Here is a 72089-nt window from a genome sequence, read left to right as displayed (position 1 = left end):
CCTTATTTTTATTTCACTGGTGTCATCTGATCTTCCTAATACTACAAGTATCCATGATTCTAAATCTAAAACCAACATTCTTTATTATCTTTTTGAATTATGCAAATGATTTTTTGTTTGTTTTGTTTTGTTTTGTTTTGTGGTACCAGGAATTGAACTCAGGGGAACTCAACTACTGAAACACATCCCCAGCCTTATTTTGTATTTTATTTAGAGACAGGGCCTCAATGAGTTGCTTAGCACCTTGTTGTTGATGAACCTGGCTTTGAACTGGTGATCCTCCTGTCTCAGCCTCCTGAGCTGCTGGGATTACTGGCATGTGCCACTGCGCCAGGCCTCTATGCAAATGTTTTAAAACACCCCAAATAACAGCTACTCATGTACCTACAATCTACATTTAACAGAGAGAATCAGACTCTTTTTCTCTTAATACATAAAGCACTACAGATACAACAGAAGCACCCATCCCACCCCTCATGCTTCCAATATTTCCCTGTAATTTCTTCTACTCTTCACCATTGAAGTCACCCTTGAGGTCTTTTAGAAAACCGGGATACTGTCACATCTCTTTCAATACAATATTAATTAGCTTCATGAATTAGTCTACATTCCTAGGAAACAAAACTATAGGACAGGAAAAATATCCAAAATACTTTGAGGCTGGACAATAAGTATTTAATTGGTTATTCTAAAAATATATGAAAGTCCACCTCCTAGGGAAAGAAGTGAATACACAGAATCACTCCATTAGATACAGGTTAGGGCAACCAGGCTTTGAGCCAGTGACTAGCAGCCAGTCACGGGGATGACTCAACCTCACCAACCCTGATCAGGTGCTCCAAAATCACTGTGAGATTATTGCATACAACACTTGTAAGTATCATAAGGTCCAGGAGAAAACATTTGTTTGGTAGTATGAAGAACAGTGACTTGGATCATGGTCTTTGCCTCAGAGCTGTGGCTGTGCTTTGCCCTGGAAACTTTCTGTGCAAAGGTGCAAAATGAGATTGCCCCAGAGCTATGGTAATGCCCTGCCTGAGAAAGTTCTGTGCAAACATACAGAACAATAACAGTCTTGACTTTGAGCCCAGACACCAGCTCTAGGCGATATAGAATTCTGAGCACAACAAGATAAACACAACATCTTACAAGTGTCACAAATTTCAAGCTTGCCTGCTTTGCAGAAACTCTGAAAAATGGGTTTCCTGGGTACAGCAGGATAATAATAGGATGTTCCTAGCATTTCAACAATAGAATAGCTACAAAAATGTTTCTAGTTCTGTAACTTTTTTGTGCACAAGCAACAATGTTCACTAACTTCCTGATTCTGAGACCCTATATAATAAACATGCTGAGCTAGCTCAGGGCCATTGTTTCTCCATTAGAGGTAGGTGTCCCACTTGGCCCCAGCTTTCTCTCTATAAGTTTTGTGTCTTTATCAATCTCCCATCACCCTTTGATGGTTTCTAGGGTTAGGCCATGCAGGTCATGGCAGGTCAGAAGAAAATGAAAAGCAGAGAAAAAACAATAATAAGGATGTGTAAATATGGCATGGTATGCAAAATGTCCCCACAGATTACTACTCCCTAATGTGTGGAAAATGTGAATATAAGACAACTGAAAAAAAAGGGGGGGTACTTTTTACACATGACCGAGGTTAGGTAAGTGACCCTGGATGACCATGTTGATTCAGCCTAAGCCCATGAGCCCTTAAAAGCAGAAAGGTTTTTCTAGCTGTTAGCAGAAGACAAGAAGATGCAGTAGGAGAAGACACCAAGATCTGTATCATGGAATGTCGGAGACCAACCTTACACGTGACTGAGTCACACTCCCAGACTGGGTGCTGAGGCTCTCAGTTGCAGAAATGTGGCAGAGATTTCCCCACCCTTCTTGGGTCTGAGGATCAGTGTCTTGTGCATGGGTGTGTCTTGCTACAGCCCTATGGGTGAAGCTATGCTCACTTGTTCCTTTGTAATATAACCCCTTCCCCTGTTTAGGATAGAATCTTCCATGGAAGTGCCTTGTGTGTGTCCCCTTCTCTTACTGTGCCCTTGGGTGTGGCCTACCCAGGTATCAGTCAACCTGCTGGCAGTGGACATCATGAAGATAGACTCAGCCCCCTGAAACCTGTCCCCTTGCCTCATTTGAATAGCTTCTCCTCAATAAAAGGGATCAATGCGTACTCTCACTCTCTCTTTTCCTGCGAACCCTTAAGGTCAGAGGAGCCGTCACAGCGACCCCAAACAAAAAGGTATTTGTGTGTCTTGTGTGGTTATTTTGCGCAGCCCAGTTTTACTGGAGTGACCCCTGAGCCTTTTAGTCAAGAGAACCAAAACCCAGCAATGGAAGAGGATGCTTAATACCTGCTTTCCTTCCGAGAATCCATTTTGGAAAGTGTGAGGCAGAGGCGGCCAAAGAGACTCATCACCCTCAATAAAAATACTGATGAGGGGCTGGGATTGTGGCTCAGTGGTAGAGCACTCTCCTACCACGTGCAAAACCCTGAGTTCAATCCTCAGAACCACATATAAAATAAAATAAAGGTATTATGTCCTAAAAAATAAATATTTAAAAAAATGAGCTTCTCTGGAGGGTCACATTTCATCACCAATTGTGGAGGAATGAAGTACCTCCAGAGTGACTGATTACAAGAGAAGTATCAGACTTGTGCTGTTCTTAGGCCCCTGCCCCTTTACTAACTTTGCTTTTCACCCTGAGCTGCAATAAAACACACCCATGAGGGAGACTATATGTTGAGCCCTGTAATCCCTTCCAGTGAACCAGTGAACCTGGGGAAGGTTCTAGGGCATTCATGAAACAGCTTGGAAAATAACTCTTCTCCAGTGCTTTCAGCAAAACAAATAAATAAGCCAGGCACAATGGCACATGCCTGTAATCTCAGCAGTTCAGGAGGCTGAGGCAGAAGGATCAAGAGTTCAAAGTCAGCCTCAGTAACTTAATAAGGTCCTGAGCAACTTCATGAGACTCTGTCTCATATGAAAAAAAATAAAAAGGGGCTGGGTTGTGGCACAGTAGTTAAGCACTCCAGGGTTCAATCCCTGTACTAAAAACAAACAAATAAAAACACAAAACAACCAGCCCTGCTGACACCTACACAGAATTCATCCATATCGACCCAGGCATTAGACTTGTGTAAGCTATAAACTAATAATTTTATCTTGTATTAAGCCACTAATTTTAAGTCATTTTAATAACAGCAACCAATACAATGACAAAGTCAATACATGCTTATTGCTGTGACTAATAAAAGTGTGACTATGTTTATTTTTTAGCCCAAGATCAGAGCACCAGCAGATTCAGTGCCTGGTGAAACCCTATTCCTCAGTACAATGTGGTCTCCTGCAGAGTTGGAAGGGAAAGTGCCCAGGGAGATCTCTCCAGCTCATTTATAAGGTATTGATCCTACCTGAGGATGAAGCCATCATGACTTAATCACCTAACGTCCCCACCTAATTGGGTTTGGGGATCAAGAATGATAGATTTCACTCATCTGTTAATTATGCTAACATTACATTACCAAGCATCATGCAGTGCTAGGGATGCACCAAGCACAGCCAGCTTCTGACACCACTGTGCAGCACAGCCTAAATACACAGTCCTGGCCAAGGTTACACTGTCCTCACCACATCATCAAGGGTTAGTAAGCCCCCATATTTATTTTTTTAAAATAATTTAATAGTAAGTATTTGAAAATTAAAATATTTTCATGTGCTTGCTATATCAATATCAACTTTTCATAATTTTAAGAACATACATTAGAAAAGGAAAACAAATGCAGGGTACTTGGTCAATATATCATCACCTAAAATTATTTAAATTTTCTGATTTATTCTTTTCATTATATCTGGTAATTGAATTTCACATATTTTTTTTTAAAAATCAACTTTCAAAATCAATCCCAATTATCAATGGATTCTGAAATATGAATCCTCCACAGCCAATTTAACCACCAATTGCTGATACAAGTTAATCCATTGATTTAAGAAGCATTTACATAGCAACCACCATGAACGCCACTATTCTTGACACTATTTCTACCAGGGCACTCCCCTATGATCAAAATGGCAGACTGACACCTAGATGTGGCTTCCTTCCAGCTTAAGTGAAAATAAACAATTTTCACCATTTCCCATTCCTTTAATTAAAGGAGGGGTTAAAAATGCAATCCCAATTTAATGTAACTAAGAATAAGTATGCAATAGCTATTACTTACCTGATTTTAAAAAGCTCTATTTAGTTTTTCTTTTAAATATCTTTATTTATTTATTTTTAATGTGGTGCTGAGGATGGAACCCAGTGCCTCCCACATGTGAGGTAAGTGCTCTACCACTGAGCTAGAACCCCATCCCTCTATTTAGCTTTGAACCAAAGTTCTTTATATTCACAGATGCCTCATTAAGTTTTAACCCTTACTCACTTCTTTTTTTTTTTTTTTTTCAATGCTGGCAACAATTGAACCCAGGGCCCTGAACATAGTAAGCAAATGTTCTACCACTAAATTATGCTCCCAACCATATTATTAATTCTTAATTTGCATTTTTCTTAATCCTGGCATGGACATGGTTTTCTTTGCATTAGCTCAAATATTAATATCTACTTCTGATCATATTCCTGGCATCTGTTTCCTTAAGGCAAACACTAAAAATTCTTTCAAAGTCCATCCTGTTTTGCTTTTATCTATTGTTATCTTTTACCTACTATTACCTAGTTCTTCATTCAGTTAATACCAATATTTATTGCCAAGCTAATGAGTTTCAAAGATAAAAACAGACCACAATCTCTTTACTTATAAATAACAGAGTTTAAAATTAATAAAATTCTACTGAGGGCAATTGATTACCCAAGGATTATGATCATTCTGTGGCCTTATAGTCTTATTGATAAGCCATGTGCTAAGAAGTAGTGCTTTTAAGCTAACATCCTTCCTCTTGCCATGGAAATTGAGAAAAAAGAAAAAGTTATCCAACATTCTTAGCCTTAATTAAATGAAGCTAAACTATGTATCTTGTTATTGTGGTAAATTATACATTAGCACAAACTTTACCACTTTAGCTGTTTTCAGGCCTCCAATTCTGCAGCATTGAGTCCATTCATTCTGGTCTCCTCCACCCATCTCTAGAACTTTTTCATCTTCCCAAACTGAAGATTTGTATCCGCTTAACAATAGCTGCCCCTTCTCCTCTCAGCCAGCCCCTGGCAACCACCTAAACTATATTTTCAATCAGAAAAAGCAATTTCTTCTCCCTCTGACAAAACTTCCTAAGTCCACACCCCCACCAGGTGCTCACCAGACTGGTGCCCGTACTGTGCAGAGGGCTCCAACACTCTCTCTTTACAACCTGTCTTTCAGAGCACAGGATGATTGACATATTAAGTACTAAGTCTATAATAAACTTGAGCTATTAGAATATTAAAAAGTTAAGCAAACAAAATTTAAATTTTTGAAAAGAAGCATCAATATGCACTCAGAAGTGGAAACTATGTCACTTATCATATCATTTGAAATAAATAGTTATAATTTTTAGGAATCTCAAAGGCCATGAATGGCAAGGGCCACCTAGGTTCATGAACACATACGTGCTCCATAGGAAGATTCTTCATCACATGTGTTTTTAAATTTTAAGTATCTCTTGAAAATCTCTGTTAATCAGAGGTCACAGAGGAATAAATTTATTGGATTAAACAATGCCAAGGCAATGCAAACCACTGAGTAACTAAACAAAAATAAAATGGATTGACTTCTGGATCCCTAGGCCTCATAAAGAAATAATGAAAGAACATTCTCAGTATTTCACTGGATTACAAAACTGTTCTGCTTTTCCTTATTTCATTAATTAAACATTGGCAATGTGTCTTTTTAAGCTACTTGTGTCTTTCATGCATTTGAAAGCTTGTTCAAGTGCTTTTGGAGGCTCTATTTTTATAGCTGGTCTAGAAGATTGCAGTGACCCATAGGAACTGGCAAAATTTATACTCTTATAGACCATGTTTCCCAACAGAGGAACATACCCAGAAGCTTTCTTCTCATCAATATTATTTCCTGTTCCTCCTGCTATCACTGAAAATCAGGAGGTAGCTGGTCACCCAGTCTGAGCTCCCATTTCTTCATGGGTGGCCACAGCCATGACTTTCATTCTCTCTCCAAGGTCAATATACAGCCACTGGTATTTATTTGATAAAAGTGGAATCCAGCTACCACTTCCATTTTGTGGAAATGGATATAAGAAAAATTGTATATTTAAAATCCTGCATTTTCCCTCATTGCACCTCTGAAAGCAAGATGGGTCCCTAGCAGCTCTACTAGAAGCACCAGGAAAATTCAACCAGGGTTCTCACTCTGATCGGGAAATAATAGCTTCAATGTGTGGTACCACTGTTTCCATCAGTACACATTAGGTTGAACAAAGTGAACTTCCTTGAATGGATTGTTCCAGGATATCTACCCAGTGAAAGAAAACATACTAGCTCTTTGTACATCAAATAAAAAAAAATAAAAAGCTTCAAAAAAGCTTATTAAGAATGTGCTCAGCAGTAGAGCACTCACCTAGCACGTGTGAGGCTCTGAGTTATATCCTCAGCACCACATGAAAATAAATAAAATACAGATATTGTATCCAACTACAACTAAAAAATAAATACTAAAAAAGAATGTGAACATTGGGCTGGGGCTGGGGCTCAGTGGTAGCACATTTGCCTGGCATGTGTGAGGCACTGGTTTCGATTCTCAGCACCATGTATGAATAAACAAAATAAAGATTTATCAATAACTAAAAAAAATTTAAAAAAGAATGTGAATATCAATGAAACATAAATTAGAGTATATACTTTCCCATAATTACACACACACACACACACACACAATAAAGAACACAGGAAGGGTAAATTGATGAAGGTTACATTAACTGTTCTGATCTTAAACCCCTGGCTCTCTGGTGTTTGCTAGTTCGTTGCTAATCTGGGTAGAAGCCGAAAGAGTCAACTCAAAACAGGGTTGAACAGCACATCAAGGTTCCCTGGAACTCTTGCCTTTATTGGCCTTTATGCATGATTTCCCCTTTATTGGACATGAAGAAAAATATCCAGACCATAGTACATCTAGAAAACCTTAATCCTGGATCCCAGTCTTAGGAAGCACAATGCTGATGGCCAGGATAGTAAGGTGATTATGGTGTAGAGCACTCAGGTGCTTGCAGACTCATAGGACAAATAGACATCTCAAAAACAATTTGAAATAAAGTACATTGAAGGCTGCAGGAGTAAAGGAGATTTCTGTGCAGAAGAGGAAGAGTTCTGAGTGTCGAGAGGGTTAGAGAGAGCCCCACATGGCAATGGTACTTTCACTGTCTGGAAGGACAAAGAGTTTCCCAGGCATTCAAGACAACAGAGCAGAACAGAAATGACTGTGCTTTGTTGCGTCCAGTGCCTGTCAAAACAGAAGAATTAGGGGTGCCTGAAGGTATATTGTTGATGTATTTTATTCTTCCAGTTTAACACAAATATAAGTTGTGCACAAACATCCATCAATATCCCCAGGAACTTGATCCAGGTCCCCCTTGGATACCAAATTCCAAGGATGCTCAATTCCATTATATAAAATGATATAATATTTTCATATAAACTAATCTCTATATCCTTTAAATTATCTCTACATCACTTGCAATACCTAATACAATAGGTATTGTAGGTATAATACAATACAATGCTATTTACACAGCTATTATACAGTATTGTTGGGGGAAATAACAAGGAAAAAAATGTCTGTACATAGTCAGGACTATTTTTTTTAAAATATTTTTTAGTTGTAGATGGACACAATACCTTTATTTATTTATTTAAATATGTGGTACTGAGGATCGAACCCAGGGTCTTACATGTGCTAGGCAAGTGCTCTACCACTGAGCCACAACCCCAGCCCAGGATTTTTTTTTTTCATTTTTTAATTGGAAGCTGCTTGAATCTACAGTTGAGGAACCTATGAATTTAGATTTATATTTTTCTTATTGAATTTTCTGATCTTCAAATTAGTATGTAATTATAAAAATTTGGAAATAAGCTTGAAAATCATTATTTTTTTTCTAATAATGTGTAGAAAATGGCAATAGTTTGTCAATGATAGCTAATAGAGAAAAACTGCTTTTTTTCTTATTTTTCTTCTAATACTCCTACCTAAGTCAAGGCTCTGACAGTTTTAGATTGTATTCAGTGCTAATTTGTTTCTTTAGATATGTCAGATCATTAACCACTAGCACTGACACCCATGCCAGGCTTGTAAGCAGATGATGTGGTTAGGAGGCATCGAGCTGGGATGATCTGGCACCTGCATCAGGACTCCTAGAGGTACAGGTGGGAACATGCAGACCACTGCCTCTGGCTCTATCCTTCCTGCACAGTGCTACATGCATATGTTGTTTCCTCCAGGAAAATATAAAGCTCACCAATCATTAAACCCAAGTTCCTTCTAAAACTTCCTCATTTGCAACAATAAATCTTTGTTCAAATATTCAAAGTTTTGGGCTTGGTGTTATGGCTCAGTGGCAGAGTGCTTCCCTCACACACATGAGGAACACTGGGTTTGATCCTCAGCACCACATAAAAATAAATTTAAAAATAAAGATATTATGTCCATATATAACTAAAAAATTTTTTAACATTCAAAGTTTTCCTAAGCACAATGTCTTTTTCTTTGATCCTGAATCTCAAAATCATCTGTGATTAGAGTTGTTCTTTAGTGCATTTTCAATATTTTTATTTTGAAATAATTTCAGATTTACAGAAGAATTACATATATAGGCAATTTCTATATCCTTTTAAACTAGCTTCCCCAGGACACTGTGATCAAAACTAAGATACTAACATTGGGGCAATATTATTATTTTTTAATGACAAATAAAAAGTGCATATATTTATGGTGTACCACACATTTTGACATATTCATACATGGTGGAGTGGCTACATCATACAATTAGCATACATATTACCACAATACTAATTTTTTTTTCATGGTAAGAAGTTTGTAAAATCCACTCTCAGCAACATGATGGGATAATTACATTCAGGAGATCATCAGGACAATATTATTAACAAGAGCTCAAGTTATTATGATTGCTTGAGTTTTCCACTCACTCCCTTTTTCTATTCCATGGTCTACCCCAGGATCCTATATTAAATGCCATCATCCAGTCTCCTTAGAGTCCTCCAGTATGTGATTAGTTCTCAGCATCTGCTTTTCATGACAAGGCTGTTGATCACTCAGTGCCTTCCTGTCTAGTCCACTGTCTGTCCCAGCTTTCATTCTAATATCTGGTAAACTTGAGTCTGTCAGGTTCTAGCTGAGAGTTAACTGACAATCCTGAGTAACATTCCTGTTGCAACAGCTCCTGATTTTATAACTATTTTTTAAATGTCAGAAATTAGGTATTGTTGATTTTTTTATGTTAAAAATTTCTATATTTGCAATTTTAGATGACTCAGCCTAAACCACTAAAAAACTATTAATTATCCTGTGTTCTTGTTCACATCAGTTATTACTGAAGTTCTCAAAAACATATTAGTAAAACAATTATTATTTATTTTCATTTCACCATCTCTTTGTTCTTTTCATTCCCTCTGGAAGCCAGGAAATATAATTTAAAAAAGAACTCAAGTAGAGAAGCACAGTTAAATGAAAAATATCAGCTTGTTCCCAGCTTGTAACTCTGGATCCAGCCTCTCCCTTAAGGGCAACCCATCTCTGCAGGCCAGCTTTCAACATCTGCACTGAATCAACCTTGAACATTTCACATCTTTTACCTGTGGGGAGAAGGTGCTATGGATATGCAAATTAAGTTACTTAATCACCTGGTTCCCTGATAAAGTAATGAAACTTTAGAACACCCCCTGCCATAAGGCAATCATGTCAGCAGGAAAACAGTCACAGGTAAACCCCAGATTCTTGTGGGTGCTGATGCTTGAGTTGCCAGACCTCTGTGCGTGGCTGATGTCCACGGTACTTGGATGGTGCTTTTCTATAATTTAATAAAGTGTTGAAGAGAGAGAGTGGAGAAATATACAAATTCTGACCTGAGGAATATCAGGGAGCTTGAGGCAGTATGGGAGATCACTTATGAACCCAGCCTAATTCCATTTTAAGATTGGGAACTGGGCTGGGGATATGGATCAAGCGGTAGCACACTCACCTGGCATGCCTGCAGCCCAGGTTCGATCCTCAGCACCACATACAAACAAAAATGTTGTGTCTGCCGAAAACTAAAAAATAAATATTAAAATTCTCTCTCTCTCTCTCTCTCCCTCTCTTAAAAAAAAAAGAATTTTGAAAAAAAAAAAAGATTGGGAACTGCCTCATCACAGTCATGAAAAGTTCATTTCTGTTTTACTGTAAAATACTAAGATTTCTATTTGGCCTGACCATAGCTTGATGTTTTTTTTAAAAAAAATAAATAAATAAATTTGTTTGGGATTCTTGACTGTGCTTTGAACTTACCTGTGCCCAGCTCCCCTTGACCAGATAACAACCCTCCCTGAAATCCCAGCTGCTCCTCATTAACTTTGTTGTTGGAATCTAAGTTTGCTCCCTACCTTGAGATGTTAAACAATGTAGACCATAAACTTGCTATTTGCCCTTGTATTATACTTTCCCGAACCCTGTCAGCTGTACGTTCCCAAGACACCCCCACTCTTTGTACTTTTTTACACTATAAAAGCTTCCCTGGTGGCTGGGTTTTGTGGCTCAGCAGTAGAGTGCTCACCTAGCTCATGCAAGACCCTGGATTTGATCCTCAGAACCACATAAAAAAATAAATAAATAAAATAAAGGTATTGTGTTTAACTACGACCAAAAAAATAAATATTTTTTTTTTAATAAAAAGCTTCCCTGTAATCATACCAGTTGTTGTTCTCTGGCCCTGTTTTTCCAGGTGAGACAACTGCTAGCCAGCTCTCTTTGTGTACACAATATAAGCTTACTTTAATTTGCTTTAAATTGGAGTCAGTTGTCTTCGTGTCATGGTTCTACACACTCTTGCCCAACAACAATAAAAAACTGAAACATATTAAGGGCTGGGCTGGAGGGCAGCCCCCTACTAACTAGCATCAATAGATTGTTTGGGGGTAGGGGAGGCTAAGGAATGAGGATCACAGGTTCAAGCTAGCCTCAGCAATTTTGCATGACCCCATCTCAAAATAAAAAATAAAGAGGGCTAGGGATGTAGCATCAAGAGTTCTTAACTGATCAGCCTACATTAAACACTTCAAATTTTCATTGAAGACCACAAAGGAGCCCATAGCCCCTGAAATGGAGTCCAGCAGTTTTTAGTTATCCTTTCATAGTGACTAATCCTTAACCCACAAGAAAGGTGCCCCTCGCCACATCTCTCCCGCTGCCCACAGCATAGGCTACTTGTCCATTGCCTCCTCTTCACCAGCTTCAGCCTCATCACAGAAAGCTTGGTTAAATAAACAAAACAAAAGCAGAAACAACAAAAACCTATTTATAGAAATAAAAACATGTCCATATGGCCCCAACTGCACAGAACAAGGTCCTAAAGTCTGGGAACCCATCTGCCACAGAAACATTCTTCCCCCTATAAGAAAAGTAGGATAAGTTTATTTTAGGATTGTGTAAAGATCCAATAAGAAGATGTGTGAAGTGCCTAGTAATTCCCCTCCAGGTACCATCACCTGATGGAAGACAGTCAGGCTGCCTGCAGCAGGTATTGCTGCCCTCATGGCAGTTACAGCAACATATCACACCAAGTGCTGCCATCTGCATCTGCAGCAATTCCAAGACTTAGTCATCAGTCATCTGCCAGTTTTACCTCAGGTTCCTCAGGAGGTAACTCAAAAATACTGAATAATTTAGAGAGAAGATGAGAAAATGAAGAAAACAAAACTAGCCACAAGCATGTGAAAATCTCAGGACTTGCCCTGCCTTCATTACTGGGGCCAAAGATGATTACACTGACCGCTGCTTTGGTGGCCCCTGGGAATACACTGGCCCTAAAGAATGTCAGAGTGTCAGCTTTTTCAAGAGAGGAAAACTACTCAGAGATGAAAGGTGAAAATAAGTGCATGCCTTCCTCATTTTTTTTTTTTTTGGTGTGTGTGGTGCAGGGGATTGAACCCAGGACCTTGTGCCTGCAAAGCAAGCACTAACTAACAAGCATGAGAGCACAGATAAATTAAAAGATCTGCCCAACTTCAGGGCATCCACAGGTCACTCAAATAAATGCTAAATTGGAATTGTAGCCAAGGTAAGTTTCTCCCCAGGTCACTGTTAACATTGTTCCTAATGGAATAGGAACCAGCTCTGTTTCTTTCCTCACTTAACTGCATCTGAATTCAAAGGTGTCTCATTAGGGTTTCTAGATGACCAGGGTAAATTGGAGGGCAGAGAATAGGCAGTGTTCCCAGGAAAATCAGGCAGCTGAATGCATGCTACTTGCTCACTTTCTCAGAGATCTCTGGGCTTTAAACCTGAGGTTTTGCACGTGACCCTGGAATTTACAAAAGTATTTGCTTAAGCTTTGATTCTTTAGTGAACAATTCCAATTATTTTCATGCAGGCTTTCTGGCTACCAGGGTATAGAAAATGCAGAATCTTGTCTAGAGCCATCTAGGTGTGCTCTGGCTTCCTTCCCCATGCATCTTGCAATTTTCTAGAAGCCTGAGCTGATGTGCAATTTCCCAAAATGTGCATCCATAATTTTAAAAATCATACTGCTGATGAAGTGCATACATACTCTACAGTGGCTCTACAAATAAGCAACTCAAAAATAAGTTGAAAATAAGTTTATATTGGTCAATCTGAAATGTTCATTAAATATCAGTAATACTGAGGCAAAGAAAGTACGTTTAAAACCAAGCCCTTGCTAGATGGGCCACAATCATCCCTTGGGCATGTAGTAAAAGAAGGACCTACAATGGTAAATATGTGTCTTCTGAAGCACAAAGGCTCCATCAAGATCAACCTCCTGTTCCCCATTCAGGTCATTCTCAAAGAGTTTAACCATGGGAAGAATTTGTCTCCCAAGACTCCAAAGGAAGAAAGAACCCTAATTTTGACAATTACTAGCCAACAACAACTTATACTAATCAAGCTTTTGTTCTTCTCTGATTCTGAGACCCTATGCTCCCCGCTTAGTTACTTCTTTAAGTTCCCTTTAAAAATCACTAAATCTGAAGGTTACTCAGTTTAGCAAGATACTATTAGTCTCCTGCTAGACTTGCTGTAGCCAGCACCTCTGACACAGGTGTGTCATAATGATAATGGTTACCTAGGTTACTTTTCAGGCATGAGAAGGCTGTATTTTCCTTTTGTTTTGTTTTGTTTGTTTTTAAAAAAGAACTCTTCCCATGGGCCTGTGCAGGTATGCAATGGGTATCCTATTGATGTCAAGAGGTCTAACCTCCACCTTCATATCATGCTAATGTTGACATTTTCTGAACACACAACCCAGGAAGATCCATAAAGATTGATTACACCTATAAAAACCACTGATTACCTCACCTCCAATCATGCCCACACCTTAAATACCCTGTTTCCATATCCCATAAATGTCCCCAAACCCTATTCTCAGGAAGTCAATATGAGACTTAAGCCTCCCATCTTCATGCTTGGCTACCTTGTGGATAAACTCTTGCTCCTTTACAAAACCCATTTCAGTGACTGGCATGCTGTTTGGTGGGCAAAAGGAGCCTGGTTTGGGAACACATCATGAGAGGTCACCACTAGCTTCCTGAAGTTTTGTGCGTACCATCCCCAGGGACAACTTTCAGTGCATTTTGGCATTTGATACACACTTCTGTAGCTCTTCCTACATAAACAAAAATCTACCACTATTGTGTGTTACTCTGTTTTTTCATGTGCAGTCTCCTGAACAAGTTGAAAAGGAAGAGGCCAGACAGGCACCATGACATCTTAAAGATCTGTGTTTACCTGGTGCTTTCAGGTCTTAGTTGTTGGAAGTTCTTTACTGACAAATTCTAAAACAGTTCTGCTAACTTCTCACATTAAAAATAAAACTAGAATTGCCTAGCAAGCCTATAGATAATCTGAATATATACAGAATCTCATTTATGCATGAATAAGGTATGCCACCAAGCTGATTTTATCATGTAAAGATCTCACATTTACGAGGTGTTGTACAGAGATCTGATGAGTCTCAATGAAAGCATCTGTGTGCATCTTCCAGAGGTCCCCTGAGTTACTTCAATACATAAGATTTCAGATTGCCACACAAGAGGTCAGAACAGTAGCATGTCCCTTTGATGTCCTCATAACAATTGGGAGTCTGCCCAGCAAAGCAGGAGGCCAGGTACCCCAAATGCTGAGAGCTTTCTGTTACTGTTCCTAAGGAAGTTAGTCACTATTTTTTCAAAAATTAAATGTAGTATACAACCATGGCAGGAAATTCAAGGGTGAGGCCCTCAAAAATCCTCTATTTATTGGTACAGTCTGCCAAATGATTCTGGGAAAGAAATCCCATCAATGGAAAAACACTTTCCCTAAGGATACTATGATAGGTTAATTCACTGCAATTTGTAAATGTGCTGTGAGGGCCTTGGGAGAGAAGAGGCACAAGTAGATTCCCTGTCATAGGATATATATTGCTCTAGTACACATGCAAAATGGAGGAGGTCCAAGCTTTACAAATGGTGAATTCCACTGATAAAGAACATTCCAAGTGGGGGCATGTGTCCCTGTAGTGTGACATTTGACATTATTTCCATGGAGCAATATCATAGGAGTCAAACTTCAAGGATTATGGGGAAGAGAGATGAGGGAGTCCCAGAAATGGTCTTATAGTCAACTGCTACTCAGGAAGGTCTCCACTAACATTCAGCAAAATGAGACATTCCATAGTCTGGAGCAATTGCTGGGCTACAAATTAGACCTGCTATCTATGAATCCCATGTGCTTTGATTTAAAAAGGATCCATGCACCTTAGATCCCAACTGCCTCATGAAAGGTCACTAATTCAACAACACCCTTTGGCCAGGAATGAAGGCCACCTTTATTGGTAGGCCTTTTACCAGAATCCCTGAATGGGGAAAAGGGAATCTCTCATTTCCCAGAAGAGGCAATGTAGTTGTTTGTGCATGGGTAAGAAGCCATGGAAAGCATGGCAAGCCATAGGCAAAATACACCTCCCTGGGGACAAGCATTTCAATCATAAACAGGTTAAGTAAACAAAGACATCTTGGTTATATAAAGAGCACACACTAATATTCTCAATGTACTGCAGTGTATCATGAATAATATAAGAAGCTAAAAAATAAGAATAGTTGAGGGGAAAAGAAATAGAATTTGCTACCCAATTAGGTTAGAATTTGGTTGGTCCCAAGAAGGCCTCCCAACACCATTTGGTAAGGTACCAATTGAGCCTTAGGTACTACTTACTCTCAGATAATTGGAAAACTTTCATGGCAAAATTGTGGTCACCATGATATATTGACCACACAGATCATATACACAGAAATAATTTTGAAATAAGTTGCTCTAGTTGTCATCCTTCACCTTTAGTTATTGCTATTTTCCAGGGATCATTATACTTTTAAGTCCCAGAGAAACCAGGGAGAATAAGAACAATTCAGAAAAGAGGAAAGTAGGATGTGATAACTTCCTGCTACATAGGAGAAGGAACTACCTAATATGTGGTAGGTTAGTAATCCACAATCCTTGCTCAGGAACAAAGACCCAGAGGATCAGAAAAGTCAGAGGAATATGTGAAAAGAACAGGCAGGCTTTTGCTCTGTTTCCCTGTGGAATTTAGGGATATGACCTTGTAGGGACAAAGTATCACCAGCCATTACCACCCTTTGCCAAATACTAATATTCTTTGACTTAACATGGCATACAAACTAATAAACCCACCATTTTAAAATATTGTAAATGGAAAAATGCATTAAATACACCTAAACTATCAAATATCACAATATGCTATAGAGTACAGGTTTTTGAACCTTAATATTAGATCATGTGGCCAAAGGAATGTTAAAATACAAAATTCAAAGTACAGTTTCTACAGAATGCATATCACTATCACACCATGGTAAAGTTGAAAAATCACATGTTGGATCATGCCAAGTCAGAGACAGTCTGCAGTTCCTGGTTTTATACTCCTTGGCCACATAAAGCTTCATCTTCCATGTTCTCTGTGGTTTCATAGGGCAAAGTGACTAGTTGTTGCAGCTGAGCTGTTAGGTCAGTTCTGAGCCTAACCTGACAGGACAAAACCCATCAATACTTTTTTCCACTTCCTCATAGTGCCTGAGAATCCCATCAAAAGATCATCAAAAGGAGGCAAAGAAGTAAGCTGAGTCTAACAGAATCTAAAGAGAAGGTCAACTTGACAGAGACAAAGTAAACATAATCAAGGCCCTGACTTGCTGCTCAGGCCAAAAATGAGACTTACAGACCTCAGAGAGGCCACACCATCAGCAACAAGCCAAGTGACATGGAACACATTCAGCACAAGATGATGACTGCTCCCTGGGAACACTTAGAAAGTCCACCACAGGCTTCAGGAGTAGATGTAACAGTCTTCAGGGTTAAGGTCAGGCAAACTCCCTCAGCACACAGCAAGAGCCAAGGACCAGCATGAGGAGCTGATGTATACCAGGATGTCTTCTCCTATCATACAGTTCCACAAGGGCAGGAGACTGTCCTGTGCATCTAAATACCATCTTGCAAGGAAGGAACAGCACTAATAAATCTAAGCATTCCTGGAAAGTGCTCAACCACCCAAAACAGGCAACTGAGTCCAGCAGATCCCAGATTCTGAGGGTAATTCTATAATTTGACATAGTTGGAGACAAAGTCACACCTAACACTGCCTCTCTGGCCAGTTTATTCTGTTTGTCTCATCTGGTAACTTCAGCTTTATGGAAAATATGAAGGCTCTGAAACTAGAGAGGATCAGGAAAAAAACAGAGCAGGTGTTTACCTTCCATATGATGACTCCAGGGCAGATTCTCTCCAAACCTTGTTGTTTCAAGGTGCTTCCCCCTGCTACCATTTTGCAGTTCATAAAAGCTGACTAAATAAAGCTATGTAGCTGCCAAGACAGCACTGTGCACTAGCACATGGACACATTTTTACCTTTGGCCTGTCCACAGCCACTTCACACCCATAGTGCATCTTGCAGAGTTTAAAAAAAATATATCATAAAAAAAATAATGGTAGCTTAAAAACAGAACATCTCTTGGCCCTCATAGGTCTAAAATTTTTAGAAAGAATAAACAGAATTAAGTATCTGATGTGCAAAGGCAAAATCATCCCTGTATTTCATTCACCTTTATAGAAATCTAGTTCGCAAGTCCCTTTGCTGTGATTTGAATTGACCTACTTGATGGAACACAGGCCAATTCCATTAGGCACCTGCCTGTGCATAATGATGAAAATACAAAAACAAAACAAAGCAAAACAAAAAACAAACCTAGGTTCAATGGGAAAAAATGTGAGGGTGAGATTCGCATTGAATATTTAGTAATATTCTGATTTGTATCAGGGGTTGATATACTTTAAGGTATTTTAAATTATTATTTACTCTTTCAAGTTTTTAAAAAAAATTTCACGGATTAAAAGCCAATAAATTTTACATCATATGCTATTTGGGAAATTTTAGAATTCAAATAGTCAACCCTCATGTTGTAAGAAACTATTTAGTATCTTAAGGACAAATTTAAATATTTTCCCTGATCTAATCATTTTTATTTTCTTATTTATCTTCCTGATGCCCATAACATGAATGTACATACTACTAACTATATGGAAATGAGAAATAAGTATCTTCATGTTAACAAGAGTTTCTAAAATTCTCAGCAATGACTAGTATTGGAAGTATTAGGCAAGTATTTTCCTGGCTCCACCAACAGATGAGGTAAAAAATGTTAAAATACAAAATTCAAAGTACAGTTTCTACAGAATGCATATCACAGATTAGCTCATCCTAACTCACAATGGGGTAGGGGGAGAATAGAAGTACTTTGGATTAGATAAAGGGGAATGAAGGCAGATGAGTGCAGTCCATGTTCTATGGAAACATATTCAATAGCATTGGTAAGGCTGAGAATTACAAGGAAAAAAAGGAAAAATCAAATCAGTTCCATTTGTCTCCATCTACTTTTGTTACCCAAAAAAAAAAAATTCATACTGCATTCTTACTGCCACTTTTGATACAGTTGCAATCAAAGCAGTTTACAATTTCCACTGTCTCCAATGGGATCACCCATGTAGGTGGCGACTTTCAGCTTTAGAGCTCACAATTTCAGCATCTGAGTTATGAAAAGAACAATCCTTTCCAAGAAAGGAGCACTTATGCAAGCACTTGGGGAAGCAGAAAAGAAAAAAAAAACTGATATGATTTCCTAGTCAATTTCAACCACCTCTGCCAAGATCATTATTCTGGTCTCCAATCCTGCACCTACAGCCCCCATGACAAACAGAATGAGAAGGTTGTCAATGAGGCTGCAAGGCAGCAGCATCTGATGCTATGAGTCAGCTTTAACTATAGTCCCTAGACCCCATGAACAAGCAAAATGTGGAGTGAAAGCTCACATGGAGATAGTTTTTTGGGTGTTGTTGTTTATTTTTTTATTTTTTAACATTTATCTGAATAAATATGGAATATAAAGTTTTTTAAGGAAGTTTTTGAGAAGAAAAAGTGAAAATTAATATTTATAGCATGTTCTTTTTTAGAATGCATATTCAGCAATCTGCTTTTATATGAGTCATACTAACTCTTAATTTTAGAAAATAAAATTTAATTTTGATGGCCACAAAGTAAACAGTCAAATCCAATTTTGTAAGAAATTTTAGCTGTATCTAATGACATGAATTTTCTTAATTGGGAATAAGTTTTACTTCTTAAAATCTATCTATCAATTTAAAAAAATTTAGTGGAGGCATTTTGAGATGTTAACTTTTAAACAGTTTGTGTTTCTTGAAATAAAAAGGTAAGGCATATCATGTCAGGGCCACTTTGTTAAATGTATACCTGGAACCTACCCTCAAGCTTTAAATGGGAATTCCAAAAGAACCATCACAAGTAGAGCTTTTAAAAATAAACTCTTAAAACACAGTGTATATATATACAAGGGAATATTACTCAGCCATAAAGAGAAATGAAATTATGGCATTTGCCAGTATGTGGATGGAACTGGAGAATATCATGCTAAGTAAAACAAGCCAATCCCAAAAAACTAAAGGCCAAACATTCTCTCTAATATGTGGATGCTAACTCACAATGGGGTAGGGGGAGAAAAGAAGTACTTTGGATTAGATAAAAAAGAATGAAGGGAAGGGAGGGGGAATTGGAATAGAAAAGAATGGGGATAGGGAAGAATGAATCTGACATCACTTTCCTATGTTCAAAGATGAAAACACAACCAATATAATTCCACATCATGTATAACCAAAAGAATGGGAAGTTGTACTCCATGTTTATATAATATTCCAAAATAAATTCTACTTTCATGTATAAATTTAAAAAAATGAACTCTAAGAGCATTTAATTCTATGTTGAATGATAATACAAATCCATTACTATCACTACAATAACTTTTCTCTTCCAGAGGAAACTCAAAAAATTACTGACCTCAAATGTGGCAACAAGATCACTTGCCATGATGCTCAGTTCCTTGGGAACTGCCTCTCTTGTCTTTGGTCACTGGAAACACCTGAACCTGCCCAGACTTCTCTATTCAGTCTTCCCAGAACAGTTCATAAGACTCCTTTCCTTTATTTGTCACAAAAGTGTTGCTAAGAAGTATTTTATTACTTTTCATAAATCAAAAGAAAACAACACAAATACAAAAATAAGTAAAATGCATGAGTATATAAAGAAAATCATACACATAAAACAGAAAACACATAAATAATCCTTCAGAAGAAGTATTGATACATTGAGCTTTATAAATCACACTTCACAAATGAGCATGAAGTTTGGTAGCAATATCAAGGAATATTTATTGAAACACACATTACATGCAATCAGAGTTGCAACCATAAACACTAACACTGAATGCTACTGTCTTAGAAAAAATTAACTTAAATATGCAGTGAGAGTAATCCAAATATACATGGTGAAATTAGTACTATCATTTCATAATGACTGCTTATCATATTCTGAGCTGTTAACTTTTTAAATTAAATATAATAGAAATAAGTAGATTTGAAACTAGGAGACTTTTTCCTCTATATGTTTATAACCTCCAAAGTACCTGCTGCAGGGAAGCCTGAATCATAACAGGTTTGTGTCTCTGCAGATCAGAAACACAACATGAAAGCCCACTGGGCTTCTTTAAAAGAATTCAATTGCCCCTTCAGTAAATTAATGGACAAAAATGTGGCATATATACACAATGGAATATTACTCAGCAATAAGAGAATAAAATTATAGCATTTACAGGTAAATAGATGGTGTTGGAGAAGATAATGCTAAGTGAAGTCATCCAATCCCCCAAAAAACAAATGCCAAGTATTTTCTCTGATATAAGGAGGCTGATTCATAGTGTAGTAGGGAGGGGGAGCATGGGAGGAATAGACAAACTGTAGATAGGTCTGGGGGGTAGGAAGAGAAGGGAGGGGGCAGGGGGTTAGCAAGGATTGTGGAATGTGATGGACATCATTATCCAAAGTACATGTATGAAGACACAAATTGGTATGAACATACTTTATAATTTTATGAACATACTTTTAATTTTTCAACCTGAGATATGAAAAATTGTGCTGTATATGTGCAATAAGAATTGTAATGCATTCTGCTATCACATTTTAAAAAAATAAATTTAAAAAAATTTTAAAAATAAAATAATTGAGTGTTTACTTATTATTATAATCTTTGCAACCACTGAAAAGTTTAGATGCTAACATGATATTAGATTAATCACCAGATAAAAAATGTTAATTTGATAATGTAAATAATAGATGAACCCTGGTTTCAAAGACAATATATTTTTACTGCCATGCTGGAAATATTTGAATGAGATTTGAAGTTTAACTCTCAGGCCACAGAATGCTCCTTCACATTTAAAAAAAAAATTGAGAGTGAACAATCATGGGCAATTTAAATATTTTATATTTAAATATCACTTTCTGAGTTTTCCTCTTGTATCAACTTTTTCCTATCAATGTATCTGATAACTAAGCACCATGCTTGATTTTAAATGGATAAAGAAATTCAAGCTATACTTAAACCCAGATCTTTGGAATATTACATAAAGGGAGTAAATACTCAACTCCAAGATTACATCACCAATATTTACAAGGATGTACTTAGAAGGGGCAGAGCTCATTTTAAATTGTACTTCCTGAATAAATTAGCTAACCTTTCACAGAAAAATCAGTCTACCTCTTTAGAATTTTGTAGAGAGTTTTATTTTTAATTGTATTAACTGATTTAATCCTCTGAACTACTATTTGTGCAACAGAAAAGTGATTTATTCAATGACACTGGAGTCCTGTGATGGAATGATACATTTCCAAAAAGCAAGTCCACAGCTTCCTTCATACTACCTGGGAAGGGACCATCCCTACTATCAGCACAGCCTTCCCCTGGCTTCCTCTCATATGATGTCTTAGGATGGTGCTCATTGCCCATCAGGCAGCCTTGTTCTCTTTCCATCACAGAGATCCTGTGTGGCAGCCTACTGACTAACCCAGTGGCTCTGATGTTGGCTCATTTACTTATTTATATATTTCAGTTTTTCATGATCAGCTAATTGGAATAATAACCTTTTTATAGTCTATTGTCAAACTAAAAAGATTTGGTATAACTGGAAATAACGAATAGCTCCCAATAATTCCATTCTGACTTAATTTCCTTTATGAGTATTTACTGGCAACCAATAAGGAAGAGATTTATCCAAAGAAAATAAAAATAAATCTATTATAAAAAGAAAGATAACATGAAAAGTCCAATTTCTTTAATTTCATAAAATGCAAATAATTAATTTTTGAGCTAGAGGAACAGAAATAAAGATGCAAGCTCTCTCTGAGGAAGGAGCAGAAACAACAGCTGACTCACCATCTCTCTGATTTAGACTTGCAAAGCCAAAGCCATGGCTACTGGACAGCTCTGAAGAGCTGCTGAAGGACACCCAGAGCAAGGCAGAGGCCAGCAGAGCATCACAGATGTTTGCAGAGAAAAGCAACATATGAAGGTTAGCACACTGGGAGAAGCTCTCCTTTCTTTTTTAGTTAAGAGGTTAGAATTTGCACCATCTTGGTCATAAGCATATTAGTCTATGCCTAACAACAGGCTAATAAGGAAAATAAAAGCCCTAGCTTCCAGTCTTTGTCATTATCCTATTGTAACTATTCCCCTCATGGCCAAGTCAAAGCCCTCAGTGTGATGTGACTGGAAGGCACGCAATCACACACCACGGAACACTTCCATCTTGCACACAACATAGAAGACACATAAACAGCCTGAAGAGCAGGGGTCATAGCAAGACACTACAAAAGAAGCAAAAGAGGTGAGTTTTGATAATTGATACCTGTATTTTCAATATGATTGGCTTAGTTTCACTTACATAATTTAATTTTACTTTTTAATTTTTCCACAGATTCTATCCAGAATACTTTTATTATACAAGTATCATGCACATTGGGGAACATTTACAGTCAAGGAGTTCAATTCTAAACCTCCATTTCACCCACACCAACTCTAATGCACATTTACCTTACAGTGAATGAGCCTCACAGGAATGAGATACCAAGTTATTGTTTTCTGAACACAGAGCTCTGATTAAACAGAATCTTACAAACCAAGAACAAAGCCCTGTATCCTCTTAATTCTTCATACCCTTTGTACAGATGAATAAAATCTAAAGATGTGTTATAAATTACCCCACCACCATTAAAACTTAACATTAAAATCAAATCATATTTCTCAAAAACTTTTAAAAAGTGCACCAGTATTTACAGATCCCATTAAATTATGCATAAATATATTCTGTACACTCAACACACTGTTTCTCAAAATACAGAGCCTCTACAGAAGCTTGGGGGTGACAGGCAGCAGGAGAGCTTAGTGCCACCCTTTTCAAGTTTACTGGAAAAATCAAGATCTGAAATAAATATGCAAATAAAACTTCAGTTCCTTACAGGAACCTGTCGTTCCAAAGAGTCACCCACTTAAAGAGTTAACTTTCAAAGTTAAAAAGAGAGAGAAAAGAAAAATGAAACGTCAGCAGGCATTGTTTCTACAAGTTTCCTACAACCAGAAGGCCCCTCTGAGCATGGGGTTTGCACCCACCAGCACCTACTCCCTGGCTGCAGAGCACGTGGTACCTTTGCCTCCTCCTGGAAGGAACCATCGCTAAAGTACATAGATAAAGACTAATTTTTGGAAAAAAAAATATTTAGTGAACATAAAAACCAGCCATATCTTAACACTAAAGGAAATAAATTATCATTAATCTGAATATAATCAATCTGAAGTTTCAACAGCATGGCTTCTTGTTAGCCCTGTAAGTCAGAGGAAGGAGAGATGGAGTTCCAAAAAATAACGCTGAGCAAGTAAAAACAAAACAAAAACCAGTACTTGTCACCTTGGATCCTGTGTTCAAGGACAGACACTGCAGTGCTGGAGAAGCCACAGGGATCCATGAGGGCAGGTCAAGATCCTGCAAGCCTCAAGTGACAGAGGCCTTTGGATAGGTGGGTAGGGGAGGTTGGAAGCTCCTCCCCTAGCAAGAGTGTGTCCCAGTCTGTCCCAGTGGAGAAGGATTCCTCAGTCTTTTCCCTTCCTGCCCTCTGCTCACCCCCATTTTACTTCTTGTACTTCTCCATTTTCTCCAGGGTCTTATTAGAATCTGCTGGACTCTGGTCTCTGGGGTTAATATAGGATTTGTCTATGACAATCAGGGCTTCTTTGACCTTCTTCTACATTGCAGACACAGCAGTGCAGATGGCCTGGCTGCCAAACCTATGGGTGGGTAATCAGGCTGAAATGAGACAGGTGGTTCTGTAGGTACCTTTCCAAGATCAGGGAGGGCCTGTTGCTGCAGTTGGGTGTTCAGTCTTGATGGAGGAGGTCCATGAATTCTTTCCACACTTGCTGAGCCACCCCCAGTGTATTTATTCTTCTTCCTTGCAATCTCGGTTTACCCTCCTGGGTGAGGCCTGGTTAAATTTTCGGCCATTGGCTTACTAGGAAACTCAACTTCACAGACATACACAAAGTCCCAAGCCAAGTGAACAGCTTTTCCTTCCACCAAGGATGTCAGGAGGGTCTCAAGATCAGGTTTCCAAGTTTCCCAGCCAGAATATTCAGCCCAGTCTTGTCCAACTTTTCTCCACAACGATTGGCCTCCATTTTTGGACTTGGCTTTTCTGAAAACACCTCCCAGCAGCCAGGCATTTAAGCATTCAGAAGGTGACAATCGCCTCTGCACTTCAGCCACAGTCACTTTATATTTGGACATTGAGCTGAGGAGAGACTGTCTTCCCAGAACCAAGCAGAAGATTTCATGGGATTCTGCACGACTCCCACCAGCTCCTTCTGACAGGGGAGACCTAGGGGGTTCTTAATCATGGAAAATGGGATCTTTGCGGATTACAGTCTGATCAGGCCCAAGCTGATGTGAGTTGACGTTCTACACCTTTTCCATCTGATGAGCCATGTCGTGGAGCCCCAGGTTCTCTGCCAGGCAGGTGGCGTCCAGGGCGTGCGCACTGGGGAATAGCAGGTCTAAGCGGCTATAGCCCATGGCACCTTCCTCCTGCCCGGAGAGATGGGGGAGCAGGCCCGCCAGGCACCCTAGGTGCAAAGGCAGGCTGGCCCTCTCCTGGCTCTGGCGGCCAGGCCAGGACTGCTGCTGGTTGCTGGTGGTCACAGGCTGGTGCAGGGGATTGATGGCCGCAGCATAGGCTTTGCTCAGATGCAAATAGGGATCCGCCAACTGAGTTTAAACCAGCTGCTGGTAGGGCGGTGGAAAGTAGGGTAGCGGCTAGTATTCAGGGACTCTAGTGTGGGACAGCAGCAGTGCGGAACTGTAAAGATGCTGCCCAGCGGAGGTTAGGTGGGGGATGCGTGGATTCCCGTGGCTACAAGCCCTGCAGTGAAGGTCTGTGCGCTTGGTTCCCCCTGGGCGCTCTGAAGCACCAACTCAGGACCTCGGGTCCCCAGCCAGATAAGTCAGAGCTTGCACTCCAGGGGTAAGTCCGCTTGCGGCAAACACCGTGCGCACCAAGCTCGTTCATCAGCCTGCAATTGTTGGAGTCATAATTTAATTTTAAATAATCGCTATATTTTGACACTGACTTGTAAAATTCATAAAAACTTCATGGTTGTCTCTTGATAGCTGCTGAAAATTGGTATTAGCACATGACTCCATGGGGCCATATTAGAAGGATTTTCTTTAAAATCAGGAAGATGACTGCTTCTATTATCATTGTACCAAAAGTCCTAACAGTAAACAGAAAAAAATTTTAAATGAAGAGCATATAAACTGGAAAGAAGAAAAAGCAACTGTTAGAACTTGCAGATGATGTGACTGTATAGATAGAAATTTTTAAAAAAAATGATTGCTTAGCTATTAGCTCAATATTCAAAAACTAATGCTATATTGGAACACTAGCTATACTTACAAAGTAGGAGAGAATATCAAATGGTAACAAAATATACTGGCTCCTAAGAATGCATCCTACAAAATGATGCAAGTGTTTATGGGGATCATTATAAAAACTCTGTTGGGAAATGGGAAGAGGGGGACTACCTAAATGCAGTCTGCAAGAAGAACAAGCAGGAAGACTCCATATTTTTAAGGTATCATTTTCCCTAACTTGAGCTAAAGGTTCACTAAAAGCCCAATTGAAATTCCAGGAGGTGGGGCTGGGGATGTGGCTCAAGCGGTAGCATGCTTGCCTGGCATGAGCAGGGTGCTGGGTTTGATCCTCAGCACCACATAAAACTAAAATAAAAGATGTTGTGTCCACCGAAAACTAAAAAAATTAAAAATTAAAAAAAAATAAAAATAAATATTAAAAAAATCTCTCTCAAAAAAATAAATAAAAGAAAGAAAGAAAGAAAGAAAGCCCAGGAGGCTGTTCATAAGACTTGAAGGAGTGACTCACATGGCTCAGGGTTCTTAATCCAGGAAAATGAAGGGAAGGGGCTATGTAAACATGAGTAGAGGACAATTACATCTTTATTTTCACTAACCTCTAACTCAACTCAACATGACAGGCCACACAGGTTCAGCATGCCCTGTGCATTTGGTTAACCAATATAAATTAGATATTTTTATAGCAATCATTGCATGGTTAGAAATACAGTTTGTGTCTCATTTCTTCAAAATAACAGTAGTTATTAAGTTCATCGCCAGATTTTGTTCTTTTACATGCTAATTAATAGCCAAGGATGGCTATTATATTAACATTTCTAGTACCCTCATTACTGCACTTTAATAATTGCTTTTCTCTGTAATTCCAGATGCAAATGTTCTGCATCTACTAGCATTACTCTGAGAAGGGGCTCATTGGCTTCAGCAAACTGCAGAATGGATTTGTTCATGGCACACACACACACACACACACACACACACACACACACAAATGGTTAAGAAGCCCCAAAGTGGTTGGTATGTTACTGGAGTATTATGTTACTGGGGCATTATGGGCATTTCAATGAATTCTGTTCAGGCTTTGCTACCTGGAGTGTTACCATGGCAATTTCTCCAATGCAACAAATCTCCAGTCAGAGTTATTCATATTGTAGGCTAAGGGGTTCCCCCATTGGTGGGGGGGGGCAAGTGAGGGTTAACCCATGAACTGTTTAACATGAGGGCCTGCTCCCCTTCCCAGCCTGGGCCCCAGCAGGCCTTCCTTTATGAATGTCCATTGACAGCCATGGCCCATGGCTCCCCCTGTAGTCACTTCTGCTCACATTTTTTTTCTCACCACTATGGTGTCTCCCCCGCCCCCAAACACACACACCCACATCCCTTAGCTTGCTGAGAACTAAGCACAGATTTGAGAAGCAAAGTATGCAGGGTATAAGTCAGAGAGAATGAACCAGTTGACTAATCTTGGGATGTTCCTCAGCCTCAGCTTTCTCATCTATACAATGGAGATCACACAACCAATAGGGTTGCTGCTAGGATGAAAAGCATTTGCATTATTTTCTTTATCATGAAATAAGTTATCACATATTAAGACCCTACAAATAATCCTGTGAGGACAGTTATCACATATTAAGACCCTACAAATAATCCTGTGAGGACAGTTATCACATATTAAGACCCTACAAATAATCCTGTGGAGGACAGTTGTAACCTCCACATCCAATTTAAAATACAAGTGTAGGGGGGAGGCATTCACAGTGCCAAACAACACATTCATTCATTCCCAAAAGCTTAGTATTAAAAAGAAAAAGAAAAAAAAGACTGGTCACAGTAGTGCATGCCAGCAGCTCAGCAGGCTGAGGCAGGAGGATCACGAGTTCAAAGCCAGCTTCAGCAACTTACCAAGCCCTTAAGCAACTAAGCAAGACCCTGTCTCTAAATTAAAAAAATTAAAAAAGGCTGGGGATGTGGTTCAGTGTTAAGTGCCCCTGGGTTCAATCCATGGTACCAATAATAATAATAACAGTAATATTTTTAAAAAGAAACAACTTTTATAGTATAATCTTTCCTTGGGAAAACCAATTTGATACTTTTTTTAAAAAAATGATAATTTTCTTTATAACCCTAACTGGAAGGACTTAGAATCAGCTATTCCAATTGATTCCTGAGGCCACCTGTGAAATCATATGATCAAAACAAGGTGCCCTGCTGCCCCGACCCATGCGGGCAGCTGAACTTCAGGTCGCTCATGTGAATTTCCAGGGACACCAAATAAAACACAGACATACACTTTACCTTTAAACAAGCTTCAGGAAGGCTCCATGGCTTTCAGCCTCAAGCTCCCCAAATGGGAGAGCAAGGGAAAGTCAGGAGAGGCTGGCCAAAGAGAGGGAGCACATTCGGAAGTGGGCTTTTATTGGGGGGACCTTCATTCTTAGAAAGTTCCATCCAAAAAAAGGTCAGAGGGGCAAGTTACAAAGGAAAGGTGAGTGTAATTCTTCCCAAGGGGCTGCAGGGCGACACACCTATGTATGAAGACAACTTCCAGGACTGGGCAATGTCCAGGTCACTATGAGATGTAGTGATGGTCAAAGCCTCTCCTCTCAGGGACTGAGAACATGAATCATTCAGAGTGATCTCCCACAGTGCCCTCCTCCTGTGAGGCCCTGGCAAAGGAGGATCTCTCTACCTGTGTACTGGGACAGTACAGTTCCTGCACTTCTGCATCTTCCAGCTAATTGACATACACACAAGGTAAACTCTCAGGTACCCTCAGAAATCTTCACTCCTTGATGTTTTCAATATGAACTGTTCTTTCTTTTATACTATGATGCCTGGAGTGAAAGTAGGTAGGATCAGATGTCATTTTTATTCTATGACATCATTATAAAATATGCAGTTTCTTTAACTGAATATTATTCTTATAAATAATCTGAGAAATAATATGTCCATAAAAAATGGATAAAACTTGAAAGGCTTCAAAGCTATGAAAATTATTCAAAGAAATTTTTTTTAACAGGTGAGATGATAAAGCAATTGTAAAGAACTATAACTTAGGAGAAAAGAAAGCTGAGTACAAATAATAAGCTTATAAGAATGAACATAAGAGAAAAGGAAATACTGTAGTTAGGCCAAAGCAAATTTATTTCTCTGTATAATAGCCACTCATATACATGAGAATGATTCTGCAAAATTATCTCAACTTTTGAGTGCACTTATTCGTTCATAAGTATGAACATAATCAAGGTTGTGTTTTTAAAAGAAGCTTTAGAATTGGGCTGGGGGCATAGGTCAGTGGTAGAGTGCTTATCCAGCCTGAGCAAGGTGATGGATGGATTCCATCTCTAGCACAACAAAAGAAAAATTTTTAGTTGTGATATGTTTTATAGAAAAACTAAACACATCACAAATGTACACAATTGACACTGATTCAGGTCAGATTGCTAGGGCTATCCTCCTAGGCTGTCTGATGCAACAAATTCATATTTATAAAACATTTAAACCATATTGAAAAGCCACTTTAATCAATAGCCTGTTGTTTGTCATGCCATAATAACAACCTTAGACTGAAATAATAAAATAATATTTCAGCTTCTGATTTTAAAACTTAAGACACACTCATTCTTATGGATTTAATCTCTGGTAACAAAAAGAAAAAAAATCATAATAAGAACCAGAGGGTCTAAATTTTCCAGGTTGGTGTGGGGTTATATTGTTGTGGAATAATTGAAAATTGCTGCACAATTTTTTAAACCCTAGAAATAATATGAAAAATTTCATATGGTCATTTCTACTTAGAGAAATGTTTCTTCTGAAAATACCACAGACTTTAAAAACTTACAAAAATTTAACAAGTGTACTGTCACATTGGATCCATAAATATAATAATATGTTGGGTTTTCAGGATAAGACTTAGGCTGCAGGAGAATTTTTTTCACTGTCTTAGAAAACACACGCGCACACACACACACACACACACACACAATCTGATAATTTGAACATTCGCAGTTGAGAAGAATTTAAAGAAACTTTATTTAGTGACCCTGTAGGAGAGTAAAATATCCTACCCCAGACATATTTCTTTGGCATATTTCAAATTGGATAATTCAGAGAAACTTCAGGCTCTGTGAACACAGGAATGGTTCTGAAAGGTGGTTCTTTTCCAAAAGAAAAGTATCTATCTACATTAGTAAATAGCAGCTGTGCATTGGGGTGGGAGGTCTATTTTATATCCCCCACCTCTTTTCTGCCTAGGAGGGCTATAAACACAGCAAATAGAGATTGAGATTCTAACACCTGACCCAGATAGTTGGCCACAGGTGGTTGTTGCCTGGAAGACCCCTTCTGCATCACAAGATACCCTTGCTGGCTGTGCATATCCAATCCTCTTATGATCTCTCCCCACCCCCACCCCTGCTGGGTTTTTCCTTTTTCCACCTTAATAAATTTGTATAGCTCTTCTCCAATTTAATCTCCATCAGGGTGAACCAGTGAACCTTGAGAAGGCCCAATAGAAATGTCCCTTTGTCTGAGTAACACCATGTGTGGATAGTGACTTTTCTTTTATAAATCGAAATCTAAATCTACACCCTATAAGCATTACTAAGGCAAGAAAACTTAAAATATAAGAATTAACTAAATATTTAAATTGCTCACGGAAAAAAAGTGTTTGTTCTATAATTTACCAGCAATAGTGATTGTAAAAACTTCTTAAATACACTGGTAGGACTGTAGAAGCATGAATTAAATATACCCCGTGGATACATTCAGGGGTCACCTAGCCACCACAGGTGAGCCTCCTTGGCTACAGCAGGCCCCATAGCAAGTGGATTATGGGCCAGGCATGGTGGTACAGGGCTGTAATCCCAGCAGCTCTGGGAGGCTGGGCCTCAATAACTCTGCCGCAAAACTAAAAAATAAAAATAAAAATGGCTGGGGATATACCTCAGTGGTTAAGCATCCCTGGGTTCAATCTGTAGTTACCCACCCCCAATTAAGAAATGAAAGAAAAAAAGTAGACTGAGGAAAACCACATGCTTGAATGATCTCATCCACCCATTCTACACCATGAACACAATTTCCAGGTTTAGGGGAAGATATTCTTATATAAAACAGTGAATGAACCAACAAGCACTCATTGAAACAAAACATGACTTTTTTCCTAAGTAGGAAACAAGTCTCACAATTGACAGCATGCACAATTTACTTTCTACTGAGCATTCTTCTCTTTGACACAAAACCAAATCTCATTTTTTTAAAAATAAATGTTTAAGGTTAAAATCCACTGTGTTCCTGAAGAACATAAATAAAAACATTCTCCTTCCTTATCTTCCCCACCTGGTGATCTCAGTCCCTATTTTTATAACAATTGAGATTTTCAGATAGTGTTCAATATCTACTAATTTAGATCTTATCAAATTTTCCTGTTTTATTAATTTGTTTTGCATACTATTGATAAGAGTTTTTTTTCACTTCATTTTCTTTGGATTCATTCTCTCTTCTTTGTGAAGTACATCCTTCCTTTTCTTTTCCATTAAGTTTATAAGATAGTGAGTAGGTAGCATTTCTGAATAATATCATATTGAAATAGAATAAATAAAAGATAGGTAGAAAGGAGACAAAGGAAGAAAAGGGAGACTACTTTAAACTCAAAGCCTTGTGATAAATTCCTCATACCTTCACTCTCTGGTCAGTTTTTCTCCAAGGGCTGTCACTTCCCAAGCCAGATTTTTTTCTAAGAGCCTGAGTTCCCAAAAGGTGCATCTCACTCCCTTGACAGCCGCATTCTTCCTGAATATGGATTCCTTGCTTTCCTGAATAAATCTCTGCTCCTCCCTCTCTGACATGGGTGTTTTGTTTTTGCTGCTTGGACTAACCAATAAGCTATGAGCCTTCCTTTTTATCTTGAATTCTCCCTTAGTGAATTTCTGTTGACAGCAGTGATAATTTCACCACTTTGTCCAACAGTTCACTAATCCTAGAAACACTGTATTCAATTTAACTTTACCAACCACTCAGACAAACCAAGGATTTATATGGTAACATAACAAAGGACTTACAGAGTCTGAGTCCTTCAGGCAGCACCTGCTCTAAGTCTTCTGGCAAGAAATTGAACCTGCAGGACTCCAATCAGTGGTTCCACTGCTTGCTCACATATTAGAGAAATTTTCTGTTGGGTCTTGAATATCCCAAATAATAGGACATTACAAAGAAGACTGAAGCTTCAGCCAAAGTTCCAGAAACCACCCAGGGCTATGGAAACAGAGTCCAATGTCCACCAGTCCCAAAAATCACGTGGCATTACAATTCCTTCTCCAGAGAATAAAACCACTAAATCAGGTGATGGAACCACAAGCAATACAGTTTCTGAAAGCCACATCCTAAAAATATTTAGAAAGTTTCATAATTTTAAATATCAGACACATTCATAATAACCTCCCAATGAAATAAAAAAATGTTATTTTTGTTAGTCAAAAACCAAACTTTATCCAATTTTTTTTCCATGGGTTAGATATAATTGACCCTGCCTCCATGCACATCTTATATGTGCAAGTATACCTTATCCTAAAGTGTATACAGGAAAAATTTAATGAATGCTACAGCACAGATAAGAAATAGTATATATTTTCCCCCACTTTGTGACTTATAATTTTGGAAGAAATTTTTTATTGCTGTGATATTAATGAGCATATAATAAGAATGCAATTTCTAATTTTAATCTAATTAAAATGCTAAGTGTTTTGTAAATTACACTGCTATAATCATTGGTATTCATGTATCACTATAGTATACTGATTTAGTTCAAGTTGTGGTGTAAGGGTCTGGTGAAACGTCGGAGGGAGAGACCACCCAAGAGACTGACTCCATGCAATTGGCAAAAGGGGATATTTATTGGGGATCCATTCCAGCGCGCTGGGACTCTGTGCCCACTCAAGAAGGGAGAGCAGCCCAGAGCCCAGAGCAGAGTTCAAGCAGAGCTTAAGTACACTTTCTGGAGAGGGCGGGGGGGGGGGCTTTGCATACATAAAAACAAATCATCATGAGTTAAAAAGTAAAAGACTAGTATTGTTAGAGTCCCTCTGCTACCCCCAAAACCTGTAATCCCTATTGAACAACAACCCTGAGTCAGGATTAGTGCATACATTGGCGGGAACAATCAGGGCAGGAGTGATTGGTGCTCCTAGATGGAGTACACATTCAAACTGATTGGTTTAGGTCCTGCAATGCCTATGTGCCAAGCAACTTGGAACCCTTAGCTATTAAACAACCAGAAAGTCAGTGGAAATATTTACTGGGCAGTTCCAGTATTGTCCTAACAGCTATAGGGATTACAGGTTTTGGGGGTAGCAGAGGGACTCTAACAATACTAGTCTTTTACTTTTTAACCCAATCCCTGCACTTTGGAAACTTTAGGATGCCTGGTCTTTTACACTTTAACTCAGGCTCTGCGGCTTAGAATCAGCTTGGAAATTTTACCTTTACAGTGGAATCAGCCCAAGTGCTCAACTGATGAAAAAATGAATTCAATAGACTTTTACTCAGCCATAAAGAAGAATGAAATCATGTCATTTGTTAGTTAAATGGATGGAACTAAAGAACACCATGCTAAATAAAATATGTGAAGCCAGATTCACACAGTTCAAGGATAAAATGTTCTCTCTCATATGTGAAGCAAGAGAGGGGGAAAAAAAGAATAAAAAAAGAATCTCATGAAGACAGGAACCAATAGAGTAGAAGAAAGGGATAGAGAGGAAGAGAGGAGAAAAGGGCATGGGGAAGTCATGGGTAATGAAATCTACCAAATTAGTTATGTCCCATGTATAATTATAATGCACTAACAAATAATAATAATAATAGAAGAGAGATCAGTAGAATAGAGTAAGTGTATGGGAGAGGAAGAGAAGGAATAGAAGGAAAGGTATTGGGGAATGAATGAGACTAATCAAATTATGATATATGCATATATGAATATGGTATAATAAATTCCACTATTATAATTATAGTATACAAATAATAACAATTTTTGAAAGTCAACTGTTTTATGCTTCTATTAGTTTTCACTATAATATATTGAAAATACCCAATATTTTGAATCTAATGATATTTTTACCTCTTTTCCAAGCTAGCTCTCTATTCCATTATTGAAGATTAAAGTTTCTAATGGATAAGAAAGGATATACAGTATAAAGGGACAACTGAACTAAGCAGCCTTATGATCACACAATGATATGTTCAATGTCTATGTCATAGCACCATTTTCAAACACTTAAAAAGAATTGAAGTGTTTGACTCTTAAGCAAATACAGAAAGTTTTGTAAGCTCATCAACAAATGATCCAGGGAAAGTACATTTTTGAGGAAGTAGAAATTTACAGGCATTTTTGAGAGGACATGAGAAAGAGATGGCTAGATTACATAAAAACTAATTAATGTCCTAGAGGACACTAACGTCTTTATCTTTCCTATCTGCAAAACTGCACTCATCAATTTAGCAGATAACATTTCAGTGTTACAATTATAATCAAATAGTAAACAAGTAAGAGAGCTATGGGAGTTTTATCCTAGATAATTAAGAAATAATGGGTACCAGTGAAGCCAGATTTACAGATAGGTAGTTAGTGTAGTTAGGTAAATCCGGTCTAATATCAAGTAAGATAAATGAAAAGGAGGCCATTATTGAGAATGGAGTCCAGGAAACCAGAGCAACACTTGGGGAAATTGAAATGTTAATGTCCCCAAGGCCCGGAACCCATTCTAAGGAACAGTTAATGAAACAGCTCCCAGCAAATAGGAAAATGCTAATCAAAAGCTGCCCCAGGCCTTTCCTGCCCAGATTACTCCTCCAGCCCATCTATTCCCCACCTTTTGGGTCTTCCCACCTGCATTCTATCACTGAAAGATAAAGGGAAACAAAAGGCTTGAATGTGGGAAAGCTGAAAAGAAGACCTTAGCACTATATAAAAAAGGGAAGACCTCCACCTTCCATGGATTCCACCTCTTGGGTCCCCTTCTTCCTCCAGGGAGAAGTCTTTTCTGCTGTCCTTTAATAAAGCTTCTACTTTCCACTCTACACTTGCCTCAGCATGCTTCTCTGGTGTTATACCTCAGCATTCCAAGAAGCAAGCCTTAAATATCGGTAACACCTGTTAATCAATGCCTTTGTAGAAGACTGAGAGGTCATACTATCACTCTTTGGCAGTATTTAAAAGTGGTACAGAATTTTCTTTTCTTTTTTTCTTTTCTTTTCTTTTTTTTTTTTTTTTTTTTTTGTCTGTTGAAAGTTTATTATTGTGTCCAATCTGTATTTCGCAGCACTAAAAAATGACAAAATCATGGAATTTGCAGAATTTTCTTAAGTAGTGATTTGAAAAAACATTCAAAGCACATAATTTTATGCTTTAGAATTGAAACTAGAAAAAAACACATATCTATATTTTGGAGAATCATTTTATATTTGGTTTTATGCCTTTCAAAAATATACAGAAATGTATAATGCAGTTTTTAAGAAGCTATTCAATACTAACAGCACAGGCCTAAGACAACTGGATTATCAGTGGGTCCCAGAGGCAGGTAGAAATGTGTAAAATTTACAAGACACACTAAAGAACTTTGTGTGTTGAAATAACCCTTCAAAAGTTCTAAAAAAATAAGTGAGGAAAATATCCTAAAGTTCAATTCATCGTTGTTATTTAGAAACCTGAGGCTACAGCAAAACCCTAGATAAATACTTTCAAATCATTTAAGCTATTTTACACTTTTATATTCAAAAGTGTATATATTATATTGCTTTCTTCCCCAGTCAAAAGTGCCCTTCATATTCTGAGAAAAAAATTCTGGATCACTATAGGTAGGACATATACATTGAGTCACAATTACCTAGGAATATTATATTTTATATTTCCTTTGTGATTTAAAGGGAAAATTCACCATAACATATACTTATTTTTTATTGATTTTTTTTAAATACATGGCAGCAGAATGCATTACAATTTTTATTACACATATATACCACAATTTTTCATCTGTTTGTATATAAAATAGATTGACACCCAATTTGTGTCTTCATACATGTACTTTAGATAATGATGCCCATCTCATTCCACCATCTTTGTTAAACCCCTTGCCCCCTCCCTTTCTCTCCCACCCCTCTGTCCTATCTAGAGTTCATCTATTCCTCCCATGCTCCCCCTCCCTACCCCACTATGAGTCAGCCTCCTTATATCAGAGAAAATATTTGGCATTTGTTTTTTTGGGATTGGCTAACTTCACTTAGCATCATCTTCTCAAACTCCATCCATTTACCTGAAAATGCCATGATTTTATTCTCTTTTATTGCTGAGTAAAATTCCATTGTATAAAAAAATCACATTTTTAACATTTACTTATTTTTTTAAATAAACTCATCAATGAGTTGTTCCCTTCTTTTTTTGAGAGAGAGAGAGAATTTTTTTAATATACATAATTTTTTTTTTTTTTTTAGTTTTCAGTGGACACAACATCTTTGTATGTGGTGCTGAGGATCGAACCCGAGCCGCATGCCTGCCAGGCAAGCGCACTACCACTTGAGCCACATCCCCAGCCCCTATTTATTTTTTTAGTATTTATTTTTCAGTATTCAGTGGACCCAACATCTTTATTTTAATTTTCTGTTGTGCTGAGGATCCAACCCAGCACCCCGTGCATGCCAGGCGAGCGCGCTACCGCTTGAGCCACATCCCCAGTCCTAACATTTACTTATTTAAGAACAGTTTCCTGTCCTTTATCAGGTACTTTGGAATGATTTGATCTCACTTTTACCAAACAACTCACACAGAGAAGAAGATTTTTCTTGAGACCCATGAGGCCTGAGTTCTCCTCATAATACCCTACAGGCCTGGCAGGGGCACTGAGAATGGGTCCTTATGGTCATTTAGTTTGCTTTTGCTTAAAGAATCCCCTACAATTCCACAAGCTTCAGACCCCACCAAGCCTAGATCTCTCCTCACTTGGCACTCTGGGCTTAGCAGTCACATGAAAACTTTTATTAAAGAAAATGCTATTGTTTTCTGTAAGTACGCAAACACATCCTAGTCTTCATACTTCTGGGAAATGTGTTCACATACTATGAATACCGATCTTTTTACTAGTTTGTCAAAAGTTCTTTTTAAAAAACTCCAAGTTCAAATGCCCATAAAGATACTGATCCCTGTTTCCAGGGCTATTTCCCCAATGCCTACATCAATGCATGGCTTCCCATTCACAGGGGGGCCTTCCTACACATACCAGGTTGATGCAGATCCAACTCACTATAGGCAAACAGCAAGCATGCTACTGAGGAAAGAAGAGCCTGACTCAGTTAAAATATCAGCAGGAGTTTAGACCCTGTTATCCAAGGCTTTATAGACTATATTGATCCTCTTAGCACTCATAGTGTTACTTGAGATTGAACATATTTCTTTAGCAATAAAGAGTATTGACAGTATTTATCAAATAAGGACAAACAATCCATGTCCACTAAATGACTTGACTACTGAGAGATAACTCTTAGAGAGTTTGACAAAGACACTACTGAACGATTTTTTAATAAATGTTCATGACATTATATGGGAGACTGTTCAGAGCCTCCATTCTACATGCCCCTGATTTATACCAAGTATTTAAGGTTGACTGTGTTCTCAGATAAGAATAACATATACACTACAGTTGTGTTGCTATTAGATGACACTGTGGATATTTATACTTGAAACTGGTAATACTGTGCAGGAACTTGTAGGATTAATACACTATCACCAAATATGATATAAAGTAATGCTTTCCACGAGGCTTCAATGAAGACAGTGTACAAATCTTCAAATCAAGGTATCAATATGGAGACTCCTCAGGTCAAGCATATTACTTGAACATCATGGATTTGCTTCCCATGTAGGCCAACAAAATAGACTTGGTCTGCACCTCCAGTCATGGGCAGGGACATTTCCATGAGTGATTTTTTGAACTTAATGGAAAGGAAGGAAGACATCAATGGATGAAAATAAACATTATCACTCTTAGAAGAGTGACTCAAAGTGTATGTTCTACCTATAGTGACCCAGAGTTTTCTTTTTTTTTTTTTCTTGGAATATAAAGGGCAATTTTGACTGGGGAAGAAAGCAAAAGGAAGCTTCTGGAGAAAATTACACGTGCAGAGATTCCAAGTCAGACCTACTCACTGAATTGACTCCCTGGATCTGTAAGTGTGGTAACTCCTCAGATATCACCATCAAGGAATGAAATTGCTAATATGTACTTCAATCCTCCTTAGAGTAATGGGGGCACAGAAGCTGTCAGGTAGAGTTTGTGCTTTACCTACATGGAGCGAATGATGCAGCTATTAGATTCCAACTGTGTAGCTGCTACATGGGAGAAGAGTGAACCCTATACTTCAGAGTGACAATCCATGAGACAGATTTAAAGCACTGGATAAAAAAACAAAACATGGACATTTTATTATTCTCCCTCTTTTTTCTCCAAATACCCAGAAATTAATAAATGGCCGATTCCCGGGGAAAATGATAAAACAGACTTACCTTCTTCCTCCACTTGTGCCTCCCAAAAGAAAGTAAAGGAAATGACAACTGCTCATACAGAAAACTGAACTCTAACTCAGAATCTGTGTTCAAATTTCCCCTAGAATTCCCATCAAGAATTTCCCACATAAAACACTCTCATCTTGACTAAAAGAGTTTTAGAAGGCAGCCCAGGCAGTTGCTCATATTTTTAAAATAATAGATCCTGTGTCATAGACTATATATAGTTTCAGCCCACTCAACTTGGTTTAACCTCAGGGACAGAGAGAGTAGAGAGGAAAAGAAAAGAGTGAGAAAGGGGGAGGAGTGAAGAGAAAGGGAGGAGGAAAAAGTAAAGCACAAGCCAATGGTACAGGCTATCTAGAAACATTTTACCCTCTGTGAAAAATTCTCCTGACTCAAAATCTCCTTCTGATTAAAAAGATCATGTCAAAATGTGCATGATCTCTGAGAGTGCAACTTCCAGCAAGTCCTGTTCTGGAAGAGTTGCTCTCATGACCAAACCTCATGCTAGCTGACCCATAAGGAAGAATGGTTTCCTCCTGAGAACCAGCATTCAGTCTGTATGGGAAGAAGATCTATGCATTTTTTTAGATATCTTTGTACTTCTCATTACTTTCATGTTGGTGCTCAAGAACATTTCAGTTTAGTCATAAAGTCTACAGGAAAGGACTATTTAAGTTCTTAAAGCACTTCTTAAGAAAATGAAGGTTAGCCAGTAAAAGCATTTAGCAACACTGAGGTCCATGGCTTTGTATTGAACCTAATTTTCTACCCTGCCAGCAAACTCCTCTTTAAAATTTCTCACAAACAGGAGGCTGAGGCAGGAGGATGGCAAGTTTGAAGCCAACCTCAGAAAATCAGCAAGGCACTAATCAACTTAGGGAGGCCCCATCTAAGAAATAAATAAATAAAAAGGGCAGGGGATATAGCTTAGTGGTAAAGTGCCCTGTGGTTCAATCCAAATACAGCAAAATTAATTAATTAATTAACTAATTTAATTTCTGACAGGATAGCACAGACATGAGAATAAACTCTTTATGACTTGGTAATAACAGATTTCAAATACAAGTTTTAAGTACCTTACTTGTACACACATATACACAAATACTTCCCAAATACTCAGAAAACAAATATTAGCTTATCTATTAACTTATCTATCTTACCTAATGAGATTAATAACATTTATTCACCATTATTTCTACTCCCAGAAGTCATACTATCAGAATGGGAGCCCTAAGGAATTATCAAATGTATTTTTTCCTAGTCTCTGTGAACCTTTAAAGCCACAAGCCATTTAAATATAATCTTGACATTTGAAGAACCATCACAGCCATCTCTTCCCTGTGGAGATTGACCTTATTATCTAAAAAGGTTGTGGCAATGTAAATTTATTTTTAACATTAATTTGAGTACTAAATACAACAAAATTAAAAGAGGTGATACATGAAAGCTAGTGTTGATATTTAGGGAGTCAGCCAGAGAGCCACAGGGAGTTGGGCTTAGAAACACATCTACTGCAGGCAGGTGTACTGCCCCTCCTCACAGAGTACCTGCACTGTGCCTTCTTAGCAAGAATGCTCAGGGTCAGAGGGGGCATTCTCTTGGGTTCCAGGGAATGCAATACCAATGAAAAACAAAGAGTAAACTGCTTACAACATCAAAATCATGCAATTAAAACTAAGGAAATGGGAGAGGTAGCAAAAAGCCCCCTGCTCCTCTCATAGCAATGGTTTCTGAAGCTACATTTACTCCAAGTTATAGTGACCTCCAGTGACTTGTTTTTTAATTGTACTTCAGTGACTATGTGTAGGAATTATCTGGTAATTCATTTCTACAAGCAAATTAATTAGTCTGGTTATTTTTAAATCTCTTAGCAAAATGACAATGCTTTCTTGCAGGACTTAATGATTGGGTTTCATGTAAATGCCCCATTTTAATTAATTCATGGAGGTGGTTACACATAGCTAAGTTAAAATTGTGTGTGAAATGCAGGTCGATATTTGCATGTTCATTTGTTTCAGGGACTCAAATACACTATGGTCTTAAATGAGTGAAATAAAATCATTAAGCCAGTTGGCACAGAGGGATGAATGGTGGAAGAGTAACTTTGCAGTGCTTTTCCCTTCAGGTTAAATTTTCCCATAATGACAAAGCTTAATCTGGATACATGGCAGTAAAGTGAATTTCTTGAAAGTCACATTAATTTGTCCTCCTGCCCACAACTTGCCTTCTTTTTTTGGGGGGGAGGGCAAGGTAGGGAAATGGTACTGGGGATTAAACTTAGGGACACTCAACCATTGAGCCACATCCCCAACCCTATTTTGTATTTTATTTGTATTTTATTTAGAGACAGCATCTGAGTTGCTAAGCACTTCACTGTTGCTGAAGCTGGCTTTGAATTCATGATCTTCCTGACTTTCAGCCTCCTGAGCCACTGGGATTACAGGAGTGCACAACCACACCCAGTCACAACTAATTTAAAAAAAAATTAATGAGGGATGGAGGGAGGGAGTGAAGGACATGAGAGATGTTTTAAAAATTCCTCAAGAAAAAGAAAAGCCCTGTGATCAAGATTTTTTAAACTGTTTTTTAAATTGTCAGATTAAAATACCTTGAGGACTGCTAAAACCATTTGGCTAGCATATCATAGCGTTAATCCAGAGCAGAGCAATCAGCCTGACTACCCTGAACCCACAAAAATCAGAAGCAGAACAAATCACAAAACACAAGCATTTGAACATTTAAAACAACCTGAATGACAAACCATTTTTTCTTCTAAGCAAAAGCCCTCTCGAGAGAGGAGCTGGAAGTCTCCCAGAACATGCCAGGGAAATCCAGGTTTATTCCTGAACCCTACTGCTGTGCCTGCCAGTGCAATGCCAGAGTTCTCTGGTCCACTTCACTCTGCAGAGTTCCAAATGCAAGGATCTACACTATGCAGAACAGAGCCAGTTTGATGGCTATTACTTTTTCTTACATAGTTCCTATGAAATGCATTTGTAATGAAATGGCGTTAAGTGAAGGCACTTGCAAGCTCCTATTATGTTCACTCACCTCATCTCACCTGTCAATATTCTAGCACTAATTTTAGGTTCTTGCACTTACTCAAAGAATATGCAAAACAGCAGCCTACATTTAGGTTCACAAAAGTCAAAACATGCTTCTTATGTTTTAAATGCAACAAGAGGAAAAACAATTTTAATCCATACTATTTTAGTGGTGGGATTTGGAGATACTTTTAAAGCTTCATTTTCAGAGACAAACCAGAAATTATATTTGTCAATATTTATTAACAATAACAACACAATTTCTAAGTTTTCAATATAAGTTTAAAAAGATCTGCTGTACTCACAAGTACTCCTGCCACTCCTGTGCTGCAGGTCTTCGAATTCAAAAGAGTGAGCATCCTGAGCAAGGTTCCAGGGACAGGGTTCACGTCCACATTCTCGAGGCTCCTCCACCCCACATCCAATATCTCACTCGATGCAGAGGTCTCTTGGTGCACATCCTCCCCGCCTTTTCTCTCCTCTCTGATGTGGGGCGAAGGTGGAACCTGCAGACACATCCACTCATCTGCCATTTTGCACTCCTTGCCCCACACACCTGCAGAGCCCCTAGGTCCAGGCTGCCCTGGTGGTAATACAGGGAAGTGCAGGAAGGGACAGTAAATCTTAAACCTGGCTGGCTACTGGCAATGCTGGGAAAGGAGAGCTACACACCCACTTTCCTGGCTAGTTTATCCTATGTTTCCAACTCTCAAGAGAATAACATTTTCATATATTTCAGTCTAAAGAGGCCAAGTATGATGAGTGATGCTTTCTCATTAAATGGAAATAACTGATATCTATAGAACACTTCATCCAACAACAGCACAATTCACATTCTTCTCAAGCTCACATAGAACTCCAAATAAGATAGATCACATGCTAGGATATAAAACATAACTGAACAAATTAAAAGAATAATGATCACACAAAACATGTCCTTGAACAACTACAAAGTAGAAAACTATAACAGAATAATACACCAAAATTCCTAAAATATTGAAGATCTAACAACAGACTTCTAAATAGCACATGAGCCAAAGTCTCAAGAGAAATTAGAAAGCATTTTAAAAATTAAAACATTTGGTTAAAATTTGAGCGATGTAGAGAAAACAGTACTTAGAAGAAAGAGTTTAGCACTGGAAAAATATACCATTAATAATTTAAACCTCCACCTTAGAAAAATAGAGAAAGAGCCTAAATAAAGCAGAAAAAAAAGAACAAGAATCAATAAAGTTTTTTAAAAGGAAAGCAATATCTAAAGGCCAACAAAATTCAAAGCTAATTTTTGAAAAGATCAATAAAATTGATCAAACTCAAGCCAAGGTAACTGAAAGAGAAGGGGAAACAGCAAAGAGAGAAGAAAAAGGAGGCAGAGGAGGAGGAAGGGTAAGAGGAGAAAATCAGACATAAAAGATTTTAAAACTTCTAATGTCAGAAATAAAAGAACTTCATTACCACTGATGTCATAGACATTAAAAGGTTAAAAGAATATTATGAAAATTATATATGTTTATGAATTTTAAAATGCACTGATTCCTTGAAAGACACACAATACCAAAACTCAGGGTCTTCATATATTCATGATGCTATATAACAGAAAAGCACAAACTGGGTGGATTGATATTCTTTTGAATTGACGCAGAAACTTATTTCTCATCTTACTGGAGGATGAGTGGGTTAAAAATCAATGCAAGCCATCAGCAGTTTCATTGTCTGATAAGTATCCACCTCCTGGAATATGTACAAATGTGTTCTCACATGGCAGAAGGGGTGAGGACCCCTAGGCCTCTTTTATCAAAGCACTAATCCCATTTATGAGAGTCTACCCTCAGAAATTAACTGCCTCTCAAAGGTCCTACCTCCTAATACCATCATATAGGAGACAATGTTTCAACTAATACATTTTAAAGGGATACTAACTAAGTCTACAACATTCACAAAAGCAGATATAGATAATGTTAAGTAGGTTTGGTTTATACCTAAAAAGAAAAAAAAGTGAATAATCAACAGCCTTCTAATAAAGAAAACACCAGGTACAGAAAATTTCACTGATGAATTATACCAAAAATTCAAGGAAAAAAATGAAGACAATGATTTATATTCTCTCTCAGAAATAGAAGAACAGAACATTTCCCAAATCATTTCATGGGGCTGTATGCCAAAACAAGATAAAGTCATAAGTAGAAAAAATATGTGCTGACCAATATCTTTCAGGAACATAAGATTTTTAAAAATTCTCAACAAAAGTATTAGCAAACAGAATCTAGCAATACATAATAACAATTCTACACTAAGACCAAGTGATATTTACTCCAGGTGTGCAAGGCTAGCTCAACATTCAAAATATAGCTAAAGTAATTAACTCATCAATCAAACTAAAAAAGAAAAATCATTTGATCATATAAACAGGTCCAGAAAATGCATCTGACAGACTTAATGCTCATTCATGACTAAAACTTTCAGGAAACTAGGAACACCATGGAAATTCCTCAACCTGATTTAAAAATCTATCAAAAACAAAACAAGGAACCCAACAGTAATGTTATACATAATGTGAACAACTGAGTGATTGCTCCTATTATCAGGAAGATGGCATGAATGCCTCATCTTATTGTTCCTGGATTCTTAGCTAATGCAGTAAAACAACAAAATTTAAAAATAAATAAATAAAAGGTATACAAATTTGGAATAAAGAAATTAAATGAATGAAATGAGAACCTCATTTTATATTTCAAAATAACTAAAAATAAGTTTAAAATGTTTTACCACAAAACACTTATATTTGAAATATAAAATGAGTTTCTCATTTCATTCTTCTACATATGTTATCCAGTTTTCTCAAAACCACTTGTTAAAAAGGCTGTGTTTTCTCCAATGTATGTTTCTGATATCTTGTCAAGGATCAGATGACTGTACATATGGAGATTCATCTCTGTGTCTTCTATGGTATTTCACTGGAGGGCTTGTCTGTTTTGATACCAGTATCTGGTAACAATCATCAGTTTACTCTCTACTTCTATGAGTTAAACTTGAAGACCTAAATTTAAACATAAGACATTTATAAAATAACATCAGAAAGTGTCTAGGTGACCTTGAATTTGACAGTGGTTTTTAAAATTTAATAGCAAAATATAATCCATGAAAGAAAATACTGGTAAATTGGAACTTTGATAAAATGAAAAACTTTAAGAACCTGGAGGGCTGAGGTGGTAGGAGTGCATGAGTCCAGTAGTTTAAGACAAGCCTGGGCAACATAGTGAGATACCATCACAAATAATGCATGAATCAATCAACTAATCAATCAATCAATAACTAATGCTCTGAAAAAAATGTTGAAAGAATAAAGAAACAAATCATAGAATGGGAAAATATATTTTCACAACAAATATCTTATTAAAACCTGCATCCAAAATATAAAAGTAACTCCAAAAATACAATAATAAGAAAAAAACACAATTAGTAAATGGACTTTAAAAAATCTGAAAACCAATTTTACCAAAGGAAATCTACACATGTAAGGGGGGTCCGGCGGATCATCGGAGGGAGAGACCACACAAGAGACTTACTCCATGCAATTGGCAAAAGGGGATTTATTGGGGATCCATTCCAGCGCGCTGGGACTCTGTGCCCACTCATGAAGAAAGAGCAGCCCAGAGCCCAGAGCAGAGTTCAAGCGGAGCTTACACTTTTTGGAGAGGGTGGGGGGCTTTGCATACATCAGAACAAATCATCACGAGGCACGGGAAAATTGAACAACAACCCTGAGTCAGGATTAGTGCATACATTGGCGGGAACAATCAGGGCAGTAGTGATTGGTGCTCCTAGGTGGGGTACACATTCAAACTGATTGGTTTAGGTCCTGCAATGCCTATGTGCCAAGCAACTTGGAACCCTTAGCTATTAAACAACCAGAAAGTCAGTGGAAATATTTACTGGGCAGTTCCAGTATTGTCCTAACAGCTACAGGGATTACAAGTTTTGGGGGTAGCAGAGGGACTCTAACAATACTAGTCTTTTACTTTTTAACCCAATCCCTGCACTTTGGAAACTTTAGGATGCCTGGTCTTTTACACTTTAACTCAGGCTCTGCGGCTTAGAATCAGCTTGGAAATTTTACCTTTACACATATAGAACAAAAGCTTATGAAAAACTACATAATACCATGTGTCATTAGGGATTTTCAACATGATACCACTATACCACAATTAAAATGGCTATTTTTTTAAAAAAAATTACAATATCAAATACAAGTGAGAGTATTAAGTAAAAGGAACTTTCATGTGTGTTTGGTCAGAATGAAAAATGGTACATTCACTTTGGAAGACCACTCTGAAGTTTCTTGAAAAGACAAACATATCGTCCGCTCCACTTGGCCCCGGGCGGGGGCGGGGGCCGGGGCCGTCCCCGGGGCTGCGGTGAGGTCTAGGGACCGCGGGGCCGCGGTGCGCGGCCTACCTGGAGGGACCGCGCCCGCCGCTGCCATGTCCTGGGCCGAGCTCCTCGGCCTCCTGGCCGTGCTGCTGCTGCTGCTGCTGCTGACCCGCCGGCGCATGAGGCGACCTGGGGAGCCTTCCCTGGACGTGGGCAGCATCCTCTGGTTGGGCCACGCCTTGGAGTTTGGGAGAGACGCCTCCAGCTTCCTCGCTAGGATGAAGGAGAAGCACAGGGACATCTTTACCGAGCTGGTGGGGGGCCGGCACGTAACCGTGCTCCTGGACCCCCACTCCTATGAGAGGGTGGCGTGGGAGCCGCGCTTCCCGGCCGCCTTCCTCATGGAGAGGATCTTCGACATGCAGCTCCCGCACTACAGCCCCACGGAGGAGAAGGCCCGGATGAGACCGACATTCGTCCACAGAGACCTGCAGGCGCTCACGGAAGCCATGTTCACCAACCTCCGCTCCGTCTTCCTGGGCGACGCCACTGGAAGGGGCCAGCAGCTGGCGGGAGGTGGACCTCCTGGACCTCTGCTATGGCTCTCCGCTCAGAGCCGGCTACCTGACCCTGTATGGAGTGGAGGCGTCCCCACGCACCCAGGAGAGCCAGGCCCAGGACAGAGCCCACTTGGCCAACGTCTACCACACCTTCCGCCAGCTGGACCTGATGTTCCCCAAGCTGGCGCAAGGCTCCCTGTCAGTGGGGGATAAGGACTATGTGTGCAGCGTCAAAGCCCACCTGTGGAAGCTGCTGTCCCCCGTCAGGCTGGCCACGCGGGCCCAGCGGAGCAGCTGGCTGGAGAGCTACCTGCGGCACCTGGAGGAGCTGGGGGCGTCGGAGGAGATGCAGGCGCCGGCCCTGGTGCTGCAGCTGTGGGCCACACAGGGAAACATGGGGCCTGCTGCCTTCTGGCTCCTCCTCTTCCTCCTCAAGAATCCCGAGGCCCTGGCTGCTGTCCGCGGGGAACTCGAGGGCGTCCTCTGGAGAGCAGAGCAGCCCGGCTCACAGATGACCACCCTCCCGCAGGAGGTCCTAGACAACATGCCCGTGCTCGACAGCGTGCTGGATGAGACCCTCATGCTCACAGCTGCACCCTTCATCACCCGGGAGGTGGTGGTGGACATGGCTATGCCCATGGCCGATGGTCGGGAATTCTCTCTGCGACGTGGTGACCGCCTCCTCCTCTTCCCCTTCCTGAGTCCCCAGAGAGACTCTGACATCTACTCGGATCGCGAGACGTTAAAATACGACCTGTTCCTGAACGCCGACGGGTCGGAGAAGAGAGACTTCTACAAGGACGGGAAGCGGCTGAAGCACCCCAGCATGCCCTGGGGGGCGGGCCACAACCAGTGCCTGGGCAGAGGTTACGCCGTCAGCAGCATCAAGCAGTTCGTGGTCCTGGTGCTGACGCACTGCGACCTGGAGCTGATCCGTGCAGACGTGGAGGTCCCCGAGTTCGACCTCAGCAGGTACAGCTTCGGCCTGATGCAGCCGGAAGTCGACGTGCCTGTGCGATTCCGCGTCCGGCCCTGACCTGCGCGGCTCTGCCTTGCTGCAGGGCATCGCCCTCTCCTGCTGCTCCAGAAGCTGTGTCCACTGAGGGGACGAGGGGCGGGAGCTGCGAAGGACACAGCAGGAAAGACCGCAGAGGCTCGGACCGCTGCAGACCTCAAGCCGAAGCCGGACTCCTCCTCCCCGGCTCACCTTGCTCCTGTCACCTGGTGATGTCCCCTGAAGCTAATCCAGACAGGGCAGGGCCATGAGTCCTGCTGCCAGGCCCCCAGCTCCACGGTGGTCCCTGTCCCAGCCCTTGACAACTAGTGTGGTCCAGGCGAAGCCGGTCAAAGCAGATGCTGGCCTGGAGAGGCCCCTTGGACCCAGCAGTGTGTCCACAGCGCAGGCTCTGTCCTGATTGCTAAGGCGTCCCTCAGGACTCCTCCCTCCCTGGGTGCCCCACTCACTGGACAGAGTCCCCCCACCGTCCACGGGACACCTGAGAGACAGAAGGATCTCCGAAGAGCGGACAGCCGGGTGTGGTCCCTAGGCCCCGCGGAGCGCTGGGCTCTGGGAGAGTCCTCTGATGTGGGCTTCCCTGCCTCGGGGACCAGGAGACAGGCCCCAGGTGGCTGAGGAGCCAGCGCACGGGAGGGGCTGAGCTCCTGAGCCGACCCCTGCTGCTGCACAGTCCACCGCAGGCGGTTTCCCTGGCTGACACTTCAGAGAACCTGGACTTGGTTTTAGTCTGAATCCCTCCGTCTGCGGGAGAGGCAGTCTGACGTCCAGCTCTCCTGACAACCCGGCGCTCTGGCCACAAGGGCGCTCCGCATGGCATCGCGCAGGAGCCAGCCCTCTGCCTGGCCGGTCCTGGGCTCTGCTCCCCCAGCGTCGGGCTCAGTTGGCTCTGCCTCTTGGTACCTTCTGGCCCCGAGGGCATCCAAGTCTGAGGCCGTCTGGCTCTTAGAAGTGACGTCACAGGAGCAGAAGTGACATCACGGAGCTGGTGGGAACCAGCCGACAGACCTGCCTGCACTAGCCTTTGAACAAGCAGGTCGGTGAGGAAACCAACACTTGCCTCAGTTTTAAGGAAAAACGACGTCAGAAAAACAGCCTGCGAACCCTGATGGTGGCCGCAGGTGTTATCGACAGCAGGTTCTGCTTATCGGATGCCCCTGGAGTGCTGTGACGCGCGAGGAGACATGGATTTCTATTCCTTACAATGTCTCTGTGAAGAGAGGACGGTGATGCCCTCTTTGTACATGGGAAAGTAGGCTCAGAGAGGTGCAGTGGGTTTCCTGGGGATCACACAGCTCATCAACTGGTCGAACTGGGACCACACTTCTTGTTCTAGGAGCAAATGGTGGATGGGCTCATGTTCCTCAGGGTCCGGGGCTGGTGGGGTGCCATTCTGTCTAGCCTTGGAGTGCCCAGAGCCAGAGGCTTGAGTGTGCATTCATACCCTGAGCCCTAGACAGAGACACAAAGCTAGTCCTCTGGCTTTAGGTGGACAGGAGAGGCCCAAGGGGTCCGTCCCTTCCTGGAGCAGTGCGGGGTGTGGGGCTTCCCCAGCCCTCTGTCGCCAGGCAGCCCCGGATTCCCAGACAGAAGGTGTGATTGGCAGGAGGCTGGATATCCCTGGGGAGACCCATCTCCACGCCTGGGTGACCCACCGCCGCCTGCTTCTTAACTCTGCAGGAAATCAGAGCCGGCAGCCTCCTGGGGAAGGACTGCCGGTTTCCATGGCAACACTCGCTGCCGCCTCGCTGCTGCGGGGAAGGAAGGAGGCAAGCGGAAGAGCCTGGAGCTCCCCGGCTGCAGCCTGGGTTGCAGCCTGGCGTGTGCGTGGGGAGGACCTACTGACTCCCCCCAGGCTGGGCCGGGCTGTCCCCGAGGCTGGGTTCTCCCCTGCCTTCAAAGAAGGGCCGGTCCCTCCTCCTTGGAGCAGGTCATGGGAACGGCTCCAGGAGAAGAGGCTCCCCCCGCGGCCCAGGCGCTGGAGCAGGGGTTAAATGCTCTTGCTTCACTCTTTAGAATTTTTCTCGACTTTTCTTTTCTCCCTTTTTTTCCTTTTAGTAAGTGTTAAAGAATGGGGAGAGATGGCGGCACAGTGCTGGCTGCAGGGCTAGGAAGGCCCGGGTGTCGCTCTCCTCCTGCCTCCTGGGAACCGCGGGCTGCAGGCGTGGAGAGGGGTCCTCAGCCCTGTCCTTGCTGGCTGTTTCTCTTTCTTCTTCTTCTTTTTTTTTCCTTTCCTGTATTTTAAGTTGCAAATATTCTCCTTTAGACAGACTCACTTTTTAAATTTAAATTTGTCTTCCAGTTGCTGCCAGTATTGGCCAGCCAGCGCTCACTGCCCAAAATAGAAAACGGCTGAAAAAGAACGGGACTGGGAGGGGATGCGGCAGGGGCTGGGGAGGGGCTGCAGCCGTGGCTGAGGCCCAGAGCCGCGCAAGGCCAGGGCTGCCCGTGGGCGGCCACTTCTCCCTGGTGAGCACATAAGGTCTCCGGCTGAGGAGCAGGACTGTCCCATGAGGGGCCTCGCAGGGGCATGTGCTCCACCAGGGGGCGCCACTCACAGCAGCTGGCTTCGCCACCTGCCCCTCTCCAGACAGGCCCCCAGGGGCAGCGGTCTCGCCTCAAGTAACTGACTTGGATGTTCCTGCTGTCTTAGTAAACACCGCGTTTCACGAGTGCACGACTGCTAGGCCTTCCTCGTTTAATAAAGATTCTATTTTCATAAAAAAGAGACAAACATACAAACATAGTTTTACTTTAAAATCCAGCAATTTTATGCCTAAGTATTTCTCTTAATGAGTCAAAAATTTATGTTCACACAAAAGCCTGGAAGGTTTGTTCATAATCGCACAAAATGGGAAGCAACCTAGATGTCTCTGTCCTGGTTAATAGATGAACACAAGGTAATTCATCCATACAACAGAATATTATTCAGCAATAAAAATTAATGAGGTATCAGTCCATAAAAAGACATGAAGGAATCATAAGTGTATACTGGTAAATGAAAGATGGTAGTCTTAAAAGGCTATATACTTGAAAGTTCCAACTATATGACATTTTGGAAAAGGTAAATCTGTACAGACAGTTAGAAAAATCAATGGTTACCAGGAATTTAGGAGGAGAGAGAGGAAGAATGAATAGGTACCGCACTAATGCAACAGTCCTGTATCTATAAAAGAAATTGAAATTAGGAGAAAGTATGTGAGGTAGAAGGGTGGGTATGGTGTAGATACATGTCACTGCATGTATTATCTGCCCGATTAGTTTGTATGGATAAGACATTCACCTTAACACAGCAGAAAATAAAAATAAATAAGAAATGAATGAAGTTGGAGAAAAAAAAAATATCAGCTTAGAAATCAATTAAATAAAACACTTCTAAAAATGGGGGTAATCTATAAAAACAAAAGCTGGTCCTAGAAGAAACAAAATAACCTTGATAAATCTCGAGAAGAATGACAAGGAAATTTAAGAATAGACACAAGTTACCAATATTAGGAATGAGAGGCATTATATCACTAAATATTCTAAGGATATTAAAGAAAAGTCATCTGGTCCTGGTGGCACATTCTTGTTATCCCAGTGGCTCAGGAGACTGAGACAGGGGAATCACAAGTTTGAGGCAAGCCTCAACAACTTAGTAAGGCCCTAAGCAACTTAGTGAGACTCTGTTTCAAAATAAAAAATGAAAAGAGCTAGGGATGTGGATCAGTGGTTAAGCACCTCTGGGTTCAATGGCAAGCACCTAACCCTATGCCAAAAGAAAGAAAGGAAGGAAGGAAGGGAGGGAGGGAGAGAGGAAGGGAGGAAGGAAGAAAGAAAAAGAAGGGTAAAAAAACCTCAGAAAATATTATGAATTACTTTATGCCAATAAATTTGACAACTATGATAAAATGAATAAATTCTTTCAAAGTTAAGAATAAACCAAAACTTAACGCAAGAAGAAATAGATTTAGTCAATAGTCTTGTATCTATAAAAGAAATTGAAATTGTAGTTAAAAACCCTTCTACCAATAAGAATCCAATCTCAGGTGGCAACAATATTGAATTCCAATTATAAAAGAAGTAATGCAATTTTACACAAAACTATAAAGAAAGATGAAGAGGGAGTGCTTTTCAACTCATTTAATAAGTCCAGCATTATTCTTATCAAAAAAATTTTAAAAAACAAACAGGAAAGAGCATTGCAAGAGAATAGTACAAACTAAGATCACTAATTCCCTAATGATCCCCCTACCCCCAGCAGTGCACCATGATCTTGGATGCACAAATTCTAAGCAAAACTTGACAAAGAAAATTCAACAACATATGAAATACAAAAGTTTTACATACTGATGAAATGTTGATTTAACATTCCAAAATTGATCAATATAATTTCCCATATTAATAACCTAAAATTACATATATATGTAATATGCATATACACATATATTCATAAAACCACCTCAATAAATGTATAAAAGTATTTTTTCCCAGAACCCAATATTAACTTCTGTTTAAAAGTTTTGGCAAACTAGGAACAGAAAAAGGTCCTCAGTCTGACAAAGGGAATCTATTAAAAACTTACCAGAAACATAATACTTAGTGACAATACTTAACCACATCCTCAGGAACAAAAGGCGTTTTGTCCATAACATTTCTTTCCATTTGCTACTAAAGATTCAGTGGATGTACTCAGTGAAGGGAGAAAAAAAATATTAAAAAGCATACTAACGAAAAAGAAAAAAATAAAATTAACTTTATTTGGAGTAAACATGATCACTTATATTAAAAATCAGACTGAATCTTTTAAAAACTTCTAGAACATACACATAAAAAATCAATTGTATATATAGTAGACATGAACGTTCATAAATAGAAATTTTAAAATGATGTCATTCTGTTGTGACCCAATCGCTCAGAAAACACTCTCAGTCCAATTTTTGTCCAACCTGGAGAGTCTTTATTTAGCTACCTGGCAACTGCTCCCTGCAGGACCCAAACTGTATCTGCCAGGAACAGCGCCTGGTCCAAGTTCTATGGGGTTCATAAGGGGAAAAAATCACATCCTCTAAAATGTACGTGCACACAGAAGCTAAAGTTAGCAATCAGCCAGCCAACGCATATAACTACATTCTTATTCCGAATACATCTAGTACAAAAATAACTTGTACAAAAAAATAAGTTATATAACTAGGGTTACATCTAGGTCACTATGGTGGAACTTCAAAATGGAGTCACTCAGTCTAGGCTTTTGTTGTTGGGGTTTTTTTTTTTGTTGTTGTTGTTGTTTGTTTGTTTGTTTTAGTTGTCAGAAGACTATTTATATGTCTCACACATGCTAGGTAAGCGCTCCACCACAGAACCAGAACCCCAGCCCAAGGCTAACTTCTGTTAAATACAGCCAGGATAACTTAACATTACTTATCCTGTGATCTTACCTTGCCGTAGCTATTAACCTCCTACATTTTATAGGGTGCTTACTGAGCTGAGCCATAATCTAGGTTGAGTTTTAACAATTCAAAAAAGCATCAACAATATAAAATGTGTAGGAATAAATTTTACAAACAGCATTCAATGAAAGACGGCAGGTGGGACTCACAGCGCAGGTGCAGGCGCGCCTACCCACGAGGTCCCCTTGCAGCTTTCCTAAAAGTGCGTGGGCTGCAGGGTGCTCTGGGAAGAACCGATGAGCTTGACTGAGGCCCACTGCTGGACGTCGCTGCCAGTGCTCTGTTTCCTATTTGGTTGCAGTGTCCTTTGGATCCTGCTTCTGTCCTTGAAGTGCAGAGTGCTGCAGAAGGATGCAGAGCAGGAGTCGCAGATTAGGGCAGAGATCCAGGATATGCACCAAGAGCTTTCCACGGTCAACATGATGAACGAGTTTGCCAGATTGGTTCGAAATGAATCATATGTCTAAATATTAAAGATAAAATAATATTATTTCCAGAAGAAAAAGGGAAAAATTTTTGAGATCTTAAAGTAAGCAAATATTTCTTGCATAGAACTCCAAGATAATAAAACACAGAAGAAAGGAAATCCATAAACTAGAATTTACCAAAATTAACATTTCTACTCTTTCACAGAGCATTTATGATTAAGAGAATAAAAATAGTAGATATGATTAGAGAAAATACTTGCCAATAACAAAATAATATATGAAGAACTCTTAGAATCCAATAATAGGAATCAAACAAACATTTTAAAAAGCTACTAGGATTTGAATAGTCACTTCACAGTAGAAAATAAAAGAAAATGCCTATCAACATCAAAAAGATTCTTGGCTTCATAGTCAACGGGGAAGATGCAAACAAAATGCACAATGGATACAACTACACACCTACTAGAATGGCTGAGGTTTAAAGGAGTGATGATTGCAAGAGTTTATTGGCAATAACCCTGAACTGGAAACAAGTAAAAGAGGTCAGCCTGGGCAACTTAGCAAAGTTAAATTAAAATTTAAAAATTGTTAACTACTATACAGGAGACTAGAATTGAGTGCAAGAACAGGGAAAAATCACAGAATTATCATGCAGGATGAAGAAAACCTAACTAAAATAATAATACATACTGTGTGATTCTGAACCGGATCCCATTTAAAATTAATAGCAACTTCCTGCAAACTGCTTTTCTGCATCTCAAATTTGCTCATGCTGAGAATAAAACAAAAACAAAAACAAAAACAAAAACAAAAACAAAAAACAAAACTACCTGACCCCTGTGCTGGCCAGGCACCAAGGGGTGGGCTAAACAAAGCCCACTCAGTCTACACATATACATCACTTGCCTGGCTTTAGATCTTATAAAATGTAACAGCTTCTGTGTGAACAGCAGAAAAACAATCTAGCTGCTTCCCCGAATTCATCTAACTGCATAGAATTCATCTTTCCTTTTATATTGTTTGCTTATTTCTTATATGGGCAGGAGGTTCACATCCAACCAGCAGTGATCCAGGCAGGTTCCCTGGTTTGGGTGCCCAAACAATTCTATTTATTTAAAAATTTTTTGAATTATACACTTGTAAAATATGTAATTTATTGCTAGTAAATTACATCTAAACAAATCTATTAGAAAATAAATTTGTTACCATAACAACAAAAAAAATGAAGGGTCATGATGTGCCTCAGGGGTAGAAAGCCTTCTCAGCCTGTAGAAGGCACTGAGTTAGATACCAGTATTATGGAAATTTTCAAAAATGTGAAAATATTAGGTTGTTATAGACCAAGGGCCCACTGTGGAGACAGGGCAGCCAAGGCTATCTTAGGTTACTGGTTCTTGTGATCATACCAAAAAGGTTTCAGAAATGTCAGAGTAGCAGACGTGAGTTTATTAGAAGAGTTAAGAAAAAGGAAAGAAGGCAGCACTCTCAAAGGAGAGAGTGGGTCCTCTCAGACAAGAGACAGACAGTATGTACCTCCTACCTTCCTGTATCATTGGAGTTCCCAGGGAATTTGTCAGAGAGTTCTGCCAGGTCTACCTCTTAACTTTTGAATGATGCAGGATGACACCAGACTTTCAAGTCCCCACTGTACATAGTTTTACCAGTACATGGAAGGGAGATTTCTAATCAATTCAAGGCAAATCTGGGTCATTCTGACCTACCCTGACTGGTTCTAATTATCATATTTCCCTGAACTGTGGAATCTGGTATGTGTAAAGTTCATATCCATCCAATCCCAGGGTAACTTGTGTTCACCTTTTTGGCAAGGAGAAGCTTCTCTTTGGGCCTACATTTCTCTAGTAGGTAACCAGTTGTTTGCCCCAGACTGTAACATGTCCTATTCACTTAAGCCAGACAGATCTGCAGGTAAATTGCTTTTTATCTGCAATAAACCATATGGGGTTTAACACAGGAGTTCCTGCTTATAGAATTATCCCTTTAACCTTATGTACCCACCTCTCAAGTGTGTTTGTTACCTATCAAATTGATAAGCACTACTGTTTTTCCTGAGTTTAAATTCCCCAAAAAAAACTTCTTAAAGGTATTTGTAGCTCTTCTAATATTTTTTTTCGGTGAAACATTCCCAATTGTCTTGTTTGCTGTAAAAATGAAACAGCAAATGGATAAAACAACTCATTCTGCTCATTCTTTGTGTCACAGGCACAGCTGAAAGCAGGCAGCTAGGAAGAGTGAAGAGCAGGACTGCAATTCAAAGCACCCTCCTTTACCCTTTCCCATGCTGTCTATTGTCATTAGCAGCCTCACCCCTGAGGGGCCAGCTCAGACAGTGCAGCAAGTTGTTGCTGAGGGCCATTACCAAGTAGGAATGACGCATCGAAATTTTCTTGCCAAGCGTACCCCATGCTGCTTAGAGGACATTTGATGGGACATTGCATGCATGCTTTAATAAGGTGACCTTGCTCAAGGACCAAGGCGGATCCGGGTTTAGAGCTGATCAGGTTTGAGGAAGTAACTGGCTCCTTGAGTTTAAGGTGTTGCCAGTTTAAGATAATGGGTTTTAGGGAAGTTAGAGGTTGAAGATTATTGCTGGGATTAGGGTGTTCCTGTTGCTTGTTCCCGTTGAGTTCTCGTGAGATTAAAATGGGATTTGGAGAGAGCCTCGTGGAGTAGGTGAATTGTGCGGGAGACGGCAGAACGCGATTGCCCCTGGACCTGTGTGGAGGCGGTGTGAGAGCAGGAATAAAGAATTGCTGTTTGAACCTACAAAGCTGTGTGGTGCCTCCTGAATCTTGTGCCAAGCCCAGACATTGGCAGTTGTGAGATGGTTTTATAAAGTTCTAAGTATTGTAAGAGGTATTGAGACTAATGAATGTAACAGTTCAGTAATTTAAATGTTTATTTATTTTTAATGGAAGGATTTCAATTAAAAAGAAGCCAGTTGACATGGAAATATCAGTGAAACTTCTTACCTGCAAGAGAAGTGGACATTTTGTATTTAAGAGAAATTATACTGTGCACATTTTAAGAATAAAGAAATCTTGCATTTGAAAAAAATTATACATATATATATATATATATATATATAAAATTGGGGGGGTATAGGGAAGTCCTTATCTGGCATGCATTACAAAAAGCTAAAGTATTATAATACAAATAGTACTATAACAAAAATATTAACATTTTATTATCATATTTAAAATACAGATATTAAACTAATATTATAATACAAAGTAACATAACTAATGAAATGCTGTTAAGCTACCCTAGAATTAATGAATTAAAACCAATTGTGTTTTTCTTCATAAAAAATATGTGTATTATTATTTTATTTCATTTGTTCTTGATTCTATGAAAGTTGTAATAATGAATGTCATCTGGCTAATTTTTTACTCAGCAATATTATCATTAATATTTATTAGGATTTGTTCACTTTGTATACTTTGATACAACCAGAGATATGAAAAATTGTGCTTTATATGTGTAATATGAGTTGTAATGCATTCTGCTGTCATATATAACAAATCAGAATTTTAATTAATCAATTAATTAATAGAATGTAATGTCGTCATGTATTTCCTAATAAAATGGGTCATTCTGAGAAATGCTTTATTAGGCAAATTTGTTGCCCAAACATCACAGGGTGAATTCAAACCTACCTGCTATAGACAACTCCACAGTTAGGCTATATAGAGGCACCCCCTCTACACAATCTTTTTTTTTTTTTTTTTTAAAGAGAGAGAGAATTTTAATATTTATTTTTTAGTTTTTCGGCAGACACAACATCTTTGTTTGTATGTGGTGCTGAGGATCAAACCTGGGCCACACACATGCCAGGCAAGCGCGCTACCACTTGAGCCAAATCTCCAGCCGCTCTACACAATCTTAATTAAGCTACTCCAGAGACTTTCATCATAATTGTTTTTAGACTGTCAGCAAGGATTTCTGCAAAAGAATTCAAATGTGAGTAGGCTTCCTATTGCTCTGTTGCAATAACTAAATTTGACAGTGGGCCTGAAGGAGACCTGCACTCCAGATTCTGAACACCCCTTTCTAGTTTTTTACAGTATTTATAGGTTCTACAGAGTCATAAAATGATATGTGATTGTTTGTATGAATTTTCAGGCTGAAGGTGTGTTTACAAAAGCAGAGTGTGATAAGGGATATTGGCTTCTAGCCTTGGGCCAAGCCTTAACAGGGGTGTTTACTTTTAAAGGAAAATAGTTAGATCCTGGGGAAAGTCCTTTACAATCCAAAAGTTAAGAGTGAATGGTGATAATTAGGTTCCTTGAAAACCAGGGCTGGGGAAACCTAGGACTCTCCCTTTCCCAAGCACTAATTTTCTCAGAGAATGTCCTTGGTTTATTTTTGTATTCAGGACTGGGTTTGTTGCCCACTACTGTAAAAGAAAACAAACAAACAAACAAAAAAACTACTATTATGTAGACTTCTGCAAATTGGGAGCCTCTGAACCCCCATTCCTCTACACACTGGGTATAAAGTTCTAAATATGTCTGGACTCGGGGTTCAGAGGGATGAATTGATTTACGTGAAAGTCCTTCTGTGGACCGGCTGCAGCCAATTAACTTTCTTCCTGCTAATTCCTCGGTGTCCAACTTCATGTGTCCTTCATCAACTTGTATTATTCTTGAAGAGAAGGAGGATGGTAGAACATCAATTTCCTGAAGTACCCTTCCCTATTCCCCAAATCTTGGCCAAGTTAAGAAAACAATGGGAGTAAGAATGGGTACACATTATATTAAAGAATGCTTATTTTTACTTGGGTTTCCCAAGAATGTGCTCACTTTAGTGTTACCTGTAAAAAGCTGCTTTCTTGTGTATATGCCATGCTCTTTGTGATGCCTGTCCCAACTGCACAAGACAAACTAGTACTCTCACTGCTTCTGTAGCCAGGCTTACAAAACCCCTCTCCATGTGGTAAGTGATGCAGAACTGAGGGCTCTGTGGAGAGGAAAGTCCACTAGGTCAGCCAGCTGCCATTGAACAAAGACTCAAGAGGGACTGAGATGCTTTTTTTCTGGAATTACATTGGGAGGATCTGAGGTGTTAGTTGGCAAAGCATCTCAAGGGTCAGATGTTACCCCTGGAGCTTCCCTATAAGTATCTCTCAACAAACCTTATATCTCATTTCACACCCCGAGGTATCTTCTTTGAACACTTGGAAACCTGTCCCACTTCCCTAGCCCAACTGGATTGTGGGTTTTAGAAGGTGGCCATCATCATATATGCAGTCGATTATTGACTAAAAAGTTGTCCTGTGGCACATGATCGTGTAAAGGCATAGTTTGTGACAACTTTGAGGTTGTTGTTTGTTACTCAGCATAATTTCTTTGAGGTCCATTAAAATATTTACATGTGTCAATAGTTCATCCCTTTTTAAGACTAAGTAGTATTCTATGGTATTGATGTACCTTAGTTTATATATTCACTTATTCAGAAACATTTTGGTTATTGCCTTTTTGAGGCTATTACAAATAAAATTGCTGTGAACAACCATGTGCAAATTGTTGCATGGATTAAATTTTAGTATCACTGAGATTAATGCCCAGGAGTGAAATTACTAGAAAAAACCCCATTTGGACATGGTATATAGTTCTTTTATTATTATTTTTCTTGAATTCTGAGTGCCAATGTTTGTTAACAATTAGTACATCTGTGTCCATGAGAGTTATTGTACTATCAATTTCTTTGAATACTCTTTTTGACATCAGGGAAACACAGATTTTTCTTTCCTATTTATTTTCTAAAGAGACTATGTAGACTGTTGTTATTTCTTTAAATATTAGGTAAAATTTTTCAGTGCAACTATTTGGTGCTAAATGTTCTTTTTCAGATGTTTTTAATATTCTGAATTAAATTTCCTCAATAGATGTAGGACCATTCAAAATTACGTATTTTTTTTGGGGGGGGAGTTGTAATAGTTTCTATTTTTCATGAAATTTATGCATTTTCTCTAAAATGTCACATTTAAATGGGTGGAGTTTAGTTTTGTAATAAACTGACAAACTGATGAATGACTGTACCACTTTGCAATCCCACTAGTAAAGAACGAGAGTACCTGTTGCTCTATATTCTCCCAGAATTTTGTCTTATCTGTGTTTTGGATTTTTTGCCATTCCAATAAGTGCATAGTGGTACCTCATTTTATTTTAATTTGCAATTCCCCATTGATGAATAATGTTGAATTTCTTATATGTTACTTTGCCATCTATATATCTTCTCCGATACAATGTCTGTTCAGATGGTTTTGCTCATTACATAATCAGGTGGTGGTTGTTGTCATTGTGCGTACAAGTTTGTGTTGAGCTTGAATAGTTCTTTGCATATTTTGGGTAAGCTTCTATTATCACATTTGTCTTGCACAAATATTATTTACCACTGTGACTTCACATTCATTCTTTTGATGTTTATTTCATTCCTGCTAATTTTTAAAATCTGCTCTTAGTCATACACAGTGTATTTTATATTATTTTATATTATTTTAGTTTTTATCTATGAAATTTCACCTTGTATTTTTTTGATATCTTCTTTGACTTGATTGTAACTTTTTTATGGCCTTCTTCAATAATGCTATAATCTTCTAATTTTTGTCAGTTTTAACTGATTGTATTTTCTACTGATTATCCTTCTATTTTCTCCTTGTTTGCATACCTGATGATTTTTTTTGGCAGTTTTAATTTTTCTTTTTTTTGTGTGTGTGTGTGTGTGTGTTGGATAATGTGGTAATCCTGTAAATATGCAAATATTGAACTTTGGATTGGGACACAATAATTACTTGAAAATCATTTTATCCTCTGTTAATTTTTCCCCACTGCTCAGGATTAACCATGATTCTTTGCCATCTATATATCATAGTTCATCTGTTTTCCATTCTTGATGGAAGAAATGGAAATGACCCTGTGTCAGGGTCAGTGATCACTTCATCATGTCAGATGGTTCTTTTCTGACCTTGGGTAGTTTTCTAACACACATGTACTAACCGGTAATGACAGGCCTTTTAACTTGATTTCCACCCACTTGTACTGCTTCACACTACTTCATTTACTCTCTGCCTCACTTATAGATGTGCAGCTCCCACAGTCTTAGGTTTTCTGGACTCCAGATTTGTATTCTGAGCTCAAATATTGCTTTTTATGTGGGATCTCACAATTTTCTCTCAAATGCTTTTTAATACCTTGAAGGTGTTTTGTTGTTTGTAATAACTTAAAAAAAATCCTCTTAAAGTTATCTTTCCCAGTTGTTAATCACTGCATGGGAACATGAGCTCTAATTCTTTGTTTTTACCACAAAATTTCCATTGGTGGGAGCAATTGGTAAATTTCTGTTTGGGTACTTATGGACCGTGGCTTGAGCCTGGATGAGCAGTATGCATCTGTCACCTGATGGACCATTTGGTGCCCCTAATTTGTGACCCTTAATTGCAGCATCTTAATGATTTACTATAATTTTGTTGAACATTTATTAATCATTGTCTACAAACTCATCTCTCAGGATCTGTCTTCAACAATGACATTTAAGTGAATGTCCATTATTCTGTGTTAATTTCTGTCAGTTTTCCTGTCATGTTATTCACATAGAAATGTCACATATTGAAAGAAACTTGGTAAATGCAGAATAACATTTCCAGAGAATACTGCTACATCCTAAATACTAAAATTAATTTCCCATTTTTTTCTGATTTTGCTTATAAATATTTTAGTGCTGAAAATTTAAGTAAAGAATCTTCCATAACTGAAATTCTAAAATTTACGAAGACATTGACTTAAGCATGTCATTGCTTTTAAGAGAATACTTTTTTTCACTGTTATGTCTATTTAATTTTGAGTGTTAGTGCAATACTATAAATTGGAATTTTATCTGGCTCCTAAAAGTCAACTTGACTATCAAATATTCATTATTTCTAGGATTATAATTCAAGAACAAATTAATTAGATGTCCACGGATTGAACTTTCTTGCAGAACATTATATTTATCAGAAAAGTATTTGATAAACAACTAAACTAGCTCTATCCACTCTTCACTAGCTCTGGGATATTAAAAATTTAAAAAGGAGCCACTTCGTCTCCGCTGCTGCAGTGGTCTGGCGCTCCACTCCCATTTCCCTCAGGGTCGCGTGCGGAGGTGGTGGTGCTGCTGAGAGTTGATGCACTGAGTTAAAGGTGGGGGTTGGGGGTCCGCAGCCAGCGGAGGGACACCTCTCCCATCCTCAGCACGTCCCCCATCTTGCCTCCACGGCTAACAGTCGCGGGGCCGAATGCGGCCCACCAAAAGAGGGCGGAAGGGGACTACCAGGGCTCAATGAGAGAGGGGGCGCCCTCTGTTCCTGCTGGCCTACACGGACCCCGTCTACGCCACGGTGCAAGGACCCTAGGTAAGACTCTTGGCTGTGGCCCATGGCCTCTGAGTAAGTAGACTTACAGACTTACACCTGTAAGTCTGCCCAGCTTCCCACTTGCTGTGTTCCCACTCAATGGGAAGAGAACCAATACCTTGTCCACCATCAGCCACGGCCTCCTGACAGCACCAGGATGGAAGTCAAAGGTCAGCTGATCAGCTCTCCTACCTTCACTGCTCCAGCAGCCCTTTCGGGGAGGCTGCCCCCCAGGTGAATTCAGGGCGTCTGAGGGGGAGAGGGAGGCGCTGCTTGACGGGCAGCGGGCCCTGCAAGATGCCCTGAGCCTGAAACTTCAGGATCTCCGAAAAGTGTGTCTCCAGGAGATGGAGCTTACTGGCCAGCTGCCCCCTTAGTGCCCCCTGAAACTTGGTGAACCGCCCCAGTTGGTGCGCGGTGGGCCGGGGCAGCCCGTGCCTACCCTCCACTGCATCCTAACCTAGCGCACCACCCCGTGAGCCCTGTTGAGCTGGAACCGGAGGTGTAGGTGCTACAGCAGATCCGCAGCCGCTGCCCTATGCTTGGCCCCAGCCCCTGAGCTATGTGGTGAACAGCTGCAACGCTGGCGCCAATTATAGGCGAATGCACTGAGGAGGCTGCATGTGTTGGAGGAGCAGTGGGGGGCGTCGGGGCCCGCCTTGGCCTCCCAGTTTTCCCTCCGCAGCCACTGCCGCTGTCTGCAAGGGCACCCAGGGAGTCTGCCTGGGCACAAGCCTAGCTCATCTCAGCCAAGAAGATGAAGTTCTACACTCTGAGAGCAGCTCCCTCTCAGAGTCTGGGGCCAGCCATGATAATGAGGAACCCCGTGGCTGCTTCTCTCTGGCAAAGCGCCCCTCGCCACCAAAGGCTTGGGACCAGCTGCAAGTAGTATCTGGGGGCGGGGAGGAGCCCTGAGCAGCGAACCCTGCGGAAACCACCTCCATTAGATCTTTATGGGGATCTGAAGAGCAGGAGGAACTCTATGACCAGCCCCATCAGCCCCACACGCTGCCTGCCCAGGAGTGCCTCCAAAGTTTTGAGGGGCGAAGTGTGCCTTCCACTCAGGACGCTGGCCCTCAGCTCTGCAAGCCCGAAGGCCTCCATTCTCAACAGCGGTCTAGCAGCCAGGGCGCGCCCTGCTTCAGATCACGCCTCCCTCTTTACAGCTCTCACTGGCTGCAGCAACAGCTTTGAGGCCCTGCTGGTGGACTGGGATGCTGCTGGTGGAGCTGGCTCTCTGCCTGTTCCTCTGGCTCCCCTTGCCACTGGCCCACCAATCTGACAGAGCAATGGGTTGCTGTATGAGTGCCCCCAACCACCCCTGCCTTCTCCTCTTGCACAGCAGGGTCCTCAGACCTAGCTCAGCTGCTCCTGCTTCCCGCGGAAGCCCCTCTCCCACCTGTATGTGGGGACTTCCTCTTGGACTATTCCTTGGACCCTTGGACGGGGGCTTGCCCGCAGGGACAGGCTGGGGGGAGCTGCTGCCTGCAGCTGAGGTCCCAGGACCACTCTCCCGCCCGGTGGGCTCCTCCTCGCCATGCTCCCTGGCCCACCACCTATGTATGCAGCTGACAGCAGCAGCCCCCTTCTTGGCAGCAAGAACCCCCAACCCATGCCACCCATACCAAGCCCTGTGGCCTGCCCCTGGAGGCTGCTGAGGGTCCAGAGGTGCACCAGAACCCTCTGCTATGGATGTCCCTATCCACCCGTTTCACCCTGACTGGTGAGCCCAGTGGCCACAAGAACCTTGCCCTGGAGGGGCTGGGCCTATGCTCCCTTATGGGGGCCCACTACACCCATCCTTCCTCCATACCCGCTGCTATTAAGTGGGCCACGTGCCTTACAGGGCCCCCAGCCAGGCTCTTGTCTGGCACTCCGGGAGTTTCAATGCACCCCCTGTGTCCAGCAGGTATGGGGGGTGCTTTTACTGATGAGTAGGGGTCTCTTGAAGCAATTGGTGAAGATATTCAGGCCAGGGATCAGCTAGTCATGATAGTTAATGACTGGGACCACAAGGAAACTAGCTGCAGTGTTGGTACAGATCATTTCCAGGTGTGACCTGCATTAGTCCTTGGGGTCCTGGTAGAAGGGGATCTTGGGCACTGGTAGTAGTTCCTTACCATATCATAGAAGGAGTGTGGGTTAGCTAGAAATGAGCCTTGAAGCCAGGGTGCTGTGAGGAAGGGACATCATATGCCCTCATCTTTCTCTTCCTGCTTTCCTGTGCTTGCCTTCTTAATGAGACTCTTTTTCTCTGTGTCATGTCTGTCTTTTTCTCTCTCTTTTCTTTCTTCCCCACCCTGTCCTCCAGATTCTTGCTGTCCCCTTCTAAAGATACTACCAGACTTCCTGTACCCCACCCTGCCCCCAGCTAAAGGCTCCTTTAAGTGATCTGCACTATAGGGGAACCAGTCTTCCAGTTCTGACCCCCAGGCCCCATGGACACTGGTCTTACCCCTTCTGATTTGCACCTTGTTGGTCTGGGCATGGCTCAGTCCTGGGAGCACACAGCTGACCTCACTGAGCCCTGGGATGTGGTTGCTCTCAGTGCTGGGCTGGGCGCCAACCTGATCTTCCAAGGTCCCTGGCTCCCCAAGGACCCAGGAATGTGTCTGCTACCTTGCTTCTCTCACAATGGGGAATGGGGGACTTCAGCCAGCTTCAAGGAGAGTGAATGATGCAATAGGGATTCCAATCCCCTTCCTCCATTTCTGTTTACAGTTGTGATTTTAGTATTCACTGTCTTTGCCCCAATACTAGGCATTTTATAAAAGGGAAACTGTGAGCTCATCCTGGCTGGGTTCATTCCTGTCCCCCTGCCCAACCTGTTCTGTTCAGGTCCACCCCCTCCACAATGGCCCATATAGGGTGTTAGGATCCTTTTAGGGGGTAGTCAGGAGACTCTGTTGTGAATAGAAATCCCTGCCACCCCTCAAACCAGGGCAGTTTGGATTTCTGCCCACATTTGGAAGGATTAAATTCTGGATGGGGTACTCTATCCCTCTCTGTACTGATCATCCCCAATCAGGAGGCCCTGTAGGAGGCTAACAAGGGGCAGAGCCATTGGGTATGTTGCATCCTAGGATGTTTTGGTGATCAAACCTGGTATCTGGTAGATGCCAGTACAATCCTGAGGTGACCTTTGGCCACGGCCACAGGCCTCGTCTCATCCTCCTTGGCTTTCCTTCCATTCACTACTTTTTAAACAACACAGGCTGTGTTTTCTATGATACCTGTCTGTGACTTTCTGAGCTGGGGGTTTCCCTACCTCTTTTACCTAGTGTTAAAACTTTTCTTTTTGTACCAGTGGATCTGGGACCAAGACACTACCCATACTGGAAGGAGATTTCTATAATAAATATGTATACTGAAAAAAAGAAAAAAGAAAGAAAAGAAAAAAATGGGGGTACTGGGCTGGGATTGTGGCTCAGCCACAGAGCACTTGCGTAGCACTTTTGAGACGCTGGGTTCGATCCTCAGCACCATATAAAAATAAATAAATATATAAAATAAAGGTATTGTGTTCAACTACAACTGAACAAAATATTTTTGAAAAAGAGGGGGATACTTAAAATGCTCTTTTAAAAAATATATCTTTATTTTTGTTTATTCATTTTTATGTGGTGCTGAGGATGGAACCCAGGGTCTCATGCGTAAGAGGTAAGTGCTCTACTGCTGAGCCACAACCCTAGCCCCTAAAATAGTATTTTTAATGTTTTTCATAGCCCTGAATTTCAAGATTTGAGAATTATTTTGACATTGAGGATTGTTTTTTTCTGAAGCAAATTAAATATTTCCAGGTGGTTGCTTGTGAAAACATGTTGTGCTCAGCTTGCTGTCTGTCTGCATCATGGATGCTCATATGGCAGATACAGAGCCTGATGCACTGAATGCTTTGTCTTTGGTTTAATCAAGACCAAAACCCAGTGCAACCTTGATTCTGAGAAAAAAGTGAGAATACAGAGAAAACTGAGTGAAGCCATTTTTTCCCCAAAGGGGTAGAAAGTATATAAATATATGTGTTTATATATATATATAAAATATATATTTAAATACATATATTTAAATATAAAATATTTAAGTATAAAATATAAATATATGTAAGTGTATATTTAAATATGGACATATTTAAATAAGCAAACATTTCTCATTTTATCAAGTGAAACCAGATAGGCTTCACACATTCAAGCCAAAAAAATTAAAGGATTTGATTTTGTAATAATTTAAGACCTTTGATCCAAAACAATGTGCTCTCTCTTTCAAAACAATTTCTTGTAAAGACCATATATAATGACAAGTATTCTGCATGGTCTCATAATTCATTTTCTACATACAGATAGCAATTATACTTTAAAGACTTGCATTGGTAAATATAACTATGCAATATAATATGAACTATTTCCAAGTTTGTTTCCAGTTTCAATAATCTGACATTGTCATTTTTAAGTCTGTATGGGCTTTGAAGGGGACTCTATGATTCTTTTGCACATTATTTTCTGAACACATTTTGATCAGGCTATGACCAGGTTGTAACAGATGCATTATTTCCTTCTTCTAACTTCTACTGGAGCATTAGTTTATTCTACATGTATAACCACTGAAATAATCTAACTTTGTGAGTGATACCTGCATACTCAATCTCCTTGTTAGGCTGAGGAGGAAATACAAGTCAGATGTTTAAGGGATTTACCCAAGATGATGAGAGGACTGCTATATAACTTCACAGGTGTGTAAATTTCCTAAAGTGCTCCACCATATTGCCATGATCGTAGTGACTTAAAACAAATTTCTTATATTACAGTTTAAGTGTTCAGAATCCTGGAGCCAGTTTTCTGACCTTAAATCAAGAAGTCCACAAGGCTGCCTTCCTTCTGGAGGCTCCAGGGAAGAAGCTGTTTCTCACCTTTTTCAGAGTCCACCTGTTTTTCTTGGCTTATGACCAGATCTTCCACCTTCAAAGCAAGTCACTACACCTCTCTTTTTTCTGACATGTTTCTGTCTTATAAGGACTCTTGTGATCACATTGAACCACCCTAGATAATTCACTATTTTCATTCTACTTTAAGATTCTTAACTTGCTGTGTGAAGTCCCTTTTACCAGAGTCACAGATTCCAGACCCACAGATTCCAGACCTAGCACACAGACATCTTTGGGGAATACATTATTCTCTCTAATTTAAAAGGTAATTTTGCCTTGTGGTCATTTTTCTTCATTAAATAATATTACACATTATACTTTATCACTGCATCAGCAAAAAGACAAATATAACTCAGGCCTGATTTATTACAATATATTCATAATTATGACAGCTTCATTTTTCTTCTGATTTAGAAAGAAAGAAAAATTAAACCATTTCATTGACTATTGTACCTACCAGATAGGTAGGCCCTGGAGGACTAAGATAAAGGGACTCAGATGTTTGAATTTTCTCTTTCCTATTCTTTCACTCACTTCCATAGGCCTCTTTGTAAGTGTCAGAGCCAAACTGTGTAGGTAATTACATGCTACTTTGGAATGATCACCACATATGGCTCCTTTTAATATGATTAAAAGTCCACTCATCAATGCAGTTTTGTTGATCCTGTTGCTGGGGAGCTATATAGACAACAGCTTGCTGCCTGACACTCAGAAATGACACCATCATATCAATACAGTTTCATCTTCATTAACAAGTACTTTTGCCTGAGAGTTTCACAGATCATGCCTCCAGCCTCCATGCTCTTTTGAGTGTTCCAGCTATGTAAGATTCAGAGAGAAATTTATATATCCTCTGAGGTAAAGATCTACCTGCATCCTTTCTTCACATTGCTGCTACTTTCTCTAGCCCATGAAATTGAATGACATTATGGAACTACGTGGCACATTGTAATAGTGACTGTTGGCCAATGTCCTCCCAAGTGAAGGTCAGCCAGAGGACCCCAGGCCACAGCTACACAACATGCTCAGAGTTCCATGTCTCAGCAACCTACCTTCACACAAGGAGCTACCTGCATCATGTTATGAGACTGTCTCTCTCATGGATACACATAATAGAGTGTAAAATACTTTTAGGATGTCTGAAACACTGTCTTGAGCCAGTTTTGAGGTTCTGGCCAGAGGCTTGTCCATTCCCCTTCCTGAGCACACAACTTAGTCCATAACCAACCTCCTTTCTTTCTGAGCTCTCATACTCTGGGCTATTATTTCCCTCATCACCCCAGGGTCAGGTAACAGACCACTAGGGACAGCCCTTGTGCCCCAGAGCCCACTGGCATTATTAAAACTCATCCTAAATCAGCTTCCTCTCCTTCATCTGTTCCTTCCAATAGAAACCACATAAAGGAGCTTGGCCACAGTTCCCCTCCCTTCCTCTGCATGGACACCTCACCCTAGGGGACTCCTGAGTGGCCCTTGGTGAGGCTTGGCCCTCACCAAGTATGCCTCAATGGCAGTTCTAGTCTTGAACCATTTGTTGTCCCACACTGCTACAGTCATAATACTTGTAATACACAGATAGGTCTTTACAAACACGACCCACTGAAACCTGGCACTGAGTCAACTGAATAGTCCAAAGAGCTCAATGAAACCAAGTTAAGCCTATGAGAGTCCAGGAATGCAGCAATAGAATTGGTGAGCTAAAATACAGAAACTGTCATATAAACAGCGAGGCATTTAGAATGTAAACACAAAATAAGATATATTTATATAAAGAGTTAATGAATGAGAGCTGGTTCCTATTCTGTCCTATAGGAATGCAAATACTCACTTATTTCATATTAGTTATATATGAAAAGCTTTGTAAGTACTATCTCATGTAATCCTCAGTATAGGAACACAGGTTTAGAGGTCGTATATTTTTAGTACAGATTTAGAAATTGAAGCTCAAGAAAATTAACTGCCTAAAGTAACAAAGTAGTAAGACACATAGAAATATTTTCAATTGTATTCTGCTTGATTCTTGTCATATCTATAATGCAAAATAATGTTTCTGGACTTTCACAAATATTTTTTTGAAAAAAATTCAAAAGAAATACAGAAATTGAAAAGTTTGCTTAAAAGAGAGTAAATTGGAAAAGGTACTGGGTGTTTTTAGTGAGGTAGGTGGGCAGAAAGAGCTCTCAACATTTTTAGAGTCATGTCAAGGGCTATGAAGTTGATATGTTGTGTTAGTTACTTAAAATTCATGGAAAAATGAAGCCTCTCAAGTGCAAGGGGGAGGTGGCACCTTGATCTCAGTTTTGTCCACGCTATTTTCAACCAACTAATTTTGACCTTGTCAACTTTACTTTTAGGAGGTCATGGTGAAGATATGTGTCTCATAACAGTGATTGTAGTTTACTTATAGCAAATCCCCATTTCCCTGAAAAAAAATTAATATACATCAGATTTTATGAAAATGTGGATTCCAAATTTGAGGACTGAAAAGGAGTGAGACATCTCTGTTACTGAGGCTGGGTAATATAGAGAAGAGTTAGTCAATGGCCTTTAGAGAGTTTATATTTTTATAATTTCAAATTGAAAACTAGCTACATAGGACTCTCTTCTTTGAAGGTACACTCATATTCATACCCAATTCAATTTAAGGAGGCATTTGTCTGGTGAAAATTTAAAATGCATAAATTACAATGGTGCACTGCAAAATAAATCAGAGAGATAAAAAGCTCCAACTCTCCACTTTTTCAGGAGAGTCAGCCTCTGACTCCACTTCAAGTTGTGCATAACATTTTTTTTTCATCTAACAACATCTTTGCTTTAAATTTTTACTTTCTCTCTCTCTAAGGAATCACTTTTGCACCACTGATTCTCCCTTTAATTCCATTTCCATATGGGTGAAACAAACTTACAAATGTCTTACTCATTAGGAAAAATGTCTTTTAGAAGTCTGTATGTCTGACTTTCTAATAAGATAATGATTGTTCTTTAGTTTGGCAGTCCCATTTGAAATAAAATTTTAAATGACTTGATCAAATGATCACAAAAATATATATTATTATGTTGAATAATTATTTGCATGCTGCTTTTAAGATTTTTTTGTTATTGATTTTTGACAAAGTCTCCTTCTAAGATTAAGGTATTAGGTATTTTTGAGGTCCTGGCCAAAAATACTTCTAAGAAGCATTATATTATAAGGGACTGGCAAAACGTTGAAGGAAGAGACCACACAAGAGACTAGCTCCATGCAATTGGCAAAAAGGGATTTATTGAACCAGCATGCTAGGGCTCCCAGCCCACTCCAGAAAGGAGAGCAGCCCAGAGCCCAGAGCAGAGGTCAAGCAGAACTTAAGTACACTTTTTGGAGAGGGTGGGGGGCTTTGCATACATCAGAACAAATCATCTTGAGGCACGGGAAAATTGAACAACAATGTGTACCCCACTCAGGAGTGACCAATCACCCCTACCCAACTTGTTCCTGCCAGTGAATGTTCTAATCATGTTTTAGAGTTGTTATTTGATTTTCCTGCAGTGTGTGATGATTTGTTAAGAGATGCTATGATGTATGTGAAGTCCATGCCTTCTCCAAAGAATGTATAAACTGCTGCAAACCCTGGGCTTGGGGCCTCTCAGCATCACCAGTTGCTGTGTGTGGGTGGGGAGGACCGAGCTAGCTCGCAATAAACACCTCTTTGCTGCTTACATTGATCTTGGTCTCTGGTGGTCTTTTGGGGATTCCGAATTCGAGCATAACACTGATAATTTACAGTATCACCATCAGCTATGACTCTAGTCCTATTTTGAAAGTTTTGTCCATTTTCTCTTCCCTACCAGTGATCTTTGGCTGGGCCATGATCTGCTCCTCAGCCAGTGCTCAGAACTGGCAAAAACCCTGGGGAAAAACAGTTGCCCCCAGCTTGCCCTGGAATGACCATAATAGTTGAAAATTCTACTTCTCCTGGTCTTTCTGGTTTCTGTGGCTTTCTAACACCTTTAAAAACTACATTGTTTGTGGTGTTGATGTTTACCCATGACGAGTCCTTGCTTCCAGGAATGCTGAAGTATAACACCAAAGAAGCACACCGAGGCAAGTTTAGATTGGAGAGTAGAAGCTTTATTAAAGCAGAAAAGACTTCTCCTGAAGGAAGAAGGGACCCAAAAGGTGGAATAAAGAATTGTATGCAAAAAAAAAGAGAGAGAGAGAGCTCATGTATAATGGCATAATTTGGTGTGAACATACTTTATATACAGAGTTACAAAAAATTGTGCTGTGAATGGATAATTATGAATGTAATGCACTCCACTATTGTCATGTATGTAAGAAATAAATTAAAAAAAGAAAAAAAGATGACAAAAAGAAAAAAAAGTGGAATCCATGGAAGGGGGAGGTCTTCCCTCTTTTAAAGTTAAGGTCTTCTTTTACCTTTTCCACACTCCTGTCCTTGTTTTTCATTATCTTTCAGTGATAGGATGCAGTTGGGAAGGCCCAAAAGGTGAGAGATAGGAGGGCTGGAGGAATAATCTGGGCAGGAAGGGCCTGGGGCAGCTTTGATTAACACTTCCCTGTTTGCTTGGAGCTACTTCATTAACATTTCCTTAGGATGGGCTCTGGGCCTTGGGGACTTTAACACTTCAATTTCCCCAAGTGCTGCTCTGCTTTCCTGGATTCCATTCTTAATAATGGCCTCCATTTTATTTATGTTACTCCAAATTAGACCAGTTTTACCTAACTACACTAACTACCTATCTGTAAATCTGGCTTCATTGACATGGAAAACTTTCTCTAGTTGCTGGCAGGGTGCCCCCATTCTGTGCTTGAATATACTTGTGGGCAGAAGGGTCTTCTCAGATTGTTTGATAAGGCTTCAGCTTTAATTTCTAACACCGAACTTTTCTTCTGGTCATAAAATATAGTGATCCATATTTCTCCAGTAATCTGTAACTATTAGTTTTTCAAAAAAGAAAAAGAAAAAAAAAGTTCTTTCCTTTTGCTCAAAGTGCCCTCTATCTTGAAAAGAGGTAGTTTCTATCTACTTTTGTAAGGGTCCGGTAAAACGTCAGAGGAAGAGACCACACAAGAGACTGGCTCCATGCAATTGGCAAAAGGGGATTTATTGATTCAGCATGCTGAGGTTCCAGGCTCACTCAGGAAGATAGAGCAGCCCAGAGCCCAGAGCAGAGGTCAAGCAGAGCTTAAGTACACTTTTTGGAGAGGGTGTGGGGGGGCTTTGCATACATCAGAACAAATCATCATGAGGCACGGGGAAAATTGAACAACAACTCTGAGACATGATTAGTACATTCATTGGCGGGAACAGTCTGGGCAGGGCTGATTGGTCACTCTTAAGCTGGGTACACATTTAAACTGATTGGTTTTGTGGCCTGAATGCTTACGTGTCAAGCTACTTGGAGCCCTTAGCTAATAAACAACCAGGGAATCAATGGAAATATTTACTGGGCAGTTCCAGTATTGTCCTAACAGCTACAGAGATTACAGGTTCCGGGGGTATCAGAGGAATTTTAACAATACCTGGTCTATTACTTTTTAGCCCAGGCCTTGCAATTTAGAATCTTTACAATGCCCAGTCTTTTACACTTTAACTTAGGCTTTTGCAGCTTAGAATCAGCTTAGAAATTTTACCTTTACACTTTCATTTCCATCCTGGACACAGGGACCTCAATTCACAAATCTCTGTGACATTGTACACTTCACAACTTTCCAGCCAAATATTTTTTCTGTTTATAAATAAATTGTTTACAGATTCCTTATGAGATGTGAA

General features: G+C 40.0%; 1 long non-coding RNA gene and 3 pseudogenes across 1 annotated transcript; 2 read left to right on the top strand and 2 right to left on the bottom strand.

The window, feature by feature from the left end:
• Nucleotides 1-22456: 22456 nt before the first annotated feature.
• Nucleotides 22457-41717, bottom strand: LOC144377674 (transcription factor AP-2 gamma pseudogene; annotated as a pseudogene).
• Nucleotides 41718-45440: 3723 nt separating this feature from the next.
• On the top strand, nt 45441-49872 carry LOC144377991 (prostacyclin synthase pseudogene; annotated as a pseudogene).
• A 1365-nt stretch (nt 49873-51237) lies between these two features.
• LOC144377584 (uncharacterized) lies at nt 51238-54704 on the bottom strand. Its single transcript, XR_013438573.1, has 2 exons — nt 54528-54704; nt 51238-53022 (listed from the first exon to the last, which is right to left on the bottom strand). It is a non-coding gene; the product is annotated as an uncharacterized LOC144377584 (long non-coding RNA).
• A 6770-nt stretch (nt 54705-61474) lies between these two features.
• On the top strand, nt 61475-63328 carry LOC144377583 (coiled-coil domain-containing protein 120 pseudogene; annotated as a pseudogene).
• Nucleotides 63329-72089: the final 8761 nt, after the last annotated feature.

This window comes from Ictidomys tridecemlineatus, chromosome 5, assembly GCF_052094955.1.
Source record: "Ictidomys tridecemlineatus isolate mIctTri1 chromosome 5, mIctTri1.hap1, whole genome shotgun sequence".
In the NCBI taxonomy this organism is placed as follows: domain Eukaryota; kingdom Metazoa; phylum Chordata; class Mammalia; order Rodentia; family Sciuridae; genus Ictidomys; species Ictidomys tridecemlineatus.
Note: the sequence above shows the minus strand (reverse complement) of the source record. Positions and strands in the feature narration are given on the sequence as shown.